The sequence below is a fragment of the Heterodontus francisci genome, chromosome 2 (genome assembly GCF_036365525.1).
Source record: "Heterodontus francisci isolate sHetFra1 chromosome 2, sHetFra1.hap1, whole genome shotgun sequence".
Taxonomy (NCBI): domain Eukaryota; kingdom Metazoa; phylum Chordata; class Chondrichthyes; order Heterodontiformes; family Heterodontidae; genus Heterodontus; species Heterodontus francisci.
Window position 1 is genome coordinate 63,778,640 of NC_090372.1, and position 72,089 is coordinate 63,850,728.

Genomic DNA, 72,089 nt, shown 5'->3' on the forward strand with positions numbered 1-72,089 from the left:
TGTCCATGAGATTATTAATTTAGTCCCGATTTATTCTTTCTCGAAGTTTCCCCACCACCCAAGTTAAACTGACTGATCTGTAGTGGCTGGACTGATCTTTACACCCTTTTTTGAACAAGAGCGTAACGTTTGCAATTCTCCAGTCCTCTGGCACCACCCCCGAGTCGAAGGAAGACTGAATAATTATGGCCAGTGCCTTATGATTTCCACCTTCACTTCCTTCAACATCCTTGGATACATCTCATCTGGTCCTGGTTTTCTATCAACTTTAAGTACAGACAACCCATCTAATACGTCTTCCTTATCAATTTTAAACCCTTCTAGTGTCTGACTTACCTCCTCTTTCAACATTGCCTGGATTGCATCTTCTTCCTTGGTAAAGACAGATGCAAAGTATTCATTTAATACCTCAGCTATGACCTCTGTTTCCATGCGTAAATCCCCTTTCAGGTCCCTAATCAGCCTAACTCCTCCTTTTACTGCCTTTTTATTATTTATCTGTCTATAGAAAACTTTGGGATTCCCTTTAATGTTAGCTGCCAGTCTCTTTTCATGCTGTCTCTTTGCTTCTCTTATTTGCTTTTTCACTTCCACTCTGAACCTTTTATATTCAGCCTGGTTCTCGATAGTATTTTCTACCTCATATCTGTCATAAGCACACTTTTTCTTCTTTACCTTAATCTCTACTTATTTTGTCATCCAGGGAGCTTTGGATTTGTTTAGCCTAACTTTCCCCTTCATGGGAACATATCTTAACTGTGCCCTGTTACAACCAGGTGAGGAAGGCGTCTCAGGCTCTCCTCTCGCCTTTTCTCTAGATTGACAGGGTTTACCTTTTAAACACAGTAATTTTAACTTACCACCTCAGTGAGCCCTTGCTCACTGCACTCTAACTTCAATTGCAAATGAACCAATCAGACATGTTATCTTGAGTTTAAATAAGAAAGGTGTAAGTTTATTAACCTTATCATTCTAACCCAGTTAAAATGACTAAAATAAGCATCCACGCTCACATGCACACAAGAGGCACACAAACATACAAATAGATACAGAGGGGAAGAAAGAATTAGGGGGTTGAAGTAGAGTTGGAAATAAATGGAATACAGATACGGTTCTTAATGTCCATGGTATAATGTCCTCAATTGAAGTTAAGGTCTTGGGACCATATGCAGAATTTCAGGCTTGCTTCTCTGGTACCAGAAGGCTGAAGAGAGGAATTGTCTGTAGTCTTGAAGCACAGAAGCTGCCACCGTAGTTTTCCTGGGACTTTGCTGGAGAGAGAGACAGAGAGAGATGACTTCCTCTTGAGGTTCAGAATTTCAGTCTTTTGTTCACTTTGAGGCACAATTCAAAAAACCTCAGCCTTACCAGCACGTATCCATGTGAACCTCACGTTGTTTGTAATAGCAACTTCTTGGAAGATTGTTGGATTTCAAAGTCTTTCAGACATACTCAGTGGGGGAGTGGGAGGGGGGGTTGGAACTTGGCTCCTACAAAGTCAAAGGGTGTTGATCATCACTATTGTCAAGACCAATCTTGCTAATTGAATTAAGGGGCAGTCCCATTGTCTCTCTATTTATTTGTGTCTCAGCCAGCCGTCGGCTTCTCAGAATGCAAATGAGTGACCATATTTTCAGCTGTTTAGTTCTTTTTTTCAAATGTTATTTGCAATGTCCAGTAAAAAGTTTCAAGCTGTGCCCCATATGACAAAATTAATATGTTTCCATTTGGAAGGGCTGATTTCCATCACAGCCTGAACTATCTTTTCTTTGAGGGGGGATTGATCTCTGATCTCAGGGGCATTTAATTCCCAATCATGGGTAATGGCATTACATCCCCAATCTGGGGAGATTGATCCCCAATCCACAGAATCACAGAATCGTTACAGTGCAGAAGGAGGCCATTAGACCCATCGTGTCCGCACTGGCTCTCTGAAAGACCAATTCCATTCCTCTGCCTTCTCCCCATAACCCTGCACATCCTTCCTTTTCATATAACTGTCTAATTCCCTTTTGAATGCTTCAATTGAATCTGCCTCCACCACATTCTCAGGCAGCACATTCCAGACCTTAACCACTCGCTGCGTGAAAATGTTTTTCCTCATATCACTTTTGCTTCTCTTACCAAATACGTTAAATCTGTGCCCTCTCATTCTTGATCCTTTCATGAGTGGGAACAGTTTCTCTCTATCTACTCTGTCCAGCCCCCTCATGATTTTGGATACCTCTATCAAATCACCTCTCAGCCTTCTCCTCTCCAAGGAAAACAGTCCTAACTTCAGTGCTATTTAAGTGGCTGCAGCATGGCTGCTGACTTTTAATTGGGAAGACTGCAGATGGCCTTGCACGATGCCCTTGAGCAGCTTTGGGCCTTGAGATCCTCCGAATTTGGAGTGCACCACCTCGGCATAGGTGGCAGTAGTCTGGGCTAGCTGGATGACAGGAAACAACAAGGACACTGGCATAGTGACATTGCCATCCTGAGAGAGGAAGGCAGGCTCGTGATCCATGGCACCATTACCACTCCTCTGGGGCAGTGCCTCAGCTATCCAAGTAATCTGTTGAAGGACAGGTTGCTGAACTGCTGTTACTGAAAGAGACTTTGAGAACTAGTACCCGCAGTCGTGATGGCAGTAGTCTGAGCCTTTATGGCACCGAGCTGGGTTTGCATGGCAACAAGCTGATCTTTACGATCTCAGTCAGAGATTCCACTGCAGCACTCAAACATTGGGTAGCTTCTGCTTGTACTGCAATGGAAGCTCAAACATCGCCCGTCAGACACTGGATCGTAGTTGGGTCCGCAAGTATTCTCAAGAAGTTTGCCACCACTTTCACACTGGAAAGGATCAGCTTCTAGCTCTGCACGAAGCCCTGTGCCAAGTTAGAGCTGGACTCCCTGACAGTGACAGCAGGCTTTCTGGCAAGACTACCAATGCACCAAGCATTTCTGTGTGCATGCCTTTCAGCTGTCTTCTACACACCACCAAGTTCTCATCTGAGTCCCCTGCAGCAGGACTTTTGTACTACCTCGGCCTCTGGGGAGCTGACACCCATATTATCCTTTCCCTCTGCCCTACCTGCAGCCCACTTGTGCCCGGTGACTCACTGGGCTGGATTTTGTGTCCATGGCAGGGATCCCGGCGCCAAGCCAAAATGATGGGGGGAAACCCGCCTCAGCCAACTGGAGCATCCTGGAGTGATTCTACGGTGCCGTGCCAATTAACAGCCTGGCGAAGGAATCGCTGTCACTTTAAAGATGGGGATCCCGCCTCCAAGAGCTGCTGGCGAATCACAGGGCCGGCAGATTAGCAGCGCTACTGTGAGTGGTGGCCACTGCCGATACTGCATGAGGCCTTGAACCCAGGCCCAGCACTGGAGCCCGGATCCAAGGTAATGAGACAGGGTCGCTGGGGCCAGACTGGAAGGCTCTGGTGATGGGGAGGTGGGAGGGTGAGTGTTAAGTGCAGGGGGAGGGTGGTTCAGGGAGATGCAGGTTTTCCCAGTGGGGCCACAGATTTCTCACAAAGGAGGGCATCACCTGCCAAGCCTCACTTTACTGGGCAACCTCCAGCGTGGCTGAAGCCTCACCCCCCCGCCCCTCCCCCACTGTCGGTTAAATCCCTGCAGTGGCAGGAAGAGGCCCTTAAGTGCACTGTGCATGATACTGTCATCAGTCGCATCCAACAACAACCTATCAAAGAAGAACTGGATGAGAGCCCAACTCTGGAGGAAACTGTGACCACCATCAACCAGATGAAGAACAACAAAGCCCCCTGGAGTCGATGGAATTCCACCTGAAGCCTTGAAGAATGGCAGCCCTGCCCTATACACCAAGACCCACAAGTTTTTCACGGCCTGCTGGGAACAGGGCAGGATTCCGTGGGATCTACGTGATACCATTATCATCACCTTGTATAATCACAAAGGATAAAAGTCAGACTGCTCCAACTACTGGGGTTGGTTGGGGGCTGGGGGTGGGGGTGGGTGTGGGGGGAGGTGCGGGTCACCTGCCTTTTACTGCTGTGAAGATCCTGGCTAGAATACTTCTGAACAGGCACCGCAGATATGGTATTTGTACTCAGACAATAACAAGAAAAGTTTCATGAGCAAAACAAAGGCCTGTACGTCACTTTCGTCGACCTCACCAAGGAATTTAACACTGTAAGCAGAGATGGACTTTGGAAAATCCTTGAAAAACTTGGATGCCTGCCTAGGTTCCTGGCCATGGTGAAGCAGTTTCTTGAAAATCAGTACGACAAGTCAAGCGCAACAACAACCTCTTGAGTCCCTTACGAATCCCCAATGGCATGAAGCAGGGATGTGTGCTGGCCCCGACCTTATTCAATGTCTTTTTCAGCATGATGCTGCAGCAGGCAACAGAAGACCTTAAGGATGGAGTTTATATACGTTTCTGGACTGATGGAGGCTTTTTCAACCTCAGGCGTCTTCAGGCTCACACAAAGACACAAGAAAAACTCATCCATGAACTTTTTTTCGCCAATGACTGTGCTCTTGGCCCACAGTCAGTCAGATCTGCAATGTACAGCAGCATGTTTTCCCGAGGCGGCACAACTCTTCGGACTAAAAATCAGTTTAAAGAAAACTGAAGTCCTGCAGCAGCCTGCACACCAAGAAGAATATAGACCACCAAGCATTGTCATCGAGGGAACCAAGCTGAATGCCTTCAAGCAATTTACCTATTTGGGGAGGGTCATCTTGTTTGATGCCACCATAGACAGGGAAGTGGACAATAGGTTTTCAAAGGCAAGCAGCACATTTGGTAGATTCTACAAACGAGTGTGGAGCAACACAGCCTCAGAGCACAGACCAAACTCAAAGTGTACAAAGCTGTAGCCCTCACTACCCTTCTGTACGGCACCGAGTCATGGGTCCTGTACCACCATCATGTACGCCTTCTAGAGCACCTCCATTAGCGCTGCCTCCGCAGCATCCTCAAGATCCACTGGCAAGATCGCATCACAAACATTGAAGTCCTGGAAACAGCCAACATCACCAGCATTGAGGCCATCCTCCTGCAAAGCCAACTGCATTGGGTGGGTCACGTTGCCCGGATGGACGACAGTCACCTGCCCAAGATCATGTTGCTAGGAGAGCTGACCACTGGTAAAAGGAACAGAGGGGCCCCACGCAAACGTTTCAAGGACTCCCTGAAAAAGCCCCTCTCTGTGTGCCACATCGACCATCACCAGTGGGAAGCACTGGCCATAGATGCCTGGAGATGCTACATTGGGAGTGCTACAGATACTTTTGTGACTGAGTGAAGAACCAGCGTGAAAGAGAAAAGGAGCAGAAGGATAGATCCAATTGCCCCCAGCAGTGACTACACCTTCACTTACACCCGCTGTGGGAGAATTTGCTGGTCACGGATAGGCCTGATTAGTCACCAGCAGGCCTGCAACCGATGATGACAACCTTCCCAAAATCTTTATCCGCGAAGACATGACGAGAAAGAAAAACCATCCTTCCTGATGGCTTCAGGTCTGCCACTGGTCACTGCCTTAGTGATAGCCGCTCCAATGGTAGCCAGCACAAATTCCTCCACGGGGTTCAGTACATGAACCAGGGCCTGCGCAAGCTGTTTTGCTGCTCCTGCAGCCTATTAAGGGCACCTTGTCCTGTAAAAGAGAGGGAAGTGTGCCAGTGACTGTGGTACAATGTGCTTGGGTGATGTGCCTGTCATGGTTAAGTAGTTGGCAGTGTGTGCAAGCTATGAGATATGGGTATGAAGCTTACAGCAGTGTTAAGAGTGTGAGGGTGATGTGAGGCCACGAATGTCAGGTATGAGTCATGTTTGTTAGAGATTTTTGGGAGGTGAATGAAGGAGATATTGTGAATGGAGCAGTGTGTGATGCTAGTGGTGCAGTTGGTAGGACATGAAATATGAAGATGCAGCCACTGACCTTTAACACTGTGTGAGGTTATTAAACTTCTTGCAACACTGCAAGATGCCAGGTCCTCAGGCTAGATTCCAGGCATTGACTGCAATTTTTATTTGCTCCCACTACCTTCGCAGTATTTGTTTGGAAGGGGTCCTTTGCCTCTTAAGGGAAGGAGACCTCTCTCCTCCTGTGCACGTCCAACACGAAAGCCTTCAGCACGACATTTGAAAGCTTTGGCACACGTGCTCCTGCCAGCTGCTCCATTTTTTTAGGTTCTTCCTAGTCTTTGACTCTTCTTGAACCAATTTCAGGTCCTGCTGCTGCAGCCAGAATGCACCTTACCTTTATGAGATGCAGTCTGACTTTAAGTAGTGTAGGATAGCTTTAAATGGTGCTAGCCTCGCACAATCCCGGGCTCCCTGCTGAATCGTGCAGTCACTCAGCAGCGTGTTCAGCACTGGGCTGCATGCTACAATTGTTATAATTAGCAGGCAGCATGAATTTGCGTGCTGCCTCAATCACTTGAATGGGCAGGGGATAATTGTACATCGCCATCCGTGCGCCCAAATTCAGCGATTATCGGATTTAGTCCCCATATGCTCATTTTACAATTGGGTGATTCCTCATCAATTGTGAACCCACAGGCTACAGTGGTATGCTGCTGTACCACATCACACCTACAGACGTAAATGGTTTTCTTTAAGGGTGCAGCTCTATCTCCTGCTCTCATCTTGGACAGCCAAAAATGCTGTTCCCATCTGGCACATTATATAATTGTTTATATCCAGTTCCCTGAATCATTTTCTTAGTTGCTCTTTATGAATAGACAAGGCAATTCGATTACCCTCTGTTATCCAGTCCCTTCTGTAACGCATTCATCACAAATGCCGCACACAGGCTACACATGACACCTCTAGTAAGTCTTAACCTCATCGTTTATGAGTATCAACTCATTTGTTTCACCCTGGATCTTCACCAGTTCACACCACAATTCTTTTGTAGACAATAATATATGCTGATGCTCCCTCAGGTTATTACCCCCTTGTTGATTCATGTTTGCCAATAATCCATTTAATTGTCTTTTCATGACCTCATCGTGTTTCCACATCTTTTCTATATCGATTCGGTTTACTCCTGCTAATCCTGCCACAGCTTTTATTCCTGGCCATCACTTCCCTCCCAATTAAACTATTATGTTAACATTTCCCATATTACTCAGCTCTGTGCTCCTGTTTTCTATACTAACAATTCCTTTATAAATTCTCCTCCCATTTTCTCTATTCATTGTAAATAACACCCTTCACATAATCCAGTCGACAGATTCAACCTCATGGTTAACACACCCGGTAATATTTCAAAATACACAAGGATAGCCAGCACAGATTTGTAAAAGGCAGATCATGCTTGACTAATCTAATTGAATTTTTTGATGAAGTAACAGAGTAGGTTGATGAAGGGAATGCGGTGGATGTTGTTTATATGGATTTTAAGAAAGCGTTTGTTGAAATTCCACATAAAAGGTTGATTAACAAAATTGCGCTCATGGAATAGGAGGGTCAGTGTCCAATTGGACAAACAATTGGCTTAAGGACAGAAAACAGTGAGACGTGGTAAATGACTGTTTTTTCAGACTGGAGGATGGTAGACAGTTGTGTTCCCCAAGGATCTGTGGTAGGACCACTGCTTTATTTGCTATATATAAATGACTTGGATCTTGGAATACAGAGTAAAATTGCAAAATTTGCTGATGATCCTAAACTTGGAGGAATGGCAAACAGTGAGGCTGACATGAGCCACCTGCAATAGGACATAGATAGGCTAGCAGAATGGACAGATAAATGGCAGATGGAATTTAATACATATGCATGTGAGGTCATGCATTTTGGCAGAAAGGGTGAGGCAATATAGACTTAACGGCACAATTCTAAAAGAGTGTGCAGGAACAGAGGACCTGGGGGTGCATTAGCATCAATCTTTGAAGGTGGCAGGACATACTTAGAGAGTGGTCAGTAAAGCATATGGGATCTTGGGCTTGGGCTTCATAAATAGAGGTAATAAGTACAAAAGCATGGAAATTATGCTGAACCTTTACAAAGCTCTGGTTAGGCCTCAACTGGAGTATTGCAACCAGTTCTGGCCACCACACTTTTGGAAGGATGTGAGGATCCTTGAGAGGGTGCAGAGGAGATTTACCAGAATGGTTCCAGGGATGGTGGATTTTAGTTACAAGGTTAGGTTGGAAAAGCTGGGGTTGTTCTCACTAAAGCAGAGATTGAGAGGAGTTTTGATAGAAGTGTACAAGATTATGATAGGTTTCGATAAGTTAGACAAGGAAAAACTGATCCCATTAACTGACGGTACGAGGACTAGAGGACACAGATTGAAGGTTTTGGGCAAAAGATACAGGTGGAATGCGAGGAAGAACTTTTTTACACAGCAAGTGTTAAAGACCTGGAACTCACTGCCCATGAGTGTGGTGGAAGTGAAGACAATCAATGATTTCAAAAGAGAATTGGATCGGCACTTGAAGGAAATAAACTTGCAAGGCTATGGTGATCGAGCAGGGGAGTGGGACTGACTGGATTGCTCCACGGAGAACCGACATGGACTCGATGGGTAGAATGGCCTCCTTCTATGTCGTAAATCACTCTATGACTATTTTATATGGTATATTTCCTGATTCACTTACTTCTAGTTCATGAACATTTGGGTTCTTCTACTGGATCGGAGAGGTAAGTTTGTTTTTTGATTACACAGTTAGTTTTATCAGTGCAGGAACGATCACGCTATCTGTTCCTTCGCCATCATCACTGCAAATGTCTTCCCTTCCTCTTTCTATATGTTGCTGTCACATCGATGGTCAATCTAGCGCTTGGGTCAAGGTATGTCCCATCCCACCGAATCCAGGGGAGTCTTCCTGGTCTCCTGCATACTGGACTTCCAATCTTTCCAGAGACCCCGCCTTAAGGTTCTTTACACATACTATCTCAAAGTCTGATTTGTCTGAGTAACATTTGTACAACTACATTTTGACTGTACCCCAAATCCTTCTTCCACCTCTACCACACCTTTATCTTCCTGTCCATTGTAAACATGGCATTTGCCCTTTCTTTCACACTCGACCTTCATGCCATTCCATGGGCAGTTTGTAGCCGTCTGTAAATCTTCATCCTTATACTGAAATACATATGTTCCATTGTCATGGGGCAGAAATTTAGCCCAACACAACTTAGACCTGCTTTGGTGTAACTCTTTATCAGCAGCACTTCTTTTTCAGTTCCCTGTTGACTCATCTGATTCTACCTTGTAAAATGTGACATTCATGGGGCTGGTACAGGTGTGTTCAGGATATACCTACCCCCTGTTCTTGCCAACCGCATGGATTTGTATAGGTGTCTGTTTATCATAAGGATGCAATTTTCCTGGGGTCCATTCCCAGAAATGCCATTCCCACTTAGGAGTAGGAGTACAACTGCACAATACCTTTGTCGCTCTTTCACCTGTGGACACAAGACCAAATACAATATTTATTCTGAATTCAACATCTGTATCCTTCCTTTTATAGGGTTTACATGAATGCAATGATACCACATGCAATGTATTTTCTTCCCTTGTTTCTGGATGACCAATTTACCGTTGATTTCTTCCAATTTGTCCATGATCATATAGACTTTTCCAGTCAGCCTCCCAGGTATTCCCTTTCTAAGTTTTTTACCATCACTTGATCACCAATTGTTTAGGTACTACGACGAGTAGGGTGAGTATCCACAGTGAAGTTAAGATGTGGAGCACCCACCCTTTCCTCTGCCTGGAGCAGAGTAGAATCTGGGAATTTCTGGAGGTTATGGAGAAACTGATCATGGTGAGTAGCAATTAGGAGTGGGACCCCTATTGTGTGTGAAATTTACATCTGTTGGTCTACTCTGAGTTCAAATGGGCTGTGACCTGTAAACTCAGTGGTGTGGTGTGGGTGGTCATTAAAACGCCAGGGAAAACAGAAACCCATTCAGTATTGGTCTTAACAAGATCATGGGTTCTCTGAATGACAGCTTTCCTTAGCCCTGCATTTAGAGTGTGACTGATGCATTTCACCATCTCATTAGACATTTGGTTGTAGGGAATGTGGAAATGTTGCCTGACAGCAATGAAGTGGCACAGGTGTTGCATCATTTCTGCCATAAAATATGAGCCATTATCATTTCCTCTGCTTTTTTGGAAAACCCTATCTGATAAAAATTGGCTACCACAAAATCTTAGCTGTGATAATGAGATCATTTTTGGAAAAGCTTCAATCTACTGGATAGACAGAGCAACAAGGACTAAAATAAACCAATACCCATTTTACTGTTAGTAATGGGCTCGTGTAATCAATCGGCAATGTTTCCCATGGACCATTATTCAGTTGGGAGGTAACTATTGGGCCCTTTCTCTTAGTTGGGGCTGGATTCATTTTGGCATAAATGAGACATTGAACATCCTGGCACATCATTGGTCACCAGTAACAACTGTGTAACACAACCATAACCTGAGAGATGGAGGCATGTTCCTTATTTTGATGCATATACAGAACCAATTCCTTTCTGAGACAGAGTGGGGTGATCCAAATCAAGTTGTGGTCATCCTCATAGTACCAAATCCCATCACGTAGGACAAGTGAGTCCTTACTCAATGCAAAGGAATGGGGGAGAGGCTTCCCCTGATGTATAGCCACTTTGACCATTATCATATCAGGGTCGGTGTCCTGACAGGTTTTCAAATCAGATATGACCGGGTGGTAGAAGTTTGGAACTCGCTTCCACAGATGACAATTGATGCTAGATCAGTTGTTAATTCTAAATCTGCTGAAATTGATAGCTTTTGGTTAACTAAAGGTATTAATGGATGTAGAGCAAAGACTGTATATGGAATAGGTCACAGATCAGCCATAATCTCATTGAATGGCAGAACAGACTCGAGGGGCTAAATAGCCTACTTCTGTTCCTATATTCTTAGTGACCTTCTCCAAATTGATCTGAAGAGCTGGATCTTATTTAATACCTGAGTTGTTTCTCCCACTCCATTACATTTTGGCAAGTGGCCACTAAGTTGGCAAAATTCTGAAAAGGTCAGATATAATGCTCTCTTTAAAATTTTGTTATGTGCGGCCAACTTTTTTCAATGTGTGTTTCTTTTAAAATTTTTTTGCGTGGATGCACACATGGGGTATTTACACAGAACAGGGCCTGCGCGATACCTTCTTGCCTTCTGCATGGCCATGCACATGCGCAGCTTAGCAGAAACATTGGTCAAATCCCGATTTATTTCTTTATCAGTATATTTATATGCTGTTTGACCCTTCATATTTCTCTTCCCCCTCTATGCAGGCCTTTAGTAATTATGTGAGCCATCTTAACAGACTCTGTAAACCCGTATTGCTGTTTATTTTAGACCAGGTATAATGGGTGATATTCCCTGAATTGGCACTGACCCCAGGCAATGGTCCACCCCTGTGCGACATTAGAATACTCCAATATCAGTGGTAGTGCAGATGGTATCCCAAATGACAGGGATGTTGTTGGGAGGACTGGATTGTCCTCATCATTGTCACTACTGGATTCCTCTTTGTCAGTTTCGATAAAGAAGGCTGCCACCCTAACTTTCAATTCTTTAATTTTTCTCTTGTCCCTGCTCCATCGCTCCTCTTCATTGCCTTATCACCTCTCTAATCTTGCTCTCCTGTGACAAATTCCATAATTCATGATAAGGTATTTTGCTACTATCCAATTCGACAGTCGCAGTATCCCTGTTGTTTCTTTTTATTCGTTCATGGCCTGTGAGCATTGCTAGCAAGGCCAGCATTTGTTGCCGAACCTTAATTGCCCCTCAGAAGGTGATAGTGTACAGTCTCCTTGAACTGCTGCAGTCCATGTGGTGTAAGTACAACCACAGTGCTATTAGGGAGGGAGTTCCAAGATTTTGACATAGCAATAATGAAGGATCAACAATATAGTTCCAAGTCAGGATTGTGTGTAAATTGGAGCAGAACGTGCAGGTGCTGATGTTCCCATGCATCTGCTGCCCTTGTTCTTCTAAGTGGTACATGTCATGGATTTGGAAAGTGCCTTTGAAGGAGCCTTGGCGAGTTGTGCAGTACATCTTGTAGATGGTACACTTTGTGGTCACTGTGCACCAGTGGTGGAGAGAATGATTTTTTAAGATGCTGCATGGGGTGCCAATCAAGTGGGCTGCTTTGTCCTGGATGGTGTCAAGCTTCTTGACTGCATCTAAGCAAGTGGAAAATATTCCATCACACTTCTGACTTGTGCCTTGTAGATGCTGGACAAGCTTGGGGGAGTCAGCAGGTGAGTTACTCGCCACAGAATTCTCAGTCTTTGACCTGCTTTTGTAGCCCAGTATTTATATGTCTGGTCCCATTAAGTTTCTGGTCAATGGTAACCCCCAGGATGTTGATGGTGAGGGATTCAGCGATGGTTATGCCATTGAACGTCAAGGGGAAATGGTTAGATTCTCTCATGTTGGAGATGGTCATTTCCTGGCACTTGTGTGGTGTGAATGTTACTTGCCACTTATCAGCCCAAGCCTGGATATTGTTCAGGCCTTGTTGCACATGGGCACAAGCAGTTTCAGTATTTGAGGAGTCGCGAATGGTACCGAACACTGTGCAAACATTAGTGAACATCCCCACTACTGACCTTAAGTTGAAGAGAAGATGAAGCAACTGAAGATGGTTGGATGTTACCCTGAGGAACTCCTGCAGCAATGTCCTGGGGTTAGAGGATTGGCCTCCAACAACCACAACCATCTTCCTTTGTGATAGGTGGAAAGCTTTCCCCCTGATTTCCATTGATTTCAGTTTTGCTAGGGCTCCTTGATGCCACAGTCTGTCAAATGCTGCCTTGATGTCAAGGGCAGTCACTCTCACCTCACTTTGGGAATTCAGCATTTTTGTCCATGCTTGGACCAAGGTTGTAATGAGGCCTGGCAGAACCCAACTGAGCATTGGTGAGCAGGTTATTGCTGTGTAAGTGCCACTTGGTGGCAGTGTCAATGACACTTTTCATCACTTCACTGATGATTGAGATTAGACTGATGGGGCAGTCATTGTCCAGATTGGTTTTATCCTACACTTGGTGGACAGAAAATATCTGGATAATTGTCCTCATTGTTGGGTAGATGCCAGTGTTGCAGCTGTACTGGAACAACTTGGCTAGGAGAGCAGCTAATTTTGGGCACAGGTCTTCAGTACTACAGCCAAGATGTTGTCAGGGCCCATAGCTTTTGCTGTCTGGAGTATTTTATTGGCAGGACTTCAAGTTTGAGCCCCAACACTTTGCTTCAATCTTGAAAAGATTGACTAATGCTAGGCTGATCTTTATCTCTCTCTCTCTCACACACACATCAACAGGAGAGGGTTTGGTTATAGCATGGTTGGAAGGTAGGTGCTGACTGCAGATCAGGTGATGACAGTGGGGGCAATCGGAGGTGAGTCAATGATTGAATGGAGAAATGGGGGTTGATGGAGAGTCAGTGATGCTGGACGAATTGGGTGGAGATCAGGGGTTTCAGTGATTGGTGGTCAGATTGGGGGGGGTCAGGGAGATGAGATCGGTACTGGTATGCTGGGGGAAATCTTGGAAGTGGGGAACGTTATGTTTGTCAGGATGGAGGAGGTACTCTGGCCCACAAACAGTACAGTAAATGCACTTACCTTACCGAGTCAGCTCTTCTTGCTTTCTTTTACCTGCCGGGTTTCCTGATGTCTGGAAAACCCTGCCAACGTGTGTTAAAAAGAGAAACTGTATAAATGAAGGCATGTTAAAAGGTTTCCATGACAGATCTGCCTCTTGAGGAAGGATTGGTCACCCACACCTCATCCTGCCTCCATTAAAACCGATAGTGGACAGATTTGAGGCCTGTGGGTTCCTGTTTCAGATTTTTAATATTTTAATTTACCTTCTGAACCAAACCCACCCATTTTTGGTGAATTAAAATTACTCCTATGAGTGTATATATATATTTCTACATATATCAACAATATACTTTTGAGATATTCATTCAGTGGCAGTAAACAATATCCTGAAAGCACCAAATTGGATTGTTCTCTTTGCACCATAGTCATGTGGTTATAAAATTAAATCCTTTGTTTCCAAGCTCATTTTACTATTCTTACCTTTGGATCACCTGTTAGCTAAAACAAATATTTTTCAAAGAACAATTTTCAGATAATGAGTTCAGTAATTCCTCATCTAGTTTGCTATATATGTTACTTCATAGCTTCCCATTTGTGTAACTGTTGATAGCAAACAAGGATTAATATGAGCTACACAGTGGTGCTTTTCCCTCTCTTGATTTTGTTAGTTTCAGATATTTTGTTAAAACTGCTTTAATCAGGTAACTTCAGAATTGTTTCTTTGCTTGAATAAATATTAGTGACTATAAGATGATAACTTGTTATTGATCTATTGGTTCCAATAATAAATCAGAAATGTGTTTGAAGCAGGTTGGGGCAGGAAGGCGGGCGGTGGTGTCGGGGAGGTTTGGTCTGATATCACATGGGAAACACAGAAGTAATTTTAGCATATATGACAGTTAATTTTTAACTCAGCTATCTCATAATCATTTTAATTCAATATTTGGCATCCGATCTGCGACAGTGAGTCTGATGAGGACCCACATGATGCGATCTCAACACCAATTTTTAAAGGGTCAAATCCAAAGATAGAATTTGAAGGAGTTCAAGTTGGAAACAAAAGAGGACAAGGTGTGACAATGGACTGAAGGCGTGAAAAGGCTGTGCCACAGGCCACTGATGCCTCCCTAGTGAGTAGACGTGTGGAGATACTTCTCCCCAGTAATGGGAAAAAGAAACTTGCAGCCGACACCAAGAAGGTATGGCTGGAGGTGGCACAGAGGTGAGCAACAGGAATGTAGTGCCACGGTCATGGATTCAGTGCAAGATGTGCTTTAATCATGTAACCAGATCAGAAAAGATGAGTACAGTTGTACATTCACCTACATCCTGCTACGAGCATCACAATAGCTCCTCAATCTGCCTTTTCAAGCCTACTCCATCACATCACTCCTCACATCCCCATCTATACATCGATCACTGCTATTAACCCTCATACTTAATTAATTTCATACCTCTTCCTGATTGTCACACTCACAAAATTCAGTGCATCCATCAGCTGAATACTTGCCAATGCACTGATTCTGTCCTTTGCCTCGTTACTGAAGACAGCACAGAGCACAAGTGTGAGGGAAAGAATTGGAGGTTGACCTCCACACATTTCTGAGCTCACAAGTGCAGACGAAGAAGTTCTGGAGTTCAGTGGAGTTTCAGAATCCCTGGCCATCAGAGAATGTGAGATGGGGACTTCTGAAATATCTGGTAACACAATTAAATATCAGTGAACCTATGTCATGAACACTCAGTCATGTTGACTTGAGTTCAAGAGTGAGTGAAGCATGATCATCTTTATAATGATAACTGGCAACATATTCTTCATTGGTGGAGATCACAGACGATGATTGTTCAGAGGAGCTGAATCCTTCTGAGGTTACACCATCACAGGATTAATGCACCAATTCAAGTACTCGCACTTCAGTGGCACCAGTTAGATAGATAGGTTTTTCACCTGGTGACTTACACTTGACAAGTGAGCAAGATGGCAGTGGCAGGGACAGCTATGGAAAGTCTGTGTTGGAGGGTGCAGCTATCTCCAAGCTCTGCTCAGCTGGACATAGATGCTTTACCTAAGGGTCCGTTAAAGGAAATGAGAATCATTCAGCAGCAGCAGGCAATGTACAATGAGTTGGCTGGCCTTCCAAGCACACACACCATGACTGTAGAGCAAATGGAGGAGTTTGCCTCCAACATGAGTGGGTTGATGCTGCATAGCATTGTGATGAAGTGATCTTCCATGGAGAGAGTGGCCAGCTCTGTGGAACATCAAATGCTGCAAGCTAATAAATCCATGCATTCCTTGACCGTAGCCATGCAAATTCTGGATGACAATGGCTGAATTTCATTAGTGTGCCGCACCCCCCCACCACCACCACCTCCCCATATTATGTGGGGAGAGGTGGGACATCCGGCACAGTGAGAGACCTTTTGTAAGCTATTTAAAGCGCCCCAGCACCTGCTTCCTGACAACTGCTAAAGAAATACTTACCTCACAATTGAAGAGTAGGGCTGCTGTCAATCTGGCCGCAAAGCAGAAAGTGCTGGAGAAACTCAGCAGGTCAGGCAGCATCTGTGGAGAGAGAAGCAGAGTTAACTTTTAGGTCTGTGAACTTGGTCAAATTAACTCTGCTTCTCTCTCCACAGATGCTGCCTGACCTGCTGAGCTTCCCAAGCACTTTCTGCTTTGCTGCCACATATTTACCCTGCTGTGTCCCAGTGTTCTGTGAAGTTGCGATCCGCTTCTTCCACTCAAGTATAACATTCCTTCTTGTAGGCGTGCCTGGTTGCCTGCCGATTGCCTGCTCAATGGTGGCTCTAGTAGTTTAGTGGCTGGCGTTGTATCTCTCCTCTACAGCAATGGTGGGGTCTCTCACTGGTGTCAGGAGCCATGTGTGCAAGGGATAGTCCTTGTCTCCAAGAAGCCACCTGTCCATCTGAGCCAGTTCAGTGAACAGCAGTGGCAGCTGGGACTGGTACAGGACCCAGGTGTTATGTCAGCTGCCTGAGAAGTGGGCACAGATTTGCATGAAGCATCTCTGGTGATCACATACCAGCTGCACCTAGATTGAGAGAATTCCTTTAATGGTAACATCTGCAGGTGGTAGCCTGGCAGGAGGCCTGATAGCCACATGGGTGCAGTCTTTGAACCCTAAAACCTTTAGTTATCCGGCAATGGTGTCAAAACCGATGGCCCTCTGGGCCTGGCTGTAAGAGTCCGTCCTGAAGCAGACATACTCACTGGCCCTCCAGTGCAGGGCATCGGTGACCTCCCTGATGCAGCGGTGTACTGCTAACTGTGTGACCCCACAAAGGTCTCTAGTGGGCCTCTAAAATGCTGCATAGGCATCAAGCTTAAGAGCTGCTGCCACTATGAGGAGTGCAGGCATATGATGTCCATTGAAGCCCATAGCCCGCAGGTCATCGTTGAGCAGGGCACAGAGACGTGCCACCACCCTCTCTACATGCGTACTCGCCTCTGACACTGGTGCTTTGACATTCGATAGCATGTCATGTGGGGCATGTAGATGCGTGGCGGCCTGTAATGGTGAGCTCCCCTTGGGGGCTCCTGCTCACGACCAGGGGCCTCTACGTGGATCACACCTGCCTGTTGATTTTGCCTCAGGCACAAACAGATCCTCGGGAGAAGTGGATCACACAATCTAGGATGAGACATACCCATTTCCATGTGATAAATAAAGTTGTTTCCTTCACTTAATCAAAGGCTCCTAACAGGACAGACATTGTTGTTGACGGGTACATTCCATTCACGGAGGGACGGTATGCAATACCTCTCTTCATGCCTAAAGAGCTTTGCCTCCATTAGTCCCACCCTCCCCACCTCCCTTCAAGTATGCAGAGCTTTGCCCCCATGTAATGCTTTCATGAATCAACTATGTGGAAGCAATGTCACCAGCTGGTGTTGCAATGCCCTTCTCCTCCTCCTTCTCCTTGGAATTGTTCAGAAAGGATATGAGGTCTCTGCCTTATGCCTCCTGCAAGTCCAAACTTCACTGCTGCGCAAGGTCGTGCAGAGTGCAGTACTCCATGACCATTCTGGAAACCCTGGCTGATATTTCCTGAAAGGCACTTTCTAGATCAGTTTAGGCACCTGAAGTGCATCTTCAGCAAGCAGATGGCTTGTTCAATTACACATTTGGTGGTCATATGGTATTCATTATAGTGCTGTTAGGTTTTATTGGTCAGGCCTCTGATGGGTGTTTGCATTGGGTATCACTTCTCTCCTAACAGCCACCCCTTAAGTGTGCTGGCAGGTGCGAAGACATCAGGGAGCTTGAACTGCCGCAGGATGAAAGCATCATGGCAGCTCCCCAGGAATCTTGCACATACATGCAGAAATATATTCTTGTGGTTGTACACCAGCTGCACATTGATAGAGTGGAAGTCCTTCCTGTTAACAACGACTCCTGGTTCTCTCTCCTCAAGTATTGACCCCTCCCCTTCAAATCTGCCATCATCAACCTCTTCTGGAAACACCCTTGACCCCACCGTTCTTGCAATCTATCGCCCATGTCATGAAGACCCCACCTGCCAAGAATGAGGCATGTTAATTTCGTCATATCAACATTAATTTTAAACTGTTGCTGGAATGAAGAAATGACTTGTCATTTCTTCTGAGATCAGCAGTGGCTGGAAAACATTTGCATACTAAGAGACAGTGCCTGGAGACAATAGAAAGGCTCCCTGATCCAATTAACCCAAATAGATTTTGATCACCAGACATTGAATGTGTAAGAAAGGGAGAATTCCAGGGTGTCTGCTAAGATGGAGAATCCACAAATGTAGGAGTTTGTTAAAAAACAACTAATCACATGACGAACCAGGTTTTTGGTTTTGAACTGCTCACAGGACAGTTTGAGTCAGATTTCAACTGAATTTGGAAGAAGAGAGCCTGTCTCCTGGCTAGCTCTCTCTCTCTCTCTCTCTCTCATGAATCTCTGGATCCACTGAAGTCACTTAAACCTCAAGAGAGAAAAGACTCCTACATCGAAACAAGTTTTAAAGCGTGCACTGGGCCCCAACAAAACAGCAAGACTTACCGATAATCAAAGACTCTACATCGAACTCAAAGGGCCGTAAATAAATCCCAGCTATTACCTCAAGCTTTTCTCCTTTATTCTTTCTACTCTTCTACCTCTATCTGCGTGTGTTTATCGTGTATGCATGCCAGTGTGATCGCGTCACGTATTCATAGTCGTTAACCGAATTAGAGTTTAAGGTTAATAAACTTCCACCTTTCTTGTTTAAATTTAAGAAAACCTGTATGGTTGATTTCTTTGCCTTACAATTGGAGAGCAGTGAACAAGGATTCACTGAGGGGGAGCTAAAAACGCAGTGTTTTTAAAAAATTAAACCCTGTTACGGTTAAACCAGGCAAAGGCTGAGAGGGAACCCCTAGACCCCTTTCTCACTGGTCATAACACCCATTTTAATTATATCCATCTTTCCCAGAACTCCATTATGAATCACTCCAATCACCCTGCCACAGTACTGAAATGGCCCTAATCAACGTCACAACTAACATCCTATGTGACTGTAACAAAGGTAAACTATCCCTCCCTGTCCTTCTTGACCTGTCTGCAGCCTTTGACATGGTTGACCACACCATCTTCCTCCACATCTGTCCTCTGTTATCCTGCTGGGTGGCATTTCACTCGCTTGCTTCCATTCTTATCTATAACAGTCGTAGCCAGAGAATCACCTGCAATGGCTTCTCTTCCCACTCCTGTTACCTTGGGAGTCCCCAAGGATCTACCCTTGGGAAAATCAGAATATTTCTAAAAAGCTGAGAGACTAGTTAATGTGGATATACAAAGGGAATTAGGTGTGCTTGTACACAAATCACAGGAAGTTAGCAAGCAGAGGCAGCTAAAAATTAGGAAGGCAAAGAGTATGTTATCCTTTATTGAAAGGGGGTGGAGAATAAGAATAAGAAAGTCTTGCTGTTATTATATGGGGCTTTTGTGAGACCACACCTGGAGTACTGTGTGCAGTTTTGGTCTCCTAGCTTGAAGGATATACTTAACATAGAGGAGGTGCAACAAAGTTTCACTAGATTGCTTCCTGCGGTGAGAGGGGTGTCCTATGAGGAAACACTGAGTAGAGTGGGTATATATTGCCTGAAGTTTCAAAAAATGAGAGGTGATCTCATTGAAACATATAAAATTGTTAGAGCTTTTTATAGGGTAGAAGTTGAGAGGCTGCTTCCCCTGGCTGGAGCGTCTTGAACGAGGGGCTTAGTCCCAGAATAAGGGGTTGGCCATTTAGGACTGAGATGAGGAGAAATGTTTTTCATTCAGATGGTTGTGAATCTTTGGAATTTTCCACTTCAGAGGGCTGTGGGTGCTCAGTCGTTGAGTGTATTCAAGATTGAGATTGGTAGATTTTTGGACACTAACAGAATCAAGAGATATGGGGATCGGGCAGGAAAGTGGAGTTGAGGTAGAAGATCATTCATGATCTTATTGGATGGCGGTGCACGCTCAAGGGGCCGCATGACCTATTATCGCTCCTATTTCTTATGTTCTAGTGAACTGAACTGAGAGTTGGGCAGCTTATTGTGAAAAGTAGTACACATTTTCGTGGAATTGTTTAGGCAAACTGATAAACCTGGCTGGACAAACCAAGTTAGCCTTCATTACTTCAAATGCATTGGGCTTGAAAAAAGCAATTTGTGCAGATTATTCAAGTGTGTTGGCACATTGGAGTAGAAATTGGACCTCACTGCATCTTTTTTACTGGCATGGAAATGTCCTGTACCCCAAGGATGCCTAAAAACTTCCCACCCAAAATTGGTTTGGGCCATTTTTCAGGTATTAATTGTAAAGGAGTGTCCTAGATCCTGTTTTAGTTGCTCTCATAAAAGTTATTCTACAATGAGCAGGGCAGTTGTTGGTAAAATTCCCTCTGTGAATGGAATCTAAATTTCCCAAGCACTGCTGCAAACTGGGAGAAAATGTTGTAGTCAGTTCTCGCCATTGTAAGTCACAGTGACACTTTGAAAGACCTCTAACCAACTTGTTTTTTGGTTGTCCAGCAATTGGGTGAAAAAGTTTCTAAAAACTCCCCAACAAGACAGAAAAAAAAACCCTCAATAAAAATGAAAGTTTTTGTTATTACATTATAACTGGTTAGAACAGCAGTAAGTTTCCATTTTGTTGGTTCTTTTTGTCCTCCCTGTGAAAGGCGAATTTCCACAGTGAGACATGGAAGTGAGCCAGACCAACTGCAGGTACTGATTGACTGTAGTATATCCCTGAGGGTCGAGATATTGGATCAATGGATCAATGAGAAGCTAGAGTTTGAGTTTTAGTTTAGTTTAGTTTAGAGATACAGCACTGAAACAGGCCCTTCGGCCCACTGAGTCTGTGCCGACCATCAACCACCCATTCATACTAATCCTACACTAATCCCATATTCCTACCACATCCACACCTGTCCCTATATTTCCCTACCACCTACCTATACTCGGGGCAATTTATAATGGCCAATTTACCTATCAACCTGCAAGTCTTTGGCATGTGGGAGGAAACCGGAGCACCCGGAGGAAACCCACGCAGACACAGGGAGAACTTGCAAACTCCACACGGGCAGTACCCAGAATTGAAGCTGGGTCGCTGGAGCTGTGAGGCTGTGGTGCTAACCACTGCGCCATTTTGTTCTACTATTGCATTTAAATATTGTTTAAAGAGGGGTATGGACATATGTGTGGCCATAACATAAACTATTGACTCAGTGATTGGTATAGAGTTTCAGCTAAAGGTGCTAGTGTTTAAATGGCTGTTTTACACCCATGGAATTTTGCATCCATTAGTTTGATTTCTTTTTTCTCCTCCATTCTTCAAACTATGATGGTGTCAGGGGTCAGGCTGAAACCTCTTCTGCATTCTTTTTGCATGAGTCTGCTGTCACGAAAATGTGCTATGTCAAATGATGGTTTTTAATCCACCGGCTGGAAACTGGTGACTCTATGCTAGCAGCTAAAGATGGCCACCTCAATTTGCATCATTGTACTCCACATTCTAATACATTGAGGTGGAGACAAATATTTCTGCCCAGTCCCCTCAAAAACAATAATCTGGGGAATCTGAGTGAAATGCCCATCCTGTTCCCATTAGCAAGGCATCAAGGCCTGAATATTAAACTGGTGGAGATGAACCACTCAACCCTAATCACTTGAACAATGGGACCCCAGTTGTGAGAAGAAAATTCTGATGACCATGACCACATAGGCATATTCCTGCTGCTATTAGAGACTCTTTAAATAAATCAGCCACATTGCTATATCCAAGAGAACCACCGAATAAGCCATCCACATCTTCAAACCGGAAGCCTCAGGACCACCAAAGGAAAGTTGTGCGACTACCAAATTCAGCCTGAAGCCAGGCAAGTCACCAATCTCCACAGACTGTATACCCCTTTAATTTCTTTGGACTCTAATTTGACCAATCTATCCTACCACACTCTGTAAAATATTTGTGTATGTGTGAACTTCGAGTGTGTATGTCTGTGTGTGTGTGGGTGTGAAAGCTGGAGCATTTTTTTAATTATTTTACTTAGATCAGTTTAAGTACAATAAAGCTAACCTCTTACCCTGTTAAACTCAAAAATACCTGTCCAATTGGTTCTTTTTATGATCACAGCATGTAAACTGTTAAACACTCACTAAATTGGCAAGTATATCCGCTTGAAAAGAAATAAACCTGTTGTGGTCAAACAAGGAGAGGGAAAAGAGGGAAGCACTTCGACCCCTCCTCACCAGATTGTAATACTGCACATGTTCTGAACAGCCTGTGAAGCATGACAACCCCAGAACCCTAGAGAAAGAAAGACTTGCATTTATATCGCACTTTTCACAAACACAGGATGTCTCTTTATAGTCAATGAAGTACATTTGAAGTGAAGTCACTGATGTAATGTAGGAAACGTGGCAGTCAATTTGTACACAGCAAGCTCCCACAAACAGCCATGTGATAATGACCAGATAATCTGTTTTAGTGATGTTGATTGAGGGACAAATTTCAGCTGGGACACTGGGCATAACTCCCCTGCTCTTGTTCGAAATAGCACCATGGGATCTTTTACATCCACCCAAGCAGGCAGATGGGGCCTCGGTTTAATGTTTAATCTGAAAGGTGACACCTCGGTCTTTGCAGCACTCCCTCAGTACTGCACTGGAGTGTCAGCCTTGATTTTTATGTTCAAGTCAAGTGGGACCGGAACACAAAATCGTGTAACTTGCAGAGCAGGAACAAAGTCCAATAGTGTTGCCCACAACTACTCAGTGACCAGGATGAGCCAGGGGTAGCAGGCAGGTTGCTGAGAATTAAAAAATTGAAGGCCAATTTTATGTGATCAAATGTCATGTGATCAAACCTCCAGGAATACATCCAACCAGTGTTGGCACCCCTATTGTAAGGCTTGCCCCAACTCAAGATTCTTCAGGAACCATTGTGGTCGAAGCAGTGGCTGACAATCGAAGTTAATTTGTTTTGAAAAAAAGATCCTTCCTGTGCAGTCAGAAGAAGCAAGAGTTCCTCACCTGACTCCACCGCACTACTGACAGCCACTGCTGTCAGCCCCCCATCACTGTCCTTGAGAACCTCTCTCCCGGCACTTACCTGTGGTCATTGTCACAAGTCAGTTGGCCTTAAATTCATTGCCAGAATACTTAGATTAGGCTCAAGGCCCAACCTGAGGTCAGCCTTAGGCCTCCCAGTTAGGGCAAACATTGCAGCTGCAACACTGTCTTAACAACCAAGATCAGGTGTGATGAATTCCTACAGGAGTGACCACATTTCAAAAGTACTTTATTAGCTGTAAAGCACTTTGAGACATCTGGCGGTTGTGAAAATCACTATATAAATACAAGTTTTTTTTCTTTCTTTGACCCCATCATTGTCCTCTGTAAGTGGAGTCCACTACAATAAGGATCAGTAACCTCTTTGAATTTTACCACCAGTGTAATAAAGTTTACTTTTTTTTGTATCTGATCCAAAATAATTTAATATCATAGTCATTTTTTTTGCTAGTTCCAATGAGAGTGACATATTTTCATGGAAAGTATGATACAATTTATACAAATGCATCAATATGTCTAGTTTATGAATACAATAAATGTAACTGCTCCTCTATCACAAATGTTAGAAGATTTTTTTGGGATGGGCAGTTAGATTATCAGTAATATTCGATCCATTTATGGAAGGTTGTTATAGTTAAGAGAACATGAGTGGAGCGAGATAGACAGAATACTCACTCCATCATGATACATTCTTACCAACAAGCTGGCTAAGAACTGACAAGACCCATCACAACCATCTGTTTAACAAGTCCAAAATGTTATCCACTGCTCGACTCAAATCAATCAACTTAAAGATACAGAGTGCCTTAATCTCTGTGCAATCACTACTAATTATTGGTTTGTACATCAATACAGCTTTATTTTAATGAAGTCACAATTGGCCATTCTGGATGACAGTGAATGCTTCACCCATACACTGAGGCATATAAATCTTTGTTTATTCTACAGGATCAAACGTTATTTTCATTGCCTGAGAAACTGAGAATTTACACAAATGAAAAATATATAGAACTTCAGGAAAAATTTAAAAAGTACTCTCCTTTTTTCCCCTTAACTTTAATAGTTTAAGCACACCTGATATAGAAGAGTACCCTGAATAAAGGCAAAGTCAAAGTTGCCTTTCTCGGTTGTCTGCATACTTATTTAATTGTTAATCATTTTAATTCTTAATTATTTTAATATATATCATTAATATTGATCAATCTATTAGGAACATATAATTGAAATGATCAATGGGAAATAATGAACTGCTGGTAGTGGTGAGTCTATACATCAAATATATGAATAATTTTCTACTAATGTTAGTAGCTAGAGTATTTGAATACTGTCAGCCTGTGATCCCTTTCCCTTGGTCCTTCCACCAACCTGATACATGCTGTTGTCTGTCAGCCATCTCACTCCACACCTTCAGTGTATGCATGGAGGCTACATATACTGCTCCAGAAAATTTGTTTCCAATCAACGCTTGAGTGCTTGAGTGTTTTAGCACCTCTAGATATGTTTAAATCATGGTAGTCACAAATTAGGCCAGATTTGTGGGATAAAACCAAACTATTAAGCAGCACATCTTTTTACAACATCATGTATTTAGTGCCTGTTTTCACCCTTTCCCCAAAATAACCCCTCTAATGTTCTTTTTTTGTTGGCAATTAGATCTTGCAAAATGATGAAAAGACATTTTTCACACCCAGTTGTGTGTATTTCATGGTCCAAGACCAGCCCCTTACTGGAGTAGATGAGTTGATTACTCAGCCATCCTGACTTTCCCCTGCTGCTTCTTGCCTTGCCAGATCCAGTGGTGTTTTTCTTACTCTTTCCCATGTTATGACTTATCTCCTTTGTCCAGCTGAATGATTCACTTAATGGATTTGTCTCATTGTTGACAGCAAGGTGCAATACCTGTATTTTTCACATTTTTTATGCTTCACCTCAACATGCCTTTTAGTAGGGTGATTCCTTTTGCTGATTGTTTTTCTTTCGACAACAATGTTATAATGATGGTAATAGCAAACAATGGCCTGCCATTGCAAGGATGGATCAAAAATACAGCAGTGGTGAGGAGCAGGGAGGAGTCATTCCTAACAAATTCCACATTAAGGTTTTACCATCTTTATACCAGTACAGTGCTATCAGCAGTTAGTGGAGAAAGCATGCAGTTATACAGCCCATTTGTAACACTGCTAAGTGGTACAAATGAATAGATAGTGTACCAATGAACTGTCTCTCAATGGAACAGTCAGATCTTTCCAGTCAGCAGAAAATAGAATGGCAGTTGAGGCATTTGATTGGGTTTGAAAACAAATTTAAATAAAAGCATTGCTGTTGCACAAAATGAAATTAAAACATATTCAAGGCTTTACAACATCTCATTGGTAGTCTTAATTCTGTTGGTACAGGTTGGCACTGGCAATTTTTGCCTATACTCTTAGAATCATGGAATGGTTACAGCACAGAAGGAGGCCATTTGTCTCCGCAAGAGCAACTCACCTAGTCCCACTCTCCTGCCTTTTCCCCATAGATCTTCAATTTTTTTCTCTTCTCCAATTCTCTTTTGAAGGCGTCAATTGAATCTGCCTCCACCACACTCTCAGGCAGTGCGTTTCAGATCCTAACCACTCGCTACGTAAAAATTGTTTTCCTCATGTCGCTGTTGCTTCTTTTATCAATCATCTTAATTCAATGTGCTCTGATTCTGCATCCTTCCACCAATGGGTACAGTTCCTCCTCATCTACTCTGTCCAGACCCTTCATGATTTTGAACACCTCTATCAAATCTCCTCTTAATCTTCTCTTCCCCAAGGAGAACAGCCCCAGCTTCTCCAACCTAGCCATGTAACTGAAGTTCCTCATCCTCAGAATCATCCTCATGAATCTTTACTGCACCCTCTCTAATGCCTTCACACCCTTCCTAAAGTCTGGTGCCCAGAATTGGATACAATATTCCATCTGAGGCCGAACCTGTGTTTTCTCAGGGTTCATCATAACTTCCTTACTTTTGTACTCTGTGCACCTATTTATAAAGCCCAAGATCCTGTATGTTTATTCACTGCTTTATCAACCTACCCTGCAACTTTCAATGATTTGTGCACACACATACCCAGGTCTCGCTGCTCCTGCACTTTTTAGAATTGTACTCTTTACTTTATATCGCCTCTCCTTGTTTTTCCTAACAAAATGAATTACTTCACACTTCTCTGTATTAAATTTCATCTGTCACTTGCCCGCCCATTTCATCATCCTGTTTATGTCCTCTTGAAGTTTATCATTATTCTCCTCACAGTTTACAATATTTCCAAGTTTTGTGTCATCTGCAAATTTTGAAATGGTGCCCTGTACACCCAAGTCATTAATATATATTAAGAAAAGAAAAGGTCCTGACACCAACCTCTGGAGAACCCCACTATATACCTTCCTCCAGTCCAAAAAAACAACCGTTCACAACTGCTCTCTGTTTCTTGTCACTTAGCCAATTTCATATCCATGCTGCTACTGTCCCTTTTATGCCATGGGCTCTAACTTTTCTGACAAGCCTGCTATGTGGCACTTCATCAAATGTCTTTTGGAAGTCCATGTACATCACATTAACTGCATTACCCTCCCCAATCCTCTCTGTTACCTCATGAAAAAATTCAAGCATGTTAGTTCAACATGATTTATCCTTAACAAATCCATGCTGGCTTTCCTTAATTAGTTCACATTTGTCCAAGTGACTATTGATTTAGTCCCGAATTATTGTTTCTGAAAGTTTTCCCACCAGCAAGGTTAAACTGACTGTAGTTTTTGAATAAGGGTTAACATTTGCAATTCTCCAGTCCTCTGGCACCACCCCTGTATCTAAGGAGGATTGGAAGATTATGGACCTTGCCTCTACAATTTTCTCCCTTACTTCCTTCAGTATTCTCAGATGCATTTCATCTAGTCCTGGTGACTTATGAACTTTAAAATACAGCCAGCCTATCTAATAAACGCTGTTTAACAATTGTTAGCCCACCCAGTGTCTCAACTCCCTCCTCTTTCACAATGATGTAGGCAGCGTCTTCTTCCTTGGTAAAGACAGATGCAAAGTACTCATTTAATACCTCAACCATGCCCCCTGCCTCCATGCATAAATCCCCAATTAGGTCCTTAATCGACCCCGCTCCTTTTACCACTCTTGTACTATTTATAGAAGACTTCTGGATACCTTTTGTGTTATTTACCAATCTCCTCTCCTACTCTCTCTTTGCTTCTATTTGTTTTTTTCACTTCCATTCTGAACCTTCTATATTCAGCCTGGTTCTCAATTGTGGGCTGAATTTTACTGGCCCCCCAACACCACAGATCATGGCGCGGGGGCAGGTAAAATTCTACGGGGAGAGGCACGCATCGACCCGCGACGTCAAGAAGGGCCGGCTCCATAGTACTGGCAGCATGGGGACCTGAGAGTGCCCCCCACTGCCACTCAGCAGCGGCATCCCAATTAGAATATGTAAAAAGCTACTTACCTCTGCAGATTATGTATCCCACCACCTCTCGCTCCACACATCTGTGTATTACATAGAACGGGTGGCCGTCATGTGCTGTCCCGTTCACGAACAGAAAACTAGACGGGACAGTAGAAGCAGAAGTACTGGACAGTGAAGGTAAGAGCAGATTGACAGGGGTCTCAGTTCTGCATTCTGGAAGGGAGGAGGGTGGGAGGGATTACAGGGGTCTCAGCTCTGGACTCTGGAAGGGAGGAGGGAGGGGGGGATTACAGTGGTCTCAGCTCTGCATTCTGGAAGAGAGGAGGGAGGGCAATAACAGGGTTCTCAACTTTGCACTCTGCTTTCTTAAAGGGAGGAGGGGATTACAGGGGTCTCAGCTCTGCATTCTGGAAGGGAGGAGGGAGGGGGTCTGGCATTACTGGATGGAAAGCTCTGCAAGCATGAAGGGAGGTACTTTTTTTTTTAGAGATATAGCACTGAAACAGGCCCTTCAGCCCACCGAGTCTGTGCCGACCATCAACCACCCATTTATACTAATCCTACACTAATCCCATATTCCTACCACATCCTAACCTGTCCCTATACTGTGTACCCTCCCTCCATAAACAAACACACTCTGCATTTGTTTGTGTTTGTGAAGGAGCAATGGCACTCTAGTCACCCTGTGTGTGCGGAGGGTGACAGAAAGGGTAGGAGCGTTAAGGTTATATGGATGGTGGGGGCAATCGATGCAGCTGGTAGCATCTCGATGTGGTCATGCTGTGCCACTCTGAGTGTTGGCTAAGATGGGCAATGCCATGCACTGCCATATAGTTGATCCATGTTAGCACCTGATGCCCATCAACACTAATTCCTGCCCTGTTAGGACTCTTCGAATAAATGAAGGATACAACTTTATTTATCACATGGAAATGGGTATGGCTCATCCTACATTGTGTGATCCTCTGCTCCTGAGGATCCGTATGTGCCGGAGGAAAATCAACAGGCAGCTGCGATCCAAGTAGACGCCCCCGGTCGTGAGCAGCAGCCTCCAAGGGGAGCCCGTCATTACGGTCATCGTGCATCTACAGTCCCACATGACATGCCATCGAATGTCAGAGCACCAGTGTCAGAGGCAATTTTGCATGTAGAGAGGGTGGTGAGATGTCTCTGTGCCCTGCTCAATGATGACCTGCAGCCCATGGGCTTCGGTGGACATCCTTTGCCTGCAGTCCTCATAGTGGCAGTGGTTCTTAAGCTTGACGCATTTCAGGAGCCCACAGGAGACCTTTTTGGGGTCACCCAGTCAGCAGTGCACCGCTGCATCAGGGAGGTCACCAATGTCCAGCACCAGAGGGCCAGTGTGTATGTTCGCTTCAGGACGGACGCTCACAACCAGGCCCAGAGGGCCATTGGATTCGGCAACATTGCCGGAGAACCATAGGTTTTAGGGTTCATAGACTACACCCATGTGGCCATCAGGCCTCCCGCCAGGCTACCACCTGCAGATGTTACCATTAAAGGAATCCTCTCAATCTAGATGCAGCTGTTATGTGATCACCGGAGATGCTTCATGCAAATCTGTGCCTGCTTCTCAGGCAGCTGACATAACACCTGGGTTCTGTGCCAGTCCCAGCTGCCACTGCTGTTCACTGAACTGGCTCAGATGCAGGAGTGGCTTCTTGGAGACAAGAGTTATCCCTTGCAGGCATGGCTCCCGACACCATTGAGAGACCCCACCACTACTGCAGAGGAGAGATACAACGCCAGCCACTGAGCTATAAGTGTCACCATTGAGCAGGTGATCGGCATGCTGAAAAAGTGCTTCCAGTGCCTGGATAGATAGAGTGATGCCCTGTCCTACCGGCCAAAAAGGCCAGCTCCTTCCTTTGCTGCTCGCTGTGCTCTGCACAACTACGCACCCAATAGGGGGCAGGCCTGGCATGATGAGGAGAGACATCAACAGGATTCCTCCTCAGACTTTGAGGACGCGGAGGACCAACAACATAAAAGGTGCATGGGAGGGCAGATGGAACCCAGGCTCTGCATGTAGGGCTAGCAGTCAACTAGCGATGTATGGCAGTGGCTTATCAGACAAAGGCTCTCTGCTCCATAGGAACCGACATGAGCTCTGCAAGCCACACAACACCCTCACTCACCTGCTGTGCACCAGTCCACATCTGCAGCATCTCTGTGTAAACCATTAGAGGCAGCAGCTGACTGAGCCAATGTCCATGTCACTGCATCCATGGAGACGCTCATGACTAATGGTGGCATGGCAATGATGTTATTCCCTACGTTGGCTCTCCTGAAGGGCCAATGGTGCAAAGGGATGTGACATTGGCACTACATGCTGGCACACATCATTCATACAGAGGAAAGGACACACATGTTGGTGAAGAACATTTAGTGAAAGAAGCATTTGCATTGCTGTGACACCCGTGCATTCCCATTTGTGTCAGTGTGTCTCTGTAAACGCTTGCGAGTGCCCCTTCTCAGTGCAACCTCTGTGCTAGCACCCTGACTGGAGGAAGGCTGTTGATCTGATTGCCCATTGGCATTGGATGACTTTGGTGCTCGTACCCTGTCTGCACTAGGCCTAGAGGGCCCCGGCTGGCTGGGGGAGTTCTCATTCATCCTCTTCCGGCATTGGACCCTTTGATGCCGGATGGCCCCAGGGCTTCTCACCTCCTCTGCCATCTCCAGCCAGGCTGCCTTGGTCAGGTAGGAGGGCCTCTTCTTACCATCGCTGGGGAAAAGGACCTCCCACCTTTCCCACACAGCCTGGAGGAGAGTGAGCAGGGAGGCTTTGCTGAACTGTGGGGCTACCCTAGAGCACCCCTCTGCCATCCTCGGTTCTTGGTGTGGTCCTTTAAATGGAAAGATGACTCCTCTGTGTAACAGCTCTAAGCTCTGCCTGCAAGGTTTGTCGTACACATGTTTGAAAACCAGTGAGGACTAGTGAGGGAATCTGTGCTGTTGTCATGGTTTTTCACCTATTACACATCGACACATGTTCACGAATACTTTGCTTCTGCAGCAGCTGATCATAAGGATTGTTGTATTATTTCTAGTTGGCAATGCAGCTAGAATATGAACATATTTTCCTGTTTTTTTACAAAGATTGTTTAATTGAGTTACATGTCTTTTCACATAACAGTGAGCAGAGAAATGAATACAGATTTCAAATGCATATTAGTCTGTGGCTTTTCACAGTCAGATGATTAGAAGCCCATAGTATGTAGATATTCTTCATTTATGATTTATTTCTGTTGTGTATTCGCCTTTTATGGTACATTTAAGTCTCTCATCCTGGAATGTGCGAAATTAAGATTATTCACCCAGGTGCAGCACGCCTACAAGAAGGAATGTTACACTGAAGTGGAAGAAGAGGATCGCAACTTCACAGGACACTGGGACACAGCAGAGTAAGTATGTGGCAGCAAAGCAGAAAGTGCTGGGGTAACTCAGCAGGTCAGGCAGTATCTGTGGAGAGAGAAGGAGCATTAACTTTCAAGTCTGTGAACTTGGTCACAAAAGGTTCCTCACTGCACCCAGATGTCCCACCTCTCCCTACGTAATATGGGGGGGCTGGGAGTGGGGGGGGGGGACAGACGTCACTGTGATGCTAATAAGCTCCTGTGCGTAATATCATGGGGGCTCGGTGGCAGCCACTGAATGCGGGCACGCTGCTGAGTTCAAAGCGCGTTGCCGCGAAGTGGGGCGTGCGAATAAAATTCAGGCCTGTATTATCCACCTGATATCTGTTAGATGCATCCTTTTTCTGATTCATCTTTCTCTTTATATCTTTTGTCATTCAGGGAGCTCTGGATCTGTTTGCCCTACCTTTTCCTCTCATGGGAATGTAACTTGACTGTAATCGAACTATCGCTTCTTTAAAGACAGCCCATTGTTCAGTCATAATTTTGTCTGCCAATCTTTGATTCCAATTTACTTGAGCCAGATCTGTTCTCACTCCATTGAAGTTGGCCCTCCCGCAATTAATTATTTTTACTCTGGATTGCTCCTTGTCCTTTTCAGAAGGTAACCGAAACCTTATGATGCTATTTTCCCTGTCCCCTAAATGTTTCCCATTCACACTTGATTCACCTGACCCACCTCATACCCCAAAACCAGATCCAGCAATGCCTCCTTCCTCATTGGACTGGAAGCATACTGATGTAGAAAATTCTGCAGAACACACTCTAGAAACTCTTAGCCCTCTCTGCCCTTTACACTATTACTATCCCAGGCTATATTAGGATAATTAAAGTCCCCCATTATAACTACTCTATTCTGCACCTTACTGCAATTTCCTTGCAAATTTATGCCTCGATATCTTTTCCGTTAAAGAATACACTTAGCAACATAATGGTATCTCTACTGTTTCTTAACTCTAACCAAATAGATTCTGTCTTTGACCCCTATAGGACATCCTCTCTCTCCAGCATTGTAATGGTCTCCTTAATCAATACTGCTATCCCTCCTCCTTTCTTTCCTTCCCTATCTTTCCTGAACATCTTGGGCTGAATGTTTCCAGCCTCTTGACGTCAGGGGTCATGGCGGGAGGGCCCGTAAAATACGTGCGGGAGTGGCCCGTCACGACCCCCGCACCGACAATGCCCTGCCGAATTTTACTGGCGGTGGTGCCTTAATTTACATATTAAAATCAATGCAAATAAATTTACATCTACTTGTCCTGGCGGCCGTCCCACCCCGATATTACAGCCGCCAAACGAAAGTCCCGCGCCTTCGGAACTCCGAACAGAGTTCCGAGGCATGACACTCGTGGGGAGGGGGAGCAGTGATATCTTCAGGTCGGGAGGGGTGTAGGAGCGGGGAAAAAATGCTCTGATTGGTTGTGGGGATGGTGGGAAAAGGTTGAGGGGTCAAATGTTGTGACGGTGGTGGGGGTTAAATTTCGTCCTTTGAAATATTGGTTTTCCGGCGGTAGAGGTAGTTTTATTTATTGAGGATTTATTGGGGGGGGGGGGGTGGGAGAGGGGATTTGCACTGATAATAAAGCTTAAACTTTAATGTTTTTACACCTGTCCCTTTAAAAATGGTAATTAAAATGCAGGGCTTGAGGCCCTTTAAAAATGCGCCAGCGCCTGTGCCGTGGCGCTGGACGCCGTTGCCAGGGACGGAGCTGCCACCCCCGATGACATAGAGAGGGTGGCCGCTACGCCCCCTCCATTTAGATGAGCCCCCATGTAAAATATCGGGGGAGGTGCTCAGCGATGGTGCATCCGCGCCTGAAGGTCGCTGACCTCAAAGTGCGCCACCACGATGCGCAGCGTGCTAATAAAATTCAGCCCTTTGTATCCAGGAATATTTAAAACCCAGTCCTTCCCTTTTTTGAGCCAGGTCTCTGTTACCACCATGATATATTCCCATGTGGCTATCTGCACCTGCAGCTCACCAACCTTATTTACCGCACACCACGCATTCACATACATGCACAGTAAACTTCATTTAGACATTCATGCCTTCCCTCTTTCTCTGACACCACCTTACTATTTCCTATTCTAGTACTAACTGTCTCTCCCAATTCTCTGTGCACCTTGGTTTTCCCCAAGGTTCCTGGTTCCCATACCCCTGCCAAGTTAGTTTAAAGAAGGGTTGTTCAACCTTTTCGGGCGGAAGTCTGCATTTCGATTTTTGCTCGGCCCAGGAGACTGGTGAGCAAATTTTGAAAGATAAAGGCATTAAAAATTTATCTTACTAATAAAAGCAACAAATGTGCATTTCTGTGAAGAAGTTTGAAATGAGAAGACTAATTTATTGACTTACTTTCCCGTCACTATATTGAAAACTGATTTAGTGACACACCTGGCATTGTTTTTGCTTGCATAAATAGTCAATCTCCGCCCGCACATTTGATGAAGCGATGCAGAGTATTCTGGATAGATTTCCATCCGTCAGGAGAGACTTTGATCTCTCTCCCCCCTCTCCCCAAGTGCTCTGTGTGCGTGTGTCTCATTCGCTTTTCCTCCCCCATCCCTATCCACCCCCCCTCTCTGTATCTCTCCCCCCTCCCATGTCTCCAGTGTTTCCCACTCAGTGTTCCCTGTTCTCTCTGTCCCCGTCTCTCTCCCCTCTCTCTGTCTCTCCCCCTTCTCTCCCTCTCTCCCGCCTCTCTCCCACTCTGTCTCCCTTTCTCTTCTCTGTCCCCTTTTTCTCTCTGTCCCTCTGCCCCCCCCCCCACTCTCTCTCTGTTTCCCTTTCTCTCTCTCTCTTTCAGTTCCCCCCTCTCTCTCAATCTCTCCCTCCCTCTCTCTGTCACACAGTTGCAGAGAGTGGAACGCTCAACAAATGGTTGGTCAGTTTTTTTTTAAAAAACATCGCACTGTCAGTTTCACATCTGACAGCTGCTGCCATTGGGAACAGCCGTTTCCCAACAAACTCAGGGTTTTCCGGGGGGCTTCTTAAAAAAACGACATACTCCACTGGAAAACCCTGAGTCTGTTGTGAAACAGTTGTTCCCAATGTCAGCAGCTGTCAGCTTTGAAACTGACAGGGCGATATTTTTAAAAAGGCCGCTCTGCAAGAAGAAGACAAAGGGAATGTCCCGTCTCCAGTCATGGCGAGGACGAGGAACAGCCCTAGGTACAACTAACACCTGTGGGCCGGATGAAAACATTTGGCGGGCTGGATCCTGGCCCGCTGGCTATATGTTGCACAACCCTGGTTTAAACCCTCCCTGATAGCACTTGCAAATCGCCTTGCAAGGACTTTGGTCTCAACATGAGCAACAGCCAACCTCCAATGCAGAAACACTGTCAATTGATCTGATGCTCACAAGCCACCAGCTCAGATACTGGAACTGCATGTACATTAGAAGGTCGTACAGATTTGGGATCAGCACATGGTGAGTCACTGGGCACAAGGGCAGGAGGAAAGGTTAGCAGGTGTACCAGCTCACTGGAGGCCAAGGTCACAGATGAGTTCTGCTACAGAGGACTCAGATGAAGACTTTGATGGGGCAACGAATAGGAGAACGCTGACAGGCATGCACACCGAGATGCTTTGTGCATTTACAGGCCTGCACTGAGCCTGTTGTTTCTGTCAAGAAGCATGGAGGAGTCCAGCTCCAATCTGTTACAAAGCTTCATGCAGAGCTTGGAGCCCATTCTTCTGTTCAGAGATGCAACCTGTCCGGCCTGTACAGATCCCATCTCCCACAGAACTGGTCCCAGTGTTCCAGGAATCTAAAGCCCTCCCTCTGGCACCATCTCTCCAGCCACACATTCTTCCACTCTATTCTTCTATTTCTATACTCACTCACACATAGTACTGGGTGTAATCTGAAGATTCCCTTTGATGTCCTTCTTGCTAGTTTCTTTCCTAGCTCCCCATACTCTGCCTGCAGAACCTCATCCCTCTTCCTACCTATGTCATTGGTACCAATATGGACCATGACCACCGCCTGTTCACGCTTCCCCCTCAGAATGCTCTGCAGCTGCTCAGTGACATCCTTGACCCTGGTACCAGGGAGGCAACATACCATCCTGGATTCACATCTGCTGCTGCAGAAACTCCTGCCTGTTCCTCTAACTATCAAATCCCCTATCACTATTGCCTTTCCAATCTTTCTCCTGCCCTTCTGCACAGCTCAGCCAGCAGTGGTGCTATAGACTTGCCTCTGGTTGCACACCCCACACACCTCATCAGTGTTCAGAACTGAATGCTGGTTGGAGAGTGAGATGCACTCAGGGGACTCCTGCACTACCTGCCTTGTCCTTCTTGACTACCTGGCAGTCACCCATTCCCTCGCTTCCTTCATACCCTTAAATTCTGGGTTGACCACATCGAAAACGTGCGATCCACAAAACTCTCAACCTCTTGGATGCGCTGCAGTGATGCTAACTGCTACTCAAGTTTGAAACCTGGAGCTCAAGCTACTGCAGCTGATGACACTTCCTGCACATTTGGTTATCCAGAACACGAGATGTAGTCCTGCAGTTCCCACATTGAACAGGATGTGCACGCCACAGCTCCGAGCTGCCCTGCCAAGTCTCTACTTATTAGACTACTAAACTTACTACTTAAATTAAAGAAGACTCATTAGCTACTCACAATCAGCTTCTTCTCCTGTGCTGACATCACTTTATTTTATAGGGAGGTTAACTGAAATGTTTTTCTTAACTCTTATTATCTAAAGAACCTTAGATTTTAATTTACTGAAAAATTCACTTCTTTAGTTTTACTATCCCATATTATTTAATGTTTAACTTCATCCCTTAGATCTGATCAACTAATTGAGCACTGATTTTAATTATATGATAAATTATGAAATTGGGATTAGTTTTTAGTTTTTATACTAATTATTTGATCAAATCTAAAACAAATAGCCTCTATTCCCTCTTTTACAATCTAGTTAGTACATTGTTTAAACTATTAATTTTAATTAATGCCTCTCGACCTGCTCTGCACTCATACTCTTATTAATTTACTTACTGATATACTTAGCCCAAATGAAATTTTTAATTTCATGACTCCTAGTTTGAACAAATACTCTAGTTCAGAGAGAGAAGAGTAATACTCACCAACCAATCACTTACCTGCTTTCTTGTGATGTCACACTTTGTTTTTTTTTCTCTTTTCTTCAAACACGGTTGCTCTGCTCTGAATTTCCTATCTCTTTATACCCGCCGGTCTCATTATGTTCCCACTGCTCGTCTCGCTCTGCTCTGCCGCCCTCTTTATACCTGCCGTCTTGCTGTGATCCTGCTGCTGGCCTCACTCTGCTCTGCTGCCACTCTATATCTGCTGGTCTTGCTGTGTTCCTGCTGGTGTAATTAAAATCTTGGCCAATGGTGCAGATGATGCCATGAAATAAAATGATAAAGCCATCTTTGAAAATTGAGGCCCAACCAAAAACTAGAATTGTGTGACATACATTAGTGTGAACAAAACATGCATTTAACTAGCTGAAAAAGATTAGCTGTACCAGTACAGAGTAAGCCAGAAAGTAATTTGCATTTACTGAATCAGGGCAACTTGCTTTAGATCAAATTATTAAAAGTATTCCATGGTTTTTAAGGAAAGACAATGTTTACAAAAGCCAAAACTAGCAATATAACTACATAAATTGTTATGTCACTAGCTAACTTGCAACAATTAATATTAATATGCTCTGTTTGTGATAGCTGAAGCAGTCCTTGTATACTGTTAACATAATAAAACCATTAGTATGATTGGGATTTTTTTACACGAGCAGTAGAAAAAAATAAAACATTTTGTTTCCGTCAGAATTATGCCCTGAATTTTCAGTGCTACATGGCCACTCCCTACTGCTTAAAATTATCACATTATCCTCTTAATTGCGCCTTCAGGAAGCTCAGCTTGGAAGTTCCTTTTTTATAAACAGTAAATTTGTCCTTCATTTTTTCATTGTATACTTCACTTGGGAATGAATCCTCAACAAAATTAAGTTCTTAAATGGTTTTAGCAATTTTTATCTTGTGTGATTAAATTGAAGAGCTAAGCCACAGCTCATTTCATTTCATCTTTTTTGAAATGCCGCCTGACCCTGAGGTCACAAGGGATTATTTCTTTCTGTACTGCTGAGCCTTGTATTGTTAGCTGATATTGCCTCAGTAAATGAGAAACTGATGTCAGAAAAATGCTAAACATTATTTATAAATATTAACATCAAAAGGGCAGTTGCATCCGATGCCTGGGGGGGTGGGGGGGCTAAAATACCCCAAACACTACAATTAGTATTTGCTTTTTAAGCAGGGAGATGGGAAAGTACAGCAACTAAAACCATTCCCTTTGGTAATGTGAGTCCTTTCAAAACAAATTCAAATCCACCAGAAGAAACCAAATATTAATCTCAAGTTCTTTGATAATAAGCATAATGATAAAGAAATTACATGGAAAGAAAATAAATGGTTTCAGTACAACTCAGTAGCCAGCAATGATTCACCGCTTGTGAGAACCCGTAATGGGAGGCCAGGTCTGTAGCAAGCATTTAACAAAGACAGATGTGAGGTCTCCTTGCCACTTTACTGAATGATAATACACAGAAAGCTCCCACCGTGTAGCCAAAGAGAAGGAAAATTACTTTCTTCACGAGAACTTTAGCAAGATTGATTTATCATTTAGAAGGGAAAATTAACTAAGGAGTAGAGAATGACAAACAAGAAAATAGATACAGCTTAATTTTTTACAGTTAAACCCACACTGGGGACAATATCTGGTTAAACAGCTGATTTTTTTTACTTCAAGGAAAGTATTGGCTGCTTCATAAATATTATTATGTTTTGTGCTCTTTTGTACTGTCTAGCAGTACAAGTATTGCATTTCACCAGCTACATTTTTATTATTTATACTGCGCTATATGGTATCATTTTAAAATCTCAGCATTAAAGTGCACACATGAAGGCCATCCTCAAAATCCAATGTAATTGCATTTTGACAATGAGAAACAATGGGTGTTAAAGATATACATACAAACATGATCCTGCTAATGTTAAGTATTACAGAATTTGTCATGACACTGCAATATGTTACAGAAAAAGCATGTCAAAGGGCCTCTAATATGATTGATTATAAAGAAGTACAATTTTTAGATAATCAAAGATTGAACAAAAGTTGGTTAAATAGAAAATAGCTCAATAAAAATCCTTAGATATAGCAGAATTGCTCAATGTTAGTCATGCTACTATTGACCATTGTTTAATATGAATTCAGACTCATACTCAGCAATGTTTGCTATGAATTAACATGGCTCAGTGCCATAAACTCTCCCGTATAATAATCCCATAATCCTTATGCCATTGTTTTTTAAGATCAGTGAAATGAAATGCTGTAAATTTAAATATTATTTGTTGCATTAGTTTTCACTTGAAGTTGAAATATGTTAACTAAATTAAAGATAATGCAATCAGCAAAACTGGAATATGTGCTGTTACTCTACTGCCATTTGTGTTTAAGAGATTGCAAAGAAATGTAATTGACAGAAAGCAATCAGATACGGTGATTAGAGGTGCCTCATAAAGCAATTAAAGGTGCTAAAATCAATAGGGCTTTTGCTTATAGACATTGTATAAGATGTATTTGCTTCATAAATAAAATTCCCCAAGGTTTTTAAGGGGATCAACCTAATTTATTAATTATAAAAGTTAAAGAAGTTAATATATGTCAAGAAATCAGTCATTTTTTCAATTTCTTCCTCTTCACCTCTACAAATCAGATTTTTAAAATTAGCAATACATTTGAATAGGCTAATCTGAAGTCAGTTTCTATGAATCACAGTGATCAGCCTACAGTTTTGAGTCTGGTGACAATGCTTGTGGAACTGTACTGCAGTAAGGGAATTAGAGGGGAAAGAAAATCAAGAAAACAATTAAAAAGTGAAAAAAGGTAAACACGATTGTCAAGGGAACATGGTTAACCATGATTGGGGAAGGAAGAAGCTGTTGAGGGATGTTTCTGAAATGAACAGTTTGGTTAAAGTTGACATCGTTTACACATTCTTATTCTATTAAAATGGTAGCATTTCAGAATTTCAGAATTATTTTTTGAACTTACTTGCTACAGAATCAATTTGTTTTACAAAAAAAAAAATCATTAGTGGAAACTATCAGAAATTGTTTCTAGTTATAGTTGAGACCTGAAGCCCTATTGAAATGACAGCAGCAACCTCACATTTATTGCATACTTGTAGTTGCTTCTCAGCAAAAGCAGTAACAAAGATGGTGAGGAGTTATTTTTGCACACATCTTAGTTTAGAGTATACATTTGCACCTACTGGATTAAAGTCAAACTGTAAATCAATCAGACTCACATCAGGTTGGGGTAAATGACCTAAAGTCAATCTTCTGGCAGATTCTGCTGTAAAGAAGAAGCGCAGCACGTGTGTCTGTCTGGTAATTTAATACTGCCTGGTGCACACATTGACTTAGGGCAGGAGGCAGTGCATGGGTTGCAAGAGTGCATTCACTTCAGATCTGTTTGGTTCAAGCTGGATGCAATCTCATTGTGTAAACTTGAGGAAGACCTAAGAAACATGGTGCTGCACAGTACATTTGGCAAAGATACAAGAACAGGAATTTGTTTTACATATGTGTGATACAATTAATATGAGTAGAATGATATGCTCCATAACCTTTGTGTGAGCACTTCCTTCGACAGCAATCATGACATTTGTTTTATTCCTCCTCTTTAACGTTACAATGTCAATGCTTCATTAACAAATTCTTTAACAATACTGAATGCTTATGACAAAATCATTAGTTTTTAATAAGACTTTTTAAAAAGATATACAGACACAAAGTCACACTGTTATAATTGCTGTTTTCAATCCTTTTGAGCTTGCAAGGGTATTAAATATTATCATATCAAAGGTTTAGTCACTACCATAAAGGAGATATAATTTAAATGGACAGAGGCATATTTGCAGTGATTATTCAAAGTAGGTTATTTGCACCTTGTATTTCAGAATATCAGGGTACAACTTAATTTAGCTCAAATAGCTGGCTGTCACTAATAGAAGAAATTTGCCTTCATTTTATCACTGCTATTGTGTCGAGTCGAAGAATACATAAAACATGAAATCTGATAAGCGGCATATGAACACAGCATGGGTAATGTAATAAATGAAGGGAAAAATGATTGCAAGACTGATGTTGTGAATGTAAATTTCCTCCAAGAAACTGATTTTAGAAATACTCAGGGCTGGAACAGTCGCAGTGGAATATAAAGCTTATCAATATGACTCCACAGTGGTATTTATTTCCTTTAGCTCCGATGCCTGACAGATGAATTATACAGGGATGATTTAGTGCCTAAAGATGTATGTCATATTCTATAAAAGACTTGTATCAGTAGAAAAATTATGAGTGGCACAACCCCCAGTCTCTCAGCAGCCAATGATCTATCTGTGGTTAGGCTGGCAGATTGAATTACCCCCATAACAGTGTTTAGGCCTGCATGATAAACAGTCCACTTGTCAAATATTTTCTCAAAAAATGTGACCAAAGGGGAAAAATGTAAGTGGTTAAAGACCAACCACAGCATGAAATATGAAGCATAAATTGCCAGGGTCGCAGAGAGCAGGGACTTGGTTACTGGGGCTCCAGATGGATTAAATAAAGCCGCTCCTCAGGGATGGTGCAAAGGGATGCAATAAAAGGAATACAGAACAGAGTGCTCTTATGTTGAACAGTTTGAAGACAATCCCTGTTAATTCACAAACTGCAGAGTCAAATTAGTCCAGTTCCCATGTAAGGAGAATTACATATTGTCCAGCCGCAATAAATCTCCACTTCTTCTGTCAAATAAACCAAATTGAGACAGCCTCTACTGTGAGCAGTTCATTAAAATGTCCACTTTAATGTGGGACTTTGTTTTTATAATTTATATACTGCTTTCTTTCTATTAATACTAACATTGGACTCAATGTTCAAAGAGAGACAGAATACAGAATGATGGAAACAGTTTTTCAGCCACATTTAACACTGCATCTGGGTGCTGCAGATGGGTCCACCAACTCCTGCAATTAAGTTTTAAACACAGATTAATTAACCACATCAAATTGTTAAACAATCATTTGTAATCAATTCATAAATCATGTCCATGTTCTAAAGCACAAAGGATTAGCAGAAGGCAGCTTTGAACATTTCATGCAGTAGTGTGCAGTTAAAAGTAAAAAGCAACATAAGTGAAAAATCCCTTGCACAGTAGGCGTATTCCTTACCCCTCTAGCAAATGTTTGGCTAATAATAAGCACCGAACAAAGAATTAGATCTGAAAGAACAAAGAGCAAGGAAATAACTGCAGACAATGAAAAACAAAAAGACTGATCTGACTGCCCTGCAGAAAGTGTCTATCAAGAAAGATGGGTTAATGGTAAAAGCCAGCTTATACTTTTTTCTCATCAGAAGAGGTCAAGGTTGTTTTACAGTTCAACTTTCATTGCTTGCACCACTAGTTTGGCAATTTTATTTTGTCACTTCCCCGAGCCAACATTATCACTGGCCGTGCAGCCTTTCATTTGAAAATGACTACCTGAGAGGCCTAATGCTCATCATAGAGAAATACAGAGCTGTTGAATGATGATAGGTTACTGAATATAAACAGCGCCTGCAGCAAAGGGGGACCAAAGAATGTGAAAAGATAAATAGGACAGATACTTTGTTTCATTGTCAGTGGCACTCTGGGTTATTTGAGGCACTTATTTATGCACTGTAAGCAGAACAATACTGAAAAAAATGATTAAATACTGACTCTTCAAGCAATAGACATCTCATTGTGGCAGGCCTAGCTCGCCACTGGGTGGTTTTGATAAAGGCAATATGAGCTGATAACTGATACAATTTGCCAGGAATCGTCAGGCTGCTGACAGCTACTATAGTTTTAATAAAATCATTAGAATGTAAATGTTTTATTGCAAAATAAAGAGCCTCCAGCAAGCATGACATTATCTACAGCTGGAGAATGAAAATACCGATTAGCATTTGAAGATTTAATGATACACAAGTTATCTTTATTAAAATTTTAAAATCAAGTCTTCATTTTGTATGATTGAGTTTTAAACAAATGTAATATCTAGTTAGTTTCTGCATAAACCTTGAACAATTATTGAAAGTGTATGGCCTCTTAACATATGTTTCATAAGAATGGAATTAGATTTGCTATTTTAATATGACAAAGTAGATGGCCATTTATTGTATCTCATCTGAAAGTAAAATTTTAGTTTTAATTTTACTTATGAGTGACAATATCCTTTTCAATTATTTCTAACTAGTAGAACATTTGCACATACATTTTGGAACTTTCCAACAAAACAATTTTACGTAACCATTAATTATTGGAGAAAAACACTTGGCCAGAAGGATGATAGCAATGATTAATAGTAAAGCTAACATATAATGGAAGAAGAAGAACACAGATTTTAGGTCAATTGTTTTGCTGAACAAAAGGTGTACACACCAGGTCAATATGAAGTCAGACCTTGAGGTCATCAGTTAAACTCAATAAAATCCAATATGGCAGCAGAGGAATTTGCTTCACAGAAGAACAAAAATGGATCAAATTCAGAGTATATGCCCTGGAAGTTATTGCATGTCAATCTGAAATTACCTGAAAAATATAAGCAAGAACTGAAGGTCATACTATACTAGATTCATATTTGTAGAAGAGGAGCAGGCAGGCATGGATCAAGTTCAGCTTGGGTTCATGCAGAATTAAATTTTCCTACTTTTGAGTTTTTTAAGTCATTTGGGTAAAATTAATTAGCTATATTCAGATTCTATTAAAATAGTTTTCATGTTGTAGAACCTTTCTTTTTGGTAGTTCAATTATTTAATGTCTTGTTAATGATGGTTGATGGCTTAGTGTTTTTGTTAATGATGGCTTAATCCATAATAATGACACAGAAAATAATCCACTATATATAATATTAATATTTTTTGGTCCAAAATAATGAAGATGTGTGGAATAATCATTACTACAAATGAGCCTAAGTATGTAAAGCCTCACAGTCCACATTGCCTGTGACTGGTGCAATGGAGGCTAAAACAGCCGTGATATTTGTCTGGACTGCACAGCTTTCCTTTGTATAACATCCCTTATAAGCAAAGTCCACTGAAAACAACAGGAAAGATTATTATCTTATTTTAGTTACTGGTACAGTCTGTTCAGAACTTTATTGAAGAGATTAAGCAGTGTTAAAAAGACAGACCCTAGCAGCTTGAAAAAACATTGCTTCAGGGGATTCCTGGGATTCCCCAACCCATGTCAGTCATTAGGAAATTTGATAATTTATTTTTTTTGACAAGATCTTGATCAGACAAGGCAAAGGAAAGTTGAACAGGTTCCAACTAACAATTTAACAAATTTGACAGAAACATAAACAGAAAATGCTGGAAACCTACAGCAGGTAGGTAGGTCAATGCCTATAAAGATAAAAAGGCAAATTATAGAAACAGAAAATGCTCAAAATACTCAGCAGGCCTGGCAGCATCCGTGGAACGAGAACAGTTTTTCCAATATCTGCAGTGTTCTGCTTTTGTAAAAGACAAGTTTTGCCTTTTTAGGTATGCACTCCTCATCAGACCAGGTATGTAGATGTAGATTTATAGTTGATTATCATTCAGAAGAGAGAGTTGCAAATGAGAACTTTCCACGCAAGCCAAAAAATCGTCTGCATTACAATATGTAGGTGACTAACTAAGCTTATATTCCAATTAACCAACGATCTCCTTTAATTCTGTGGCTTATTCTATATTGTGTTTCATTTGCAGACATTTTCTTCAGATCAAGAACATGTGGTCAGTGGTTTAGTGAATGCACAATTGTGGCTAATTGGTCACATAGCATAGTAAGAGATTACTGTTGACATCATTTGTTGAACATTTAACAGGTTTGTATGGCATTTTTGTGTTATTTCACTACAGCCATTAACCCACTTATTTTCAATAGTTTAGAGGTCACATTCCATCGTTCAAATAATGTAACATCCTACGTATCTATTTTTATTTTTTCAACCTGCTTCAGGTGAGGTAAGGGTGTCAAAACATCAAAAATCTGTTGGAGCACCAGTAGACAGTGATAATGGTGCAGGGTGCATATCCAGTCAAAATACTGATGGAATTGTGGTTTCTTTTTGCATTTAATACTTTTCATTTTGAAATCATTAATTTTTCACAGTCTACTGAGCTCTCCTTGTTTTTTAAATCTTAAGGAAAACTTTGTCAGCTCTCCTGTAAGCAGTGTAATGCAAATGGACAGAAGCTCTACAGAACTGTGTCAGTGACAAAAAATATTTCCTGCTAACTTTGTAGGGAGATAGGCACTATGGGCATATTAATCCTCACAGTCAATTATCCACCCTACAAAATGAGCTACTCTTCAGGTCTCATCATTACATGGTAATACTGGTTGACTTTACCTCATTCTTCACTCCAAATCGGCCCCAGTACACCAGCCGATCCAATCCTTGAATGCTGCTTATAATACTGATTGACCAGCAGCTGTTAACCTATCTATCTGATTTTAGTTACAGGTACTATCTGTTCAGAAACTCATGAAGGAATAAAACAGAAACGAGGAGACAAAGACACAAATTGGTTGAAAAACATTGTGTAATAGACCTGCTTACATTATGCTCAAGGGGACTCCTGGGACTGTCCAATCCATGAAAGAATAATGGTATGAGTTAGACAGCCCTAGGAAGATTAATCACCACCACAATGCAGATTTAGCATGTTAGGTGAAAAGATAAATGTGTAAAATGCTGTGTCAAAAACCCATAGTGCAGCCCACACTGTAATTTTGGGACAGTAATTGAACTTCACTATAATTATCCTGGGGAGATAATATTAACTTATAGTCTAGTGTGAAACAGAGAGTATATAATTCATCACTCTATGGGCTGCTCAGTGCATTGTGTTATTGAAATATGATGGCTCCATTTTTATCCTGTCATAATGACAACTGATGTGCTTATTTTCTCTTTGCACCTCCAGGGTATCGGGACTTGTGAAATAGTAAGCAAACATTCTCTCTGACGAAGCAGCAGTGCTTCATCATAGCAACTAACAGTCTCAAAGTGCCGCTGACCTCCTTTTTTAAAAAAAAATTAAGAACAGCTGCTTTTTATTTCACTATTCAACTACTTCTATTTATCAAAGGAGGATGGCAGACAAAAACTTGATAGTGTCCATTTTTTAAATACTTCTTACAAAGTGGTACCTTGCAAATTTTGGATGTCATTAAATAAGATTGGAATGGAATAGACAACGCAGGCAAAAGAATCTTATATAGTAAAATCATTTTCATTTGCATCATAATGCCATAGAATCAAATTTCTAAAATATGCTACTGCTTTGATAAAATATCAGTTGAGAATAATTGTTGAGATTATTGGCAAATATTTGATTAGTGTTAACCTTGGCTCGTTCTCTACATCACAAGGTTCTGGGTCAAACCCCATTCCAAGCTTAAGCACATAATTTGGACTGACACTTTCAGCACAGTACTGAGGGGTGCAGTTTTGGATGAGTGGTTAAAATTATGCCCTGTTTTTCCTCTCTGGTGAATATAAAAGATCCCATGGCACTATTTGAAGAAGAGCAGGAGGTTTTCCTGGTGTCCTGGAAAAAGTTTATCCCTCAATCAATATCACTAAAACAGATTGGTTTGGAAAGTGGTTAAGGCCCATTTCTGGATCTATAATGACTGGGCTGAATCTCATGGGCCCTCCAGAGACCGGTTTGGAGGTGGGAGTGGGGTGGGGGGGGGACATAGAATTGTGACGGGAGGTGGGGGTAGTGTGCCCGTTGCCTTCCCATTACACCGGAATTTAGTTGGGGACAGCCTTCCCACTCAGAGGCCAAATGAGGCCCTTAAAGTGGTCTATTACTGGCCACTTAAGGCCTTTTCCTGCCACCGCTGGGATATAACCAGCAGTTGGGGGTGCAGGGGGCTCTGCCATGCATGGAGGTCACTCAGTAAAACAAAGTGACCCTTCTGCAGGCTTGGTGGGGACCCTCCTCTGTGGGCAATCTGTGGCCTATGGAGGGCCCCTGCCAGCAAAAACTCCACCCCCCCCTCCTCCTGCGCTAAACACCCACTCTCCCTCCACCTCACTCACCTTGGGTCTGGGCTCCAGCGCTAGGCCTGGGTCCAAGGCCACTTGCAGTACCTATAACGGCCACTGCACACAGTGGCGCTGCTGATTCCATTGAGTAGCCAGCCTTCTGATTTGCCAGCAGCTCTTGGACGCAGGATCCCCATCTTTAAAGGGACACAACTGGGCTGAATTTTGTGGCGCCTGCGGGGGTCAGGGTTCCAGGCCTAAAAGGCAGGGGGGAGCCCCAATTTGGCCATTTAGAACCCTCCCAGCATGACTGTATGGCACTTCACAGCCCAGCTTCCCTTTAAAGACAAGGATCCTGCCTCCAAGAACTGCCGGCCAATCAGAGGGCCACCAGCTCAATGGTATCACAGTGCCACCAGAGGCAGTGGCCACAGCCCAGTATTGCAAGTGGCCTTGGACCCAGGCCCAGCGCTGGAACCCCAGACCCAAGATGAGTGAGGTGGTGTCACTGGGGTCAGACGAGCAGGTCCTGGCGAGCGAATTAGGAGCAGAAATAGGACATTCGGCCCTTCTAGCCTACTCCGCCATTCAATAAGATCACGGCTGATTTGTTTGTGTCTCGAATTCCACACTCCCATCTATTTACGATAATCTTTGATTCCCTTGCCTAACAAGAATCTATCTACCTCCACCTTAAAAATATTAAATGATCCCGCCTCCACTACCTTCTGAGGCAAAGATTTCCAAAGTTGCGCAACCCTCTGAGAGAAAAAAATTCTTCTCATCTCTGTCCTAAAAGTGTGACCCCTAATTTGAAAAAAGTGCCCCCTTGTCCTGGATTCACCCACAAGAGGAAACATCCTTTCAACATCTACCTTGTCAATTCTGTTGAGGACCTTATAAACTTCAATCAAGTCTCCCCTCACTCTTCTAAACTCCAGTGAAAACAAGCCCAATCTGTCCAACCTTTCCTCATAAGACAACCCGCTCATTCCAGGTATCAATCTAGTAAACCTCCTCTGAACCGCCTCCAATGCATTTACATCATAGGTCACAGATTGCCCACAGAGGAGGGCCTCCCACCCCCAAGCCAGGAGGGAGTTCACCTTATTTTACAGGGTGACCTCCATGCATGCCCCCCTCCCCACCCCCGCCACTGCTGCTGGTTAGATCCCAAGGTGGCAGGAAGAGGCCCTTAAGTGGCCAATAATAGCTCACTTAGGGGCCTCATTTGGCCTCTAGGTGGGAAGGCCCTTGTCAGCCTATCCCACCCCGACTAAATTCTGGTGCGATGGAAAGGCACGCCCCTGCCTCTCATTACAATTCTATGGGCCCCTCGCCTCTGAACCCGTTTCCAGGTCTGATAAAATTCAGCCCAGTGTACAACCCAACCAGTAGGCCTGAAATTGGGCCTTGGGCCTCAATTCAATAATTTAAGTGAGCTGGCAGCACCTGTTATGCTTCCAAAGGTTTATTTCACAGAGCTGGGTTTCAGACTACTTTCCATGCCCGCAATGCCCTCCAGTGTGTTCAGGGTGGGGTGTAGAGGGGTAATTGGGGATAGGCAGCATCCTGTTGGAGTTCTTTGCAGCCTGGCACTGGTCTAGATATCTGTAAGTTATCCAATGCCAATCTAGTGTTGAGCATTTTACAAGCATCCTTGAGGTGCAGGGTATATAGTTTAGTTTTAGTTTAGAGATACAGCACTGAAACTGGCCCTTCTGCCCACCGAGTCTGTGCCGAGCATCAACCACCCATTTATATTAATCCTACACTAATCCCATATTCCTACCACATCCCCAACTGTCCCTATATTTCCCTACCACCTACCTATACTAGTGGCAATTTATAATGGCCAATTTACCTACCAACCTGCAAGTCTTTTGGCTTGTGGGAGGAAACCGGAGCACCCGGAGAAAACCCACGCAGACACAGGGAGAACTTGCAAACTCCACACAGGCAGTACCCAGAATTGAACCCGGGGTTGCTGGAGCTGTGAGGCTGCAGTGCTAACCACTGCGCCACTTTTGTCTTTCTGCCTGGCAAATGGACACAATGATGATCAAATTCTACCTCATTATCTGGTCATTTATCTTATATAGCTGTTTGTGGGACTTTACTGTACACAAATTGGCTTCCACGCTTCCCTACATTACAGCGGAGATGACTGTTCAAAAGTCTTCTATTGGTTGTGAAGCGTTTTGGAGCAGTCTGATGTTGTGAAAAGCGTTATATACATCGTCATTTCTTCTTTCCTTCCTATTTTCTGAATGAAAGATTTAACTTTCCACAACCTTTGAAACATACAAGGTTTCTCTTTTGTCAATGCTGAAACCTTTCTACTCCTAGTTTGTTATCTGCAGCTGTATTTGTATTTTCTGTTTGTTTTTGATGGGCTTATATGCTGGCTTTAGGATTTCAGCTAGCATGCCTGTGTCAATGTAAAGGAATCCAGTGCTTAATTTATCATACAATCATCAAATAATAACATTTAAAAATCAATATGTTTGATCCTAAAGAAAATGCCAGCAACATTTTTCTCTTTGAGTTCAATCTGCTCTAAATTACATCGAGTATTATTTTTCAAACTTTTTGGACTCGGCCTCATAGCCTTCAGTGGCAAAGTGGCAATGAATGTTGGTACTGGTAAGTCGATAATATCTGCAATATTGTCATCTCTCTCCCTCTTCATTTCTTTTCCCTCCCCTCTCCTCCTTCACTTTTTAATTTTGCTTCTCTTCGCTTTCATTCTCCTCCTATCACTTAAGTTGCCTCCCTTCACTTCTAATATCTTTGGACTTCACTTCGGTTTCTCTTTTTCTACCTTCATTTCTGTTCATCTCTTTATCTCACTTTCGTCTTTCATTTATTGTGCTCTCTTATTCCTTCACTTCTGTTTTTTTCCCCCTTTCTCAACCTAGTTTCCTACTTCTATCTCTCCACCTTCACTTCTATTTGTCCGCCTTCACTTTGGTTTCGTTCTCTGAACCATTACTTCTGTTTCACCAGTTCCTTGTTCATATCTGTATCTCTTACTCTTCACCTTCTCTTATGTCTGTCTCTGTCCTTCATTTTTCCTTCACTCATCCACTCCTGTTTCTTTGACAGCACATTTACTTCTGTTCCTCCTACTTTTAATTATCTATCCTTTTACCTTAAGTTCAATTTATCTCTTCTTCACTTCTGGATCTCTTCTTCAGTTCCTTTTCTTTTCTCTCTCTTCCATTACTTCTGTCTATCTTTTGGCATGGTAGTGTAGTGGTTATGATACTGAACTAGTAATCCACCAGTCTGAATGTGAGTTCAAATTGAGAATTTGAAATTGATTTTACAAAATCTGGTGATAAAAAGCTGGTATCAGTAAAGGTGACCATGAAGCTGTTGGACTGATGTTAAAACCCAATTTTTTTTCCTTAATTCTTGGGATGTGCACATCACTAGCAAGGCCAGCATTTATTGCCCATCCCTAATTGCCCTTGAGAAGGTGGTATTTAGCTGCCTTCTTGAACCACTGAAGTGCATGTGGTGAAGGTACATCCACAGTGCTGTTAGGGAGAGTTCCAGGATTCTGATCCAGCGGCAGTGAAGGAATGGTGATATAATTCCATGTCAGGTTGGTCTGTGACTTGGAGGGGAATTTGCAGGTGGTGGTGTTCCCATGCATCTGCTGCCATTGCCATTGCCCTTCTAGGTGGTAGAGGTCATGGGTTTGGAAGGTTAAAGGAGCCTTGGTGAGCTGCTGCAATGCATTTTGTAGATGGTACACACAGCTGCCACTATGTGCCGGTGGTGGAGAGAGTGAATGTTGAAGGTGGTGGATGGGCTGCTGATCAAGTGGGCTGTTTTGTCTCAGATAATGTTAAGCTTCCTGATTGTTGTTGGAGCCACACTTATCCAAGCAAGCAGAGTGCATTCCAAAACACTCCTAATAGTGTCTTGTAGATAATGGACAGGCATTGGGGAGTCAAGAGATGAGTTTGCAGAATTCCCAGCCTCTGAATTGATCTTGTAGCCACATTTTTGTATGGCTGGTCCAGTTAGGTTTCTGATCAATGGTAACTCCTAGGATGTTGATGCTGGGAGATTCAGTGATGTTAATTTTGTTGAATGTCAAGGGGAGCTTATCTCTTTTTGGAGATAGTCATTGCCCGGCACTTGTGTGGTGAGAATGTTACTTGCCACTTCTCAGCCTAAGCCTATATGTTGTCCAGGTCATGCTGCATGTGGGCATAGACTGCTTCAGTATCTGAGGAGTTGCGAATGATACTGAACACTGCGCATTTATCAGCAAACATCCCCATTTCTGACCTGATGTTGGACGGAAGGTCATTGATGAAGCAGCTGAAGATGTCTGGGCCTAGGACACTACCCTGAGGAACTTCTGCAGCGATGTCCTGCGACTGAGATGATTGGCCTCCAACAACCACAACCGTCTTCCTTTCTGCTCGGTATGACCCCAGTCAGTGGAGAGTTTTTCCCCTGATTCCCATTGACTTCAAATTTGCTAGGGCTCCTTGATGCCACACTTGGTCAAATGCTGTCAAGGGCAGTCACTCTCACCTCACCTCTTGAATTCAGCTCTTTTGTCCATGCTTGGACCAAAGCTGTAATGAAGACTAGAGCTGAGTGGCCCTGGCAGAACCCAAACTGAGCATTGGTGATCAAGTTATTGCTGAGTAAGTACTGCTTGATCGCACTATCGACAACACCTTCCATCACTTTACTGGCGATTGAAAGTAGACTGATGTAGCGTTAATTGGATTTGTCCTGCTTTTTGTAGACATGACATACCTGGACAATTTTCCACATTGTCAGGTAGATACCTGTGTTGCAGCTATACTGGAACAGCTTGGCTAGGGGCATAGCTAGTCCTGGAGCACAAGTCTTCAGTACTGAAGCCAAGATGTTGTCAGGGCCCATAGCCTTTGCTGTATCCAGTGCCATCAGCTATTTTTTGATATGGAGTGCATTGAATTAGCTGAAGACAGGCATTTGAAATGGCAGGTCCCTCAGGAAGAGAGGGAGATGGATCATCCACTCAACACTTCTGACTGAAGGTGTCTTGTTCATTACAACAAAGTAACAACAACTTCCATTTATATAACACCCTACATGTAGGGAAACTTCCCAAGGCACTTCACAGAAGTGCAATCAGATAAAAATTGACATCATGCAAAGAATGAGACATTGGGTGGGATGACTAAAATCTTGGATAAAAAGGTAGGTTTTATGGAGCATCTTAGAGGAAAAAGGAAAAGTGGAGAGGTTGAGAGGTTTAAGGAGGGAATTCTAGAGCTTCAGGTCTAGATGGCTGAAGGCACAACATCCAAAGATGTCGAAAGGGAGTGGAGCATGCAGAAGAGACCAGAGTTGGAGAAATGCAGAGTTCTTGCAAGTTGTGGGACTGGGAGCATTTACAGAGACAGGGATGGGCGACGCCATGAGGGATTTGAACACGAGAATGAAGATTTTAAAATAAAGAGGTTCGCAGACCAGGAGCCAATATAAGTCATCAGTGCAGGGATGATGGGTGATCAAGACATGGTGTCGGTTAAGTAACGGGCAGCAAAGTTTTGGATGAGCTTACATTTATGCAGGGTAGAAGATGGTATGACAGCCAGGAAACAGTGGAATTTTTGACCCTGGAAGCTCATAAAAACATGGTTGAGGATTTTAGCTACAGTTCAGCTGAGCAAGGGACAGGGACAGGTAATATTATGGAGGTGGAAATAGACACTTTGAGCAGTCTGGTTCAGCCTGGAACAGTTGTTCTAAAACCACTGTCTTCAATCTTCCCAATGTTTAATTGGAGGAAATTTTGGCTAATCCAGAACTGTATGTCAGACATGCTGCCTGACAATAAAGAGACAGCAGAGGTTTCAAGAGAAGTGGTGTTGAGATTGAGCTGGATATCGTCAGCATACACATGGAAGCTGACCTCATATCTAAAGATGATGTCATCGAGGAGCAGTCTGAAGACTAGAGATAGGAGGGGGTTAACTTCTCAGGGGACTCCAGAGGTGCAGTGATGGGAAGAACACTGGTCTGCATTGTTTTAACAGCAGAATGAACTGATGCCAGCAGGATTGCTGCTTATGAAGCTGTGCTCCAAAGGAGTGCTGAATTGAAGGAAAACAGCAGTAAACAGCAGACAAAAATCATTTTAACCATTTCAATTTCATTAATCCAGTGTTGTCCAATGCATTGGCCATGAGTCTCTTGTGAATAATTGGTAGTCCAAATGTGACTAATTGCATTTCTGATTTGTAACACATTAGTGACACATTTGTTGGGCATGAGATCTCAGTACACATACTTACATAGCGTAATGTACATATAGCTTAATATTTTTGTGTGTTTGTTGGTAAAATGATAAGATGGAAAACAAAGTGGGCGAGTATATTTGATCGCTGTGAAGTTATGACTTCCTTTGTTACTGAGTGGTGGCAGAAGTTTGTTAAGTAAATACACATGTGAAGTACATTTGCTTGTATTATGTAAGTGCATGTAAAGTGCTTTTCTACTAAAATTAGTGCATGTGGTTAAAATGGTATTGCTGTGGGCACACCTGTGGCTTAATAATTTCAATTGGACAAGACTGTATTCATCGAATCAAAAACAGCGTTCAGGAAGCAGATCTCGCTGATAAGGTGACCTAGTTTTAAATTCATCAGCAGACTTCTTAGCACCATTTTTATCAAAGTGCTCAGCAAATCAAAAGCTGCAATGCAAAGCTTCAACAGGAGTCTAGAGGGGAGTCAAATTATAATTAATATAATTTTGTTGTGTTCAATGAAACCAGCTCATGCACACTTTAAATGTCACTATAAACATCTATATTATGAGGTCTATCTCTGTCTCAGAAACCTTGCATTTCAGTTCTGCTGAATTCCCAGGACCCAGAGTGAAAAAACACAATAAGGAGCAGATTCCCAGAATGTCTCACTATTACTCTATTGGATTATACTGGTTGACTGGAGCTCTCAAAATGTTTCTGTGTCAATGTGCATGTCACTATCATAGATTAAGACTCACAAAATGCAGTTAAAGCTGTCTGTTCCTCCTCAGTCTAATGCAGTACTAGGCAGGTGCAGATGAACAACAACTCAGAAATTACATCTTATCCTCACGCTGAAAAATTTGCTTCTTTAGAGGCACATCTTGACTGTTTGATTGAACAAATAAAAGATTTTTTCCCCACAAACAAGCTTGCAATTGGAAAGTAGATCCAGGAGAAGAAAAATTCCTGAACAGCTGCCTTAACAGCTTAGAGCATGTTTGACAGTTGTCAAGAAAATCCAATATGCCAAATGAGAAATATTAATTTAATCGGTTGGAAACTTACATTAGACTTTTAACGGAAAAAGTCCTACAGTAACTTTTAAAAGCCTACAGATTGCTACAACCAGACACCAGGGGAAGACAGCCAACTACTATTCTGCCTTCAAGAAAACCCTGAGCAAAGCAGGCCAGCTAAAATGCACTTTTCCCAACCAAGGACTTCAAGAGTACAGCTCCAGCCAGACAATCACCGAATCATCCAACCTCAAATGTGTATTTAACTTTTATTTATTCTGGACTTTAATGCAACAAAAAACCTTACTTTCCACTTTGTTATCCATCTATGTGTGTGTGATTCTCCTGTGAATGCGTGCGTGAATGTGTAGCGTATTTTTTAATTATTTTAGATCGGGTTTAGAATGTTAAGTATAATAAACTTACCTGTTTCTTGTTTAAACTCAAGAAAACCTATCTGATTGGTTCTTTCATAATTACATTAAAAGGGAAAGGTAAAACACTTACTGAGGTGGTAAGCATAACCACTGTTTAAAAAAGGAATGAACCCTGTTGCAGTCAATAGAGGAAGGACGACAGGGGAGCTTAAGACACTGTCCTCACCTGGCTGTAATACAGTGTTAAGCAGGTACATGCTTACTTAAGATGCAGTGGTTTAATTTTAAAATTCAGTAACCCTACTCCCCATCTCTGTTCTTCTAGCTACCCCCTCCAGGCTGTATGCTGTTCCACCTCCCAATCCTGGCGTGCTCACATCCCTTCTGTGCTGTACTCTATCCAGCTGTTACACTTTATTCCATGATTTTGCTGCTGTGCTGCACTCCCCAATTTCCAAGGGTGTGCTTCATGCTTTATAACCTCCAACCACCACTTTCTCCCCCCACAATGTGCTCTACTCCCCATGACCTTTACACATTCTGCTCCCAAAATATTTCTCTCCTCACCAATCCAGTGGGTTAATTAAGAACAAAGAACAAAGAACAATACAGCACAGGAACAGGCCATTCGGCCCTCCAAGCCTGCTGAAACTAACACCTTCTGCACTTCCGGGGTCCGTATCCCTCTATTCCCATCCTATTCATGTATTTGTCAAGATGCCTCTTAAACGTCGCTATCGTATCTGCTTCCACCACCTCCCCTGGCAGCAAGTTCCAGGCACTCACCACCCTCTGTGTAAAAAACTTGCCTCGCACATCCCCTCTAAACTTTGTCCCTCGCACCTTAAACCTATGTCCCCTAGTAACTGACTCTTCCACCCTGGGAAAAAGCTTCTGACTGAAAAAGCACTTTGTCCATGCCGCTCATAACTTTGTAAACCTCTATCATGTCGCCCCTCCACCTCCGTCGTTGCAGTGAAAACAATCCGAGTTTTTCCAACCTCTCCTCATAGCTAATGCCCTCCAGACCAGGCAACATCCTGGTAAACCTCCTCTGTACCCTCTCCAAAGCCTCCACGTCTTTCTGGTAGTGTGGCGACCAGAATTGCACGCAATATTCTAAGTGTGGCCTAACTAAGGTTCTGTACAGCTGCAGCTGCTTTGAGATAAAGAGGATGTCCCCTGGTGTGGATTCTATTATGATATTGTTTTAACTGCTTTAATACTAGTTAACATACCACTGAATATGTAAATAATTTAGTACGCATCATCACAGGAACTGGTGAAAGGTAATAGTAGTTGGAGCAGTGCTATTCAGCAGGTAGCATGTGCATTGAAGAGTTCTTCTGTAATTCTGTAATAAAGAACACTCCCTTTAATTCTCCATTCACTCGCATAGTGCTTGGTACATTTTTGTTGAGAACCCAATAACACAATACATTGGCAGTGGAACACAACAGGGTAGCAGTGATGGAGAGGAATGCAATGTATTAGCAGCAGTGTTTGACACAGTGACAGCAATCACAAGTGTGACATCATGGACAATGACTTCTCCCGTGTAAAGCCATAAAAGCCTGGGACAACACTGAAGATAGCTGGAAGGAGCAGCAGTAGCATGACATAAAACCAAATTTGAAAACCACACTCAAGAATCAGTACTCCAGGAAAGTATGAATAATCAAAAAGGGGAGTTTGGTCGAACGGTACTCAGCCAAAAAAGCTGTATTCTGGAAGAATCGGGCTCAAAAGGGGAAAATTTAGTCAATCCAATTGGGGCTGTGAGACTGCACTGCCATTAAGTGTCGTGGTTTTTCCACCAAAAGCAGCTTCGTGGGCAGAGTCTCCCCGTGCAGAGGCTGAAATCTCGCACTGTAGCCACAGAGCTCAGGGCGTGGCAGAGACCCAGTGCTGCAGTGTTTTTTCCTTGAAGGAAAACTATTAAAAGGAAAGCAATTTAAGGGGAAAGATCTGTGAATAGAATTCTTGAAGCAAGAAGATTGACGCCATGACGACAAAATTTCCAGCTATGAATTGGAAGGTTCCAGATGTCCTTCACGAATTCCAACTATTTTGCTAGTGTATGGAGTTTTGTTTTCTACATCTTGCAGTCACATAAATTGACAAGCAAGCAATAAAAAGGAAGATAGTGATTGGCAATGAAAATCTCCATTGCACCAACACTTCTGGACTGTCAGAAACAGATGACAAAAACCCATCTAAACTCTGGGCAATGCCGGAGGATCAGTTAAGATTCAAGGTCAACTTCAGGATCCATCGACTTGAACTGATGGCCTCTAGACAACAGCCCAAAGAAACTATTGACCAGTTTGTCAGTAGCTGTCGAGAAAAAGGCAAAGATTGTGATTTCTCTGATGTAGAACTTTCTGAGAGAATAATGGAGCTGGTAATCACTTAAACTCCAATAGAGGCATTCCAAAAGGATCTACTCGATAAGAAAAAAGGATACAACATTGACAGTCTCCTCAAAGATGGCAGAAAACATGAAGTCATAGCTGTGAGCAGGCAATATGTACAAGGGCTTGGAGCAGCAACAACTATCAGTGCCGTAGCCAAGGCACCAAGACAGGGCAAGGCATGCAACAAGTGTAGTCTAATGCATCAGCTGCATAACTGTCCTGTGTTCAGAGATACCTGCAAAGTGTGTGGACTAAAGGGACACTGGGCAAGACTGTGTAGAAAGTCTGGCAGCAAAGAAGCAGTCAGAAGCCACAGCTCTGTAAAAAAATCAGATGCTGCCCTAGTGGCAAGAATAAAAAGAGTTCACCAAGTACCAATTCAAGCATGGGTATGTTCACGAAGTAGACAAAGACATGAACAGAAAAGAAAGCATCGAAAGTGAACAAGCTTTCCACTTGGTGACAGTTGAATGGCACATGGATGCCTTAACGCAAGTGGAAGTCTTCACCACAATTGAAATTATATGTCTGAACAAAAGTGGCAAGCACAAACTACAACTGAAGATAAATACTGGGACAAGCGCCAAGATTTTACCACTGCAGATACTTAAAGACATGTATCTAGCAAACTGGAAGTCGATAATGCAGCCAACAAGAGTTAGACACTGCATATAATGGTTCACCAATCTGCTGCATGGGAGCATGGACGTTGAAGTGCAGATATGGAAGTTCTGTCTGGTCTCCACAAGTCTTCTATGTTGTTGACACCAATGGTCCATCGGTAGCAGAACTACCAGCATGCAGTGAACTCCAGGTCGTGACAATTCATGAGATCAGTAAAGCGCCAATGCTAGAAAGTCAAGACAAGTGTGACCCCATTGAGTCTATTCAAGATTTGCAACAGAAATACCCAGATATATTTGACATCATGGGCAGTTTTATAGGAGATGCCATTCTTCATTTGAAAGACAATGCAGTTTCCATCCTCGATCCAACACGGAAATACAGTGTCCACATAAAGGACAAGCTAAGTTCTGAGTTTGACACAATGGAATGACAAGAGATTATTTGCTGTGTTCAGCAACACACTGATTGGTGTAGCTCTATAACCACTGCAATTAAGAAAGATTAGAGTATGCTTGGATCCCAGAAGGTTGGAATGAGCACTCAAAAGATGTCCTCACAAAATTCCTACTTTAGAAGAGCTCAATCCAAGGTTTGCTAGAGCCAAGTTCTTCTCAAAGTTGGATGCAAAACATGGATACTGGTCAGTCTACCCTTCCAAAGAATCACAGGAACTAACAACATTCAGAACACCATTTGTGAGATATTGCTTTTCTATGGTTCTCATTTTGTCTGTCAGTGAGTCAAGACCTGTTCCAACACCATATGGATCACATTAACGAGACTGTTCCTGGCTGTGTTTGCATTGCGGATGACATGGGAATTACCAAGGAAGACCATGACAAGGATTTTCACATTCTAGTGGAGATGGCTAGAGAGGTCATGTGTTTAATAACAAAAAATATGTGCTATCAATGTCAGCCATATTATTTTTTTCAATTCAATCTATTCTGCCACTGGAATATGACCAGATCCCAGTAAAGTTGTGGATGTGCAGTCAATGCCTACGCTTCAAGATAAGGAAGATTTACAGAGGTGTTTGGGCCTGTTTAAATTTTTAGAACCCCATATCTCGAATTTCTCTGAGAAAGCATCATCACTGCACAAACTTCTCAAGAAAGATACGTCATTCTTGTGGCATGAAGATCATCAGCACTCGTGCAATTCGTTAAAATAGTCACTTTCTGCAGAAGCGTGTTTACAATATTATGATCTAAGGAAAGAAACTACGCTCAAAGTAGATGCTTCACAAAAGGATCTCAGAGCATGTCTGTTACAGGAAGGTAGACCAATTGCGTTCAGTTCTAAAAATTTGTCACACACTCAGGTGAATTATTCAAACATAGAATGAGAAACATTAGCATTAGTGTTTGGTATCACCAGGTTCCATACATACCTATTTGGCAAATACTTTGTTGTTGAGACTGATCACAAGCCAGTGGCAATGATTTGGCAAAAAACACTCACCAGCGTGCTACCTCAACTCCAAAGACTACTAATTAAAGTATACGGTTACAATTGTGAGGTTTTATTTAAACCTGGAAACCTCATAGTTACATCGGCTACATTGAGCAGGCTACCCAACCCCAAGAAGATGCACTGCTAGATGTCCAAATGGGTGAAGTAGATGTGGAACTAGAAGATGTGTACAACATTGATCTAATGCAATTTGGACGGAAAAAGCACAAAGAGCTCCAAGAGGAGACTTCCAGAGATCCTATCCTCAGGGCATTATGGCAGCTCATCATCAGTAGATGGCCAGATACAGTGCAATAGGGTCCCACAGACCTCATAACCTTTCGGCCATATCGCGGCCAACTAGGGATATCTGGTGGATCTTTTTCAAGGGCAGTCAAGTGCTGATACCAAAAACACTTCATCAAGATATCCTTACACAATTACATCAAGGCCACATGAGTATTGAGAGGTCAAGATGACTTGCCCGTGAGACAGTTTATGAGCCAGGGATCAATAATGACATAGAATGAGCAGTGTGCATCAAGAGCATCAACCGAGTTAACGCAAAGAGCCACTTCATCCTCATGATGTCACTTCCATGATGTCACTTCCGTCACTTCCATGATCAAGAATAGCTACTGACGTATTTACTGTCAAAGGTGACGGTTTCCTGTTTATTACTGACTACTTCTCCAAATTTCCTATCTTTCGGCAACTGAGGGATACATCAAATGTATTAGTAGCAAACACAATGTGCACAATTTTCAGTCTTTTTGGTTCCCCGGAGGAGATAGTGTCAGATAATGGTCCACAGTACACTGGTAACATTTCAAGTTATGTGCGCAAAGTTGGTTATGTCATCTCCACACTCTCCAAGGTCAAATGGATTAGCAGAATGGATGGTGCAGATGGTAAATTTACTAATTTTAAAATGTAAGGAGACCAATCAAAACATCCAAGTAGCAATATTGCATTGACGAGCAGCACCACCAGATACAGGATTGCCACCCCCAGCAGAGATCATGTTCGGAAGGCAAGTCAGGGCAAGTCTTACAAGTCATCATTGAATCAGATTGCCGTCAGTCCAAGATACATTATTGGTAAGACAAGAGAAAATGAAAATCACATATGACAAACATGCAGGCATGGAGTTGCCTCCTCTACAGGTCAGACAGATGGTCAGAGTAATCCATTTGTGAGAGAAGACATGATTACCTGTGAAAGTGTCAAAGATCTATAATGAGCTACAATCATACAAGGTAACCATCCCGAATGGAATGATTTTGAGAAGGAATAGATGTCAGCTGAGAGAGTTATCCAACAGCATCATACCTGACATGCCTGTAGCATCAAGAACACGTTCACATTCAAGTTCTAAGAGTGGAGTTAAGGATGTGGCCGGTACAATACTTTAAGGACAAGATAATTGTCAGTCTAGACCTATGTCAAGAGAAAAGAATTGACTATTCCAGATCTCAGCAAAGTTTGTCTGTTACCAGATCAGGTCGAGTCAGCAGACCACCTGCACATTTCAGAGACACTTGAATAATTAATGTGAGAGTTTATACATGTGTAAATACTGTTCACAATTATCCTATTTCATTATATACATAGCTTATAACTAATATAATTTACATATAAGGAAAGGAGTCTGTTGTGATATTACTTTAACTGCTTTAATTGTTAACATATTGCAGAATATGTAAATAGTTTAATATAAATCATCACAGGAAGTGAAGAAAGATAACATTTGATACAGTAGTTGGAGCAGTGTTATTCAGCAGGTAGCACGTGTATTGAAGAGCTCTCCTGTAATTCTGTTATTCTCTAATAAAGAACCCTTTGTATGTTTGTATTGAGAACTCTATAACACAACAGCTTCATTAAGTACTTTTCTTGAGCATTCCTGTTACTGTACTTGTGAAATTGCCTGTGTTAGGAAACAGTTATCACGGGAGTGCAGAAAATAACACCCAAAGTCTGGCACATTTCTTGCTGCCACCTCTCAGAAGAGAAGCAGCAATCATCAGTGAATACAACTGGCCCTAGTGAACTCAGACCTACCATTTAATGACTATCTCCTGAAGCTCCCGAGGTGTCCAAGAACCCCTTTTGGTTAGCAGTTGACACTCTGAAGGCCTTGAAACTCTTACCTAAAGACAATTGTTAGAGAATGCAGGAAACTGGCAGGGTCAAGGATCAGAACCTGCTGATCATGAACTCTTCAAATCAATCACATGGCTTCATCAAGTCATGTGGAATATGGGTCACTGCAAATTACATCAGAACTTCGCTGTGGGAACTGCAGCACCTACTACGCCAACAGAAGATCTCTTTTTACCCTCCTTGCAGAAGAGAGCACAACACACAAGGATGAGGCAAAAAACCAGAGGTGGCCCTCCAGCCATCTCAAACTGGCAACTGCAGAGGAGAAGGCACTGAACATCATCAGAGCCTTGGCATTCTTGGCCATCGGAGAAAAAGAAATGGGAGCCTTCGAGCTACCTGCGACAGAAGTAAATATCAGACAGCCACATGGCTTACAACATTTACTCATGTTAACTTAATGTCAGCAGCAAGTGAAATATGATCATGTGCATGATTACAAAATTCCTACCTTAACAGTTCTAATTCATGTCTTTAATCTCCCACAAGGCCTTCATCTGTCCAGCAGGAGGTGGTCCAGGAGGATGATAATGACTCCTCAGAGGAGGTCACGCACGCTGAGCGTGCACTGTCACAAGAATCATTCAGACCTTGCACCAGCTCAGATACTCACACTTCAGTGGGACTGGTGAGGCAGATAATTGGATTTTCACCTGGTGACTCACACATCACAAGTGAGGAACAGCAGATGGCGGAGACAGGGACAGCAGTGGAGGCCTCATTGGAGGGTACAGGACACTCCAAACTCTGCTCAGCTTGATGTAGATGCAGTACCTCGGGGGCCGTCAGTGAACAGGATACTTCTGAATACGATTTGTATTCTCCCCGGCCCTCACCAATTAAAATCCCTGCTGTCCTGAAGATGTCGACCCTTGCTGGATTACGGAGTCAGGAGTACTCTGGTAGCTCACCCAGGCTGAGCTACATTGCAAGAGATTTGCGCCAATCAACTTGATGACAGCATGTTACTGTTTAAAGATTTTCATTGTCCCCCACCTCTCCTCCATGAGTTGTTGTTCACACTGTCCAGATTAACGGCAGGCATTCCAGCCACATTGTGCACGTGTGCAGAGAGATGGGAGGATTCCATTGCCAGCATGAGTAGCATGATATTGCAGGCCTTTTTGATGATGTCTTCATCTATGGAAAGAGTAACCACCTACATGAAGCATCAAACACAGCAATCAAGCCAGTGTATGCAAGCCTTCACCAATGGCTTGCACACTATAAATGCCACCTTAAGTAGGATGTATGATTCCCTAGCCTTGGCTGATCTGCAGAAAAGTGTTCTCCAGCTGGTTGCTAGCAGAAAGGTGTAGAAACATAGAAAATAAGAGCAGAAGTAGGCCATTCGGCCCTTCGGGCCTGCTCTGCCATTCAAAAAAAGATCATGGTTGATCATCTAATTCAGTACCCTGTTCCCACTTTCTCCCCATATCCCTTGATCCCTTTGGCATTAAGAAATATATCTATCTCCTTCTTGAATATATTTAATGACTTGGCATCCACTGCCTTCTGCGGTAGAGAATTCCACAGGTTCACCATCCTCTGAGAAGAAATTTCTCCTCATCTCGGTTCTAAATGGCATATCCCATATACTGAGAAAGTAAAGTCTGGTTCTGTTGGAATTTTATAGGTTTCTATGAGATTCCCTCTCATTCTTCTAAACTCTAGTGAATATAGGCTTAGTCGACCTCTCCTCATATGTCAATCCTGCCATCCCAGGAGTCAGCCTAGTAAATCCTTTTTGCAATCCCTCCAAGGCAAGAACATTCTTCCTCAGATAAGGAGACCAAAACTGCACACAATACTCCAGATGTGGTCTCACCAAGGCCCTGTATAACTGCAGTAAGACATCCTTGATCCTGTACTCAAATCCTCTAGCAATGAATGCCAACTTACCATTCGCCTTCCTAACTGCTTGCTGCATCTGAATGCTTGCTTTCAGTGACTGGTGTACAAAGACACCCAGGTCTCGTTGCACATCCCCCTTTCCCAATCTATCACCATTCAGATAATAATCTGCCTTTCTGTTTTTACAACCAAAGTGGACAACCTCACATTTATTCACATTATACTGCATCTGCCATGCATTTGACCACTCATCCAACTAGTCCAAATCACATTGGAGCCTCTTTGCATCCTCCTCACAGCTCACATTCCCCCCCAGCTTTGTGTCGTCTGCAAACCTGGAAATGTTACATTTAGTTCCCTCACCTAAGTCATTACTATATATTGTGAATAGCTGGGGCCCAAGAATTGATCCCTGTGGTACCCCACTAGTCACTGCCTGCCACTCGGAAAAAGACCCGTTTATTCCTACTTTCTCTTTCCTGTCTGTAAACCAATTGTCAATCTATGCCAGTATATTACCCCCAATTCCATATGCTTTAATTTTGCACGCTAACCTCTTATGTGGGACCTTATCGAAAGCCTTCTGAAAATCCAAATACACCTCTCTGGATCTAATACTATCCCTAATTTCTTTTGTAAGCCACAACTGAGCCACCTTTCTGGTTTTATTTTTACGCCAGACAGGAATGAATAATTGTTGTAATTTATGCATGTATTCTTTAAATATTATCCATTGCCTATCCACCGTCAACCCTTTTAGTAATCTATCATAGCCAACTCACTCCTCATACCTTTGCAGTTTCCTTTATTTAGATTCAGGATCCTAGTTTCGGAGATATGTTATGATCACTCCTCCCCAAGGGACCCCACACAACAAGATTGTTAATTAATCCTTTCTCATTGCACAATACCCAGTCTAGGATAGCCTGTTCTCTAGTTATTTCCTCAATGTATTGGTCTAAAAAACCTTCACGTTCACACTCCAGGAAATCCTTCTCCACAGTATTATTGTTAATTTGGATTGACCAATCTGTATGTAGATTAAACTCACCCATGATTACAGTTGTACCCTTATTGCATGCATCTCTAATTTCCTGTTTAATGCCATCCCTTACATCTCCACTACTATTTGGGGGCTATAGGCAACCCCCACCAACATTTTCTACCCCTTGGTGTTTCTTAGCTCCATCCATACAGATTCCACATCATGATTTTCCCAGCCAATATCCTTCCTCACTATTGCATTAATTTCCTCCTTTACGAACAACGCTACCCCTCCTCCTTTTTGCCCACCCTTCTAAATATTGAATACTCCTGGATGTTCAGTTCCCATCCTTGGTCACCTTTCAGCCATGTCTCCGTAATCGCTACTATATCATAACCGTTTATATCTATTTGCGCTGTTAATTCATCTACCTTATTGTGAATGCTCCGCATAGGTGGGCTATGAGAGGGATGATGGTGAAAGGCGACATAGAAATGGGGACTCAGCTCAAAGTGCTTCCACTTCTGATCCATTGTCCCTCCTTCCATCCTTCCCTTCAGTCAGTACCCCACGAGCTGTCCCAATGGCCGAGTTTCCTTTTGGTATCACAGCATATAAAATTTATTATTTTGCACCAGTTCCCAACAGGATATTTATGGTAGGGGTTTCAGCAATGGTAATGCTGTTGACTGAGAAGGGGAGATGGTTGGATTCTCTCTTTTCAGAGATGGTCATTGCCTGGTACTTATGTAGCACGAATATTACTTAACACTTATCAGCCCAAGCCTGAATGTTGTCCAGGTCTTGCTGCATGAGGACACGGGCTACTTCAATATCTGAGGAATTAAAAATGGGACGGAATACTGGGCAACCACAGCAAACATCCCCACTTCTGACCTTTTGATGGAGGAAAGGTCATTGATGAAGCAGATAAAGATGGTTGGGCTTAGGATGTTACTCTCAAGAACCTCTGCAGCGATGTCCTGGGACTGAGATGACTGATCTTAAACAACCACAAACAACCATCTTCCTTTATGATTCCTGGTGACTTCAATTCTACTAGGGCTCCTTGATGTCACTCGGTCAAATGCTGCCTTGATATCAAGGGCAATTACTTTCACTTCACCTCTGAAATTTATCTCATTTGTCCACGCTTGGACCAAGACTGTAATGAGGACTGAAGCTGAGTGCTACTGGCATTACCCAAACTGTGTATCAGCAAGCAGGTTGAATTAGAATTAGAATTAGAATTAGAACATTACAGCGCAGTACAGGCCCTTCGGCCCTCGATGTTGCGCCGACCTGTGAAACCATCTGACCTACACTATTCCATTTTCATCCATATGTCTATCCAATGACCACTTAAATGCCCTTAAAGTTGGCGAATTTACTACTGCTGCAGGCAGGGCGTTCCACGCCCTTACTACTCTCTGAGTAAAGAAACTACCTCTCGCATCTGTCCTATATCTATCACCCCTTAACTTGAAGCTATGTCCCCTCGTGTTTGCCATCACCATCCGAGGAAAAAGACGCTCACTATCCACCCTATCTAACCCTCTGATTATCTTATATGTCTCTATTAAGTCACCTCTCCTCCTCCTTCTCTCCAACGAAAACAACCTCAAGTCCCTCAGCCTTTCCTCGTAAGACCTTCCCTCCATACCAGGCAACATCCTAGTAAATCTCCTCTGCACCCTTTCCATAGCTTCCACATCCTTCCTATAATGCGGTGACCAGAACTGCACACAATACTCCAGGTGCGGCCTCACCAGAGTTTTGCACAGCTGCAACATGACCTCGTGGCTCCGAAACTCGATCCCCCTACTAATAAAAGCTAACACACCATATGCCTTCTTAACAGCCCTATTAACCTGGGTAGCAACCTTCAGGGATTTATGCACCTGGACACCAAGATCTCTCTGTTCATCTACACTACCAAGAATCTTCCCATTAGCCCAGTACTCTGCATTCCTGTTACTCCTTCCAAAGTGAATCACCTCACACTTTTCCGCATTAAACTCCATTTGCCATCTCTCAGCCCAGCTCTGCAGCCTATCTATGTCCCTCTGTACCCTACAACATCCTTCGGCACTATCCACAACTCCACCGACCTTAGTGTCATCTGCAAATTTACTAACCCACCCTTCTACACCCTCTTCCAGGTCATTTATAAAAATGACAAACAGCAGTGGCCCCAAAACAGATCCTTGCGGTACACCACTAGTAACTAAACTCCAGGATGAACATTTGCCATCAACCACCACCCTCTGTCTTCTTTCAGCTAGCCAATTTCTGATCCAAAGCTCTAAATCACCTTCAACCCCATACTTCCGTATTTTCTGCAATAGCCTACCGTGGGGAACCTTATCAAACGCCTTACTGAAATCCATATACACCACATCCACTGCTTTACCCTCATCCACCTGTTTGGTCACCTTCTCAAAAAACTCAAAAAGGTTTGTGAGGCACGACCTACCCGTCACAAAACCGTGCTGACTATCTCTAATGAACTTATTCTTTTCAAGATGATTATAAATCCTGTCTCTTATAACCTTTTCCAACATTTTACCCACAACCGAAGTAAGGCTCACAGGTCTATAATTACCAGGGCTGTCTCTACTCCCCTTCTTGAACAAGGGGACAACATTTGCTATCCTCCAGTCTTCCGGCACTATTCCTGTCGACAATGACGACATAAAGATCAAGGACAAAGGCTCTGCAATCTCCTCCCTAGCTTCCCAGAGAATCCTAGGATAAATCCCATCTGGCCCAGGGGACTTATCTATTTTCACACTTTCCAAAATTGATAACACCTCCTCCTTGTGAACCTCAATCCCATCTAGCCTAGTAGCCTGAATCTCAGTATTCTCAACAACATTTTCTTTCTCTACTGTAAATACTGACGCAAAATATTCATTTAACACTTCCCCTATCTCCTCTGATTCCACACACAACTTCCCACTACTATCCTTGATTGGCCCTAATCTAACTCTAGTCATTCTTTTATTCCTGATATACCTATAGAAAGCCTTAGGGTTTTCCCTGATCCTATCCACCAATGACTTCTCGTGTCCTCTCCTTGCTCTTCTTAGCTCTCCCTTTAGATCCTTCCTGGCTAGCTTGTAGCTCTCAAGCGCCCTAACTGAGCCTTCACGTCTCATCCTAACATAAGCCGCCTTCTTCCTCTTGACAAGCGCTTCAACTTCTTTAGTAAACCACGGCTCCCTCGCTCGACAACTTCCTCCCTGCCTCACAGGTACATACTTATCAAGGACACACAGTAGCTGCTCCTTGAATAAGCTCCACATTTCGATTGTTCCCATCCCCTGCAGTTTCCTTCCCCATCCTACGCATCCTAAATCTTGCATAATCGCATCATAATTTCCTATCCCCCAGCTATAATTGTTGCCCTGCGGTATATACCTGTCCCTGCCCATCGCTAAGGTAAACCTAACCGAATTGTGATCACTATCACCAAAGTGCTCACCTACATCTAAATCTAACACCTGGCCGGGTTCATTTCCCAGTACCAAATCCAATGTGGCATCGCCCCTGGTTGGCCTGTCTACATATTGTGTCAGAAAACCCTCCTGCACACACTGGACAAAAACTGACCCATCTAAAGTACTCGAACTACAGTATTTCCAGTCGATATTTGGAAAGTTAAAGTCCCCCATAACAACTACCCTGTTACTCTCGCCCCTGTCGATAATCATCTTCGCTATCCTTTCCTCTACATCTCTGGAACTATTCGGAGGTCTATAAAAGACTCCCAACAGGGTAACCTCACCTCTCCTGTTTCTAACCTCGGCCCATACTACCTCAGTAGACGATTCCTCAAACGTCCTTTCTGTCGCTGTAATACTCTCCTTGATTAACAATGCCACACCCCCCCCCCCCCCCCTCTTTTACCATCTTCTCTGTTCTTACTGAAACATCTAAATCCCGGAATCTGCAACATCCATTCCTGCCCCTGCTCTACCCATGTCTCCGAAATGGCCACTACATCGAGATCCCAGGTACCAACCCATGCTGTAAGCTCACCCACCTTATTCCGGATGCTCCTGGCGTTGAAGTAGACACACTTTAAACCAGGTTCTTGCTTGCCAGTGCCCTCTTGCATCCTTGTAACCATATCCCTGACCTCACTACTCTCAACATCCTGTACACTGGCACTACAATTTAGGTTCCCATTCCCCTGCTGAATTAGTTTAAACCCCCCCGAAGAGCACTAGCAAATCTCCCCCCCAGGATATTGGTACCCCTCTGGTTCAGGTGAAGACCATCCTGTTTGTCGAGGTCCCACCTACCCCAGAAAGAGCCCCAATTATCCAGGAAACCAAAACCCTCCCTCCTGCACCATCCCTGCAGCCACGTGTTCAACTCCTCTCTCTGTTGCTGAGTAAGTGCAGCTTGATAGCACTGTCAACAACACCTTCCATTACTTTGCTGATAATAGAGAGTAGACTGATGGGGCAGTAATTGACTGGATTGAATGTGTCCTGTTTATTGTGGACAGGACATACCTTGGACAATTTTCCACATTGTCAGGTAGATGCCAGTGTTGTAGTTGTATTGAAACAGCCTGAGTAAAGACGCTACAGCCAGGATGTTATCGGGGGCCATCGCCTTTGCTGTGTAACCAGTGTGCTCAGCCATTTCTCAAGATAACATGGAGTGAATCTAATTGACTGAAGACTGGATTCTGTGATGATGGGGACTTCAGGACGAGGCCGAGATGGATCATCCACATAGCATTTCTAGCTGAAGATGGTGCAAATGCTTCAACCTTTTCTTTTGCACTGATATGTGGGGCTCCCCCATCATTGAGGATGGGGATGTTCATGCAGCAAGTTAGTTGTTTAATTGTCCCCCGCCATTCACGACTGGATGTGGAAGGGTTGCAGAGCTTTGATCTGATCTGTTGGTTACGTCTATTGCGTGCTGCTTCCATAGTTCAGCATGTTTGTAGGCCTGTGTTATAGCCTCACTGGGTTGGCACTTCATTTTCAGGTATTTCTGGTGCTGCTCCTGGCATGCTCTTCTACACTTCTCATTGAACCAGGGTTGGTCTCCTGGCTTGATTTAATAGTCGTGTGAGGGATATGTTAGACAATGAATTTAGAGATTGTAGTGGAATATAATACTGGTATAGCTGATGGCCCACAGAGCTTCATGGATGCCCAGTTTTGAGTTCCTAGTTCTGTTCTGAAGCTATCCCATTTAGAACGGTGGCAATGCCACACAACACGATGGAGAATATCCTTGGTGTGAAAATGGGGCTTGTCCTCCACAAGGATGATGCGGTGGTCACTCCTACCAATACTGTCACAGGCAGATGTGACAGGTAGGTTGGTGAGGATAAGGTAAATTAGGTATTTTCCTTGTGTTGGTTCTCTTACCACATTCTGTGGGCCCAATCTGGCAGCTATCTCCTTCAGGACTTGGCCAGATTGGTCAGTAGTGGTGCCATTGGCTGCTTTCTTTCAGAGCTCAACCTCATTATGTCGCCTGAGAGCAGACGTGGAGAAAAGGCACATAGGGAACCTTATCAGAAGGGATGCCACGAGCATAACTGCTCTGTTGCTCTTCCTGAGAAGTCTCACTATCTCCTTATATCCACTTGCAGGACAAGCGGGCCCATAACAAGAGGCTGACTGGCATCCCAGCTCTCCGGCCTCTATCTACGGCTGAGGAAGAAGTACTGCAGCTAGAGGGGGCCCAGGGCAGCTGCTCAATAGTGGATGCTGAGACAGGACTCTCTGCACAAGAGAATGACGATTGTCGTCATTCGACATCTACCACACCCCATGAGATCCACATCATGCATGGTTGGCATGATAAGATCTGCACGACCTAATGCAGAGATGTTGGTGTCCTCTAATGCAGGTTGTTGTCCACAGAAGGCTTGAACTGAAAGCTGTCAACCTCTGAGGAGGAGCAGTACTCAGAGGATGCACCATCACATGATTCTTATGCACCTTCTGCCAGCACAGATACATTCACCTTGGTGGGGGACACAAGCTGGTGAGAACACCGCACACGTGCCCAAGCAGCTGACGGAGGCTGTGACAGTCAGAGGACTGTGGGTGGCCAGGCCCATGCTGAGCTCCAGGATGATGGCGAGCCTCAGGTGTCGACAGCACAGGGCGTACTGGAGTTGCACATAGAGGCAAGGCATCATCTGGCAGAGCTGCCAGAGGAAATGTGCAGCCATGAGCGGACAATGGAGGAGTCAATCCATGCCATGAGTGCTGCCATGTCTCCGGCATGTGAGCACATGGCTTGCTTCATCAGAGCAGCATGAAACAGCGAGAACAGCGGGGCTATAAACAGTGAGGAGAAAGAAGGAGAGAGTTCTGTCGGAGCGGCGCCAATCAGTGAGACCAGCAGGGTTATAATCAGTGAGACCAACGGGGTTATAATCAGTGAGACCAGCAGGGTTACAATCAGTGAGACCAGCAGGGATATAAGCAGTGAGACCAACGGGGTTATAATCAGTGAGACCAGCAGGGTTATAATCAGCGAGACCAGCACGGATATAATCAGTGAGACCAACGGGGATATAATCAGTGAGACCAGCAGGGTTATAATTAGTGAGACCAACGGGGTTATAATCAGTGAGACCAGCAGGGTTATAATCAGTGAGACCAGCACGGATATAATCAGTGAGACCAACGGAGATATAATCAGCGGGACCAGTGGGGATATAATCAGCGAGACAAGGGGGGCTATAATCAGCAAAACCAGTGGATCTCTAATCAGCGAGACTCGCGGGTCTGTAATCAGCGAGACCAGTGAGGTTACAATCAATGAGACAAGCTGGGTTATATTCAGTGAGACCAGCGGGACTGTAATCAGTGAGAGCAGCGGGGTTGTTACCAGTGGGAACAGCGGGGTTATAATCAGCGAGACCAGCGAGGCTGTAATCAGCGAGACCACCGAGGCTGTTATCAGTGAGACCAGCGTCGCTGTAAACAGTGAGACCAGCGGAGATATAATCAGTGGGACCAGCGGGGATATAATCAGTGAGACCAGCGGGGATAAAATCAGTGAGACCAGTGGGGATATAATCAGTGAGACCAGCGGGGATATAATCAGTGAGACCAGTGAGGATATAATCAGTGAGACCAGCGGTGATATAATCAATGAGACCAGTGGGGATATAATCAGTGGGACCAGCGGGGATATAATCAGTGAGACCAGCGGGGATATAATCAGTGAGACCAGTGGTGATATAATCAGTGAGACCAGCGGTGATATAATCAATGAGACCAGTGGGGATATAATCAGTGAGACCAGCGGTGATATAATCAATGAGACCAGTGGGGATATAATCAGTGGGACCAGCGGGGATATAATCAGTGAGACCAGCGGGGATATAATCAGTGGGACCAGCGGGGATATAATCAGTGAGACCAGCGGGGATATAATCAGTGAGACCAGTGGGGATATAATCAGTGAGACCAGCGGGGATATAATCAGTGGGACCAGCGGGGAGATAATCAGTGAGACCAGCGGTGATATAATCAATGAGACCAGTGGGGATATAATCAGTGGGACCAGCGGGGATATAATCAGTGAGACCAGCGGGGATATAATCAGTGAGACCAGTGGGGATATAATCAGTGGGACCAGCGGGGAGATAATCAGTGAGACCAGCGGTGATATAATCAATGAGACCAGTGGGGATATAATCAGTGGGACCAGCGGGGATATAATCAGTGAGACCAGCGGGGATATAATCAGTGGGACCAGCGGGGATATAATCAGTGAGACCAGCGGGGATATAATCAGTGAGACCAGCGGGGATATAATCAGTGAGACCAGCGGGGATATAATCAGTGAGACCAGCGGGGATATAATCATTGAGACCAGCGGGGATATAATCAGTGAGACCAGTGGGGATATAATCAGTGAGACCAGCGGGGATATAATCATTGAGACCAGTGGGGATATAATCAGTGAGATAAGCGGGGATATAATCAGTGAGACCAGTGGGGATAAAATCAGTGGGACCAGCGGGGATATAATCAGTGAGACCAGCGGGGATATAATCAGTGAGACCAGTGGGGATATAATCAATGAGACCAGTGGGGATATAATCAGTGGGACCAGCGGGGATATAATCAGTGAGACCAGCGGGGATATAATCAGTGAGACCAGTGGGGATATAATCAGTGAGACCAGCGGTGATATAATCAATGAGACCAGTGGGGATATAATCAGTGAGACCAGTGGGGATATAATCAGTGAGACCAGCGGTGATATAATCAATGAGACCAGTGGGGATATAATCAGTGAGACCAGTGGGGATATAATCAGTGAGACCAGTGGGGATATAATCAGTGAGACCAGTCGGGATATAATCAGTGAGACCAGTGGGGATATAATCAGTGAGACCAGCGTCGCTGTAATCAATGAGACCAGTGGGGATATAATCAATGAGACCAGTGAGGATATAATCAATGAGACCAGTGGGGATATAATCAGTGAGACCAGTGGGGATATAATCAGTGAGACCAGCGTCGCTGTAATCAATGAGAACAGTGGGGATATAATCAATGAGACCAGTGGGGATATAATCAGTGAGACCAGTGGGGATATAATCAATGAGACCAGTGGGGATATAATCAATGAGACCAGTGGGGATATAATCAGTGAGACCAGTGGGGATATAATCAATGAGACCAGTGGGGATATAATCAGTGAGACCAGTGGGGATACAAT